The sequence below is a fragment of the Rattus norvegicus genome, chromosome 1, assembly GCF_021556685.1.
Source record: "Rattus norvegicus strain SHRSP/BbbUtx chromosome 1, alternate assembly SHRSP_T2T, whole genome shotgun sequence".
Lineage (NCBI taxonomy): Eukaryota > Metazoa > Chordata > Mammalia > Rodentia > Muridae > Rattus > Rattus norvegicus.
In genome coordinates, this window is record NC_141534.1 from 58,164,249 (window position 1) to 58,236,337 (window position 72,089).

The window sequence follows — 72,089 nt, forward strand, 5'->3', positions numbered from 1 at the left end:
AAGAAGGTATATCCTTTTGTTTTAAGATGGAATGTTCTATAAATATCTGTTAGATCCAGTTGGTTCACAACTTCTGTTTGTTTCTCTATGTCTCTGTTTAATTTCTGTTTCCATGATCTGTTCACTGATGAGAGTGGGGTGTTGAAATCTCCTACTATTATCATGTGAGGTGCAATGTGTGCTTTGAACTTTAGTAAGGTTTTTTTTTATGAATGTAGTTGCCTTTCCATTTGGAGCATAGATATTTAGGATTGAGAGTTCATCTTAGTGGATTTTTCCTTTGATGAATATGATGTGTCCTTCCTTATCTATTTTAATGACTTTTGGATGAATGCCAATTTTCTTTGATATTAGAACAGCAACTCTGTCTTGTTTCTTCAGGCCATTTGCTTTGAAAGTTGTTTTTTAGCCATTTACTCTGAGGTAGTGTCTGTCTTTGTCTCTGAGGTTTGTTTCCTCAATGTAGCAAAATGCTGGGTCCTTTTTAGGTAACCAGTCTGTTACCTAAAAGGGGAATTGAGTCCATTGATGTTGAGAGATATTAAGGAATAGTGATTGTCGCTTCCTGTTCTTTTCATTGTTAGAGGTGGAATTATGTTTGTTTGTCTCTCTTTTGGTTTCATTGGGAGGAAATTATATTCTTACTTTCTGTACAGTGTAGTTTCTCTCCTTGTGTTGGAGTTTTCCATACATTATCCTTTGTAGGGCTGGATTTGTTGAAAGATATTGTGTAAATTTGGTTTGATCATAGAATAGCTTGGTTTCTCCATCTATGCTAGTTGAGAGTTTTGCTGGATACATTAACTTGGGCTGGCATTTGTGTTCTCTTAGGGTCTGTATGACATCTGCCCAGGATCTTCTGGCTTTCATAGTCTCTGGTGAGAAGTCTGGTGTAATTCTTATAGGTCTGCCTTTATATGTCACTTGACATTTTTCCCTTACTGCTTTTAATATTCTTTCTTTGTTTTGTGCATTTGGTGTTTTAACTGTTATGTGATGGGTGGAATTTCTCTTCTGGTCCAATCTACTTGTAGTTCTGTAGGCTTCTTGTGTGTTTATGGGCATCTCTTTCTTTTTTTTTTTTTTATTAACTTGAGTATTTCTTATATACATTTCAAGGGGCATCTCTTTCTTTAGGTTAGGGAAGTTTTCTTCTATAATTTTGTCATATATATTTATTGGCCCTTTAAGGTGGGAGTCTTCACTTTCTTCTATATTTATTATGCTGAAGTTTGATCTTCTCATTGTGTCATAGATTTCTTGCATGTTTTGGGCTAGGAGCTTTTTGTGCTTTACATTATCTTTGAGAGTTGTGTCAATGTTTTCTATGGTATCTTCTGCTCCTGAGATTCTCTCTTCTACCTCTTGTATTCTGTTGGTGATGCTTGAATCTACGGCTCCTTGTCTCTTTATTAGGCTTTCTATATTCAGCGTTGTCTCCCTTTGTGCTTTGTTAATTGTTTCTAGTTCCATTTTCAGTTTGTTCACCTGTTTGGTTGTATTTTCCTGTAATTCTTTCAGGATTTTGTGTTTCATCTCTAAGGGCTTCTACTTGTTTCCTTGTGTTTTACTGCTTTTCTTTCAGGGAGTTCTTTATGTATTTCTTAAAGTCCTCCATCATTATCAAAAAATGTGATTTTAAATCTAAATCTTGCTTTTCTGATGTATTTAGATATCTAGTATTTTCTTTCGTGGGATAACTGGGCTCCGATGATGCTCAGTAGTCTTGGTTTCTTTTCCTTAGGTTCCTGTGCGTGCCTCTAGCCATTGGATTGTCTCTGGTTTTTGCTTGTCTTGCTGTTTCTGAAAGTGACTTGACCGTTCTGTAGGCCTCTATGTCAGCACTCCTGTAGAAATGTTTTCCTGTTTTCTTTCACCCTTTCCTGAGAACAGTTGCTCTGATGTCAGGTGTGTCAGCACTCCTGGAGACTGTCTTCCAGCTCTAGGCAGGGGCAGGAATCAAAGGGTCCTGTTCCTGATTGTCCATAGGTCCTTGCACCCAGCGGGCACAGTTGGCACTATGCGATTCCATCTTGGGTCTGGACTGTGGGTAGATGGTAGTCTCTTCTGACTTCTTAGGAGTATCCACAATTCTGAGGGTCCAGCTTTCTTCCCCTCAGGATTTGGATGCAGTGAGCTGTTTGACCGGTTCAGTTCAGAACCATGGGTAACAGGGCTATCTCTTCCTATATACCTGTGTTCAGAGGCACTGTGCAGTTTGCCCTTGGACCAGGGACATGGGCAGAGGTGTGCAGAGGTGGCAGTCAGTCCTGTGGTCTCAGGATGTCTGCATTCCTGGGTGGTCAGCTCTCTTCCTTGAAGAATATTTTGAGTGTATGCCCAAGATTGATATAGATGGATCCTCAGTAGTATGTCCAATTTTCTGAGGAACCACAAGACTGATTTCCAGAGTGATTGTACCAGTTGGCAATCCAGTGAGCAATGGAGGAGTGCTCCTCTTTCTCCACATCCTCGACAGTATCTGCTGTCACCTGAATTTTTGATCTTAGCCATTTTGACAGATATGATGTGGAATATCAAGGTTATTTTGATTTGCATTTTCCTGATGGTTAAGGATGTTGGACATCTCTTTAGGTACTTCTCATTTATTTAGCATTTCTAAGATGAGAATACTTTGTTTAGCTTTGTGCCATGTTCTTTATTTCCTTTTTTTCTTCTATTTAAATGTTATACCCTTTCACAGTTTCTCCTCCAGAAACCCTCTATCCTATTCCCCCAAACTCTGCTTCTTCTAGGGTACTCCCACCAATCCTCTCCCTCCCACCTTCCCACCCGAACTTTCCCCTACACTGGGGCATAAAGCCTTGACCGGACCAAGGGCCTCTCCTCTGATTGATGCCCAACATGGCTATCCTCTGCTACATATGTGAATGGAGCCATAGGTCCATCCCTATGGTCTCTAGGGATGGTGGTTTAGTCTGTGTGAGCTCTGGTGGGTTTGGATGGTTGATATTGTACTCCATTTTTAATAGGGTTATTTGGTTTCTGTAGTCTAACGTCTTGAATTCTTTACATGTATCGGATAGTAGCCCTCTTTTAGATGTAGGATTGGTAAATATCTTTTTCCATTCTGTTGGTTGCCATTTCATCCTATTGACAGTGTCCTTTGCCTTACAGGACCTTTTCAATTTTATGAAGTCCCATTTATTAATTGTTCATCTTAGAGTGTAAGCCAAGGGTGTACTGTTCAGAAAAATTTTCACTGAGTCCATATGTTCAAGGCTCTCCCCCATGTTCTCTTCTATTAGATTCAATATATCTGGTTTTATGTGGAGATCCTTGATCCACTTGGACTTGAGCTTTGTACATGGAGATCAGAATGGATCAATTTGTATTCCTCACCATGCTGACTGCCAGTAGAACTAGCACCATTTTGCTGAAAATGCTGTCTTTTTTTCCACTGGCTGGTTTTAGCTTTGTCAAACATCAAGTGACCATATGTGCATGCATCAATTCATGGGTCTTCAATTGTATTCTGTTGATGATCTGCTTTCTTGTGTCTCTACCAATATGATGCAGTTTTTATAACCATTACTTGGTAGTAGACTTTGAGGTTAGGGATGGTGATTCCCCTAGAAGTTCTTTTATACTTGAGAATGTTTTTTGTAATCCTTTTAAGGTGGTAGCCAGTCCAGCTTAGAGTAAATTGAAGCAGGACACAGCTTAGGACACAGAAGTACAGATAGATGATCTCTGCTCTTCTAGCTCTCTAACTACACTGAATCCTTACTTATTGCTTCCGTAGACTTAAGAGTCTTTTTGATCATTCTGTGGATTAAAACTGTTGGCTTTGTTTTGTTGATAAATCTGTGAATTATTAATTATTGAAACTTTGTATTACTTTTCTGTGCTTTATAATGGGCTTAAAATTAAAGTGCTTACTACTGTCTTTTCTTCATTATATACTGAAAATTTAACATTTTATTACTGTTCTGTGCTAAAAACAGAACATTCTTTTACTTGTGCTTTAAAAGTACTAATATGTGGAAATCAACCCATACTATTTACTAATCAGAATTCAGTAAATAATTTATTGTTAGTGTTCCTTTTTTGGTCAGCTTGCTCAGCTAACTTATTTTGAACCAGAGAGGAAGGAAAGGAAAAGTATCAAAATGCTTTACATTGGCCAATATTCAGAGACACATACACACTCATACACTCACTTTCTCTCTGGGCCTGACTATCCCTCTCAATCAATTCCATAAGTGTTCCTTCATGCTTACATATATACATATACACACACATATCATAAAGATAAATAGTCATTTCCATTTGCATGGATAGATGGATGGATGGGACAGAGCTCCCCAAGTCAAACCATCCTACCAAAAATTTCACGTCTTTTCTCTGTCCTTTTTATACCCTTCTAAGATAAAAAGTTCTTTAGAAAATTACCCCAAAGATAAAATTTTACATAAAATGGGAGTTACAGACAGATTTTGATATTAAGTTCAAAGTACTGTTTCTTTCTATATGCTCATTGTAAGCTCAAAGTAACAGTCTTTACATGATCTTGCCTTATCATAGAGTAAAACTGTGGCAGCTTTATCCTTGGACCTAAATATTTTTCCTTGAACACAAACTTTTCCCAAGTCTATTTCAACTTTTAGTATAATTATGAAATCTCATTGTATTTCTTATATTTTTGGTTGTAAGCCTAGCCTTTAACGGCTGAGCCATCTCTCCAGTCCTCATTGTATTTCTTATTATGCAAACTTTCCTTACTATTTTGAGGAGTGGGCTTATTCTATTATTGATTTCAAATTTATTAGATCTTTCTAGCAAAGCAGCTAATACTATCACCTAATACTTCCTTTCTAAAATTAATTGAATCATATCAGGAATTATCTAGAATCATTAATTCATCTAAACATTGTTAATTCATAAAAGTTCATCTTTATTTTAATCTTGAGGAAATCTGATCAATGGGAAAGTCATATCTGCAGTAAGAAGCAATACTGAGATAAAGTCCCTTTGAATTCTTGTAAATGAGCTCATCCATCGTAAAAATAGTGGGTCGCCTATAGTAAGTCTACTGGCTAGCTTATCCTAAATGGTTGCTGTTTTAGACTAAGAAAATGAAAAGAAGACTGTAATATCTTAGATTGATAAGGATTTTTGTATGATAGAAAATTTAATGTTATGAAGGTCTAGTTAGAATAATAATAATTAATGTAAGATGATATATGTCTAACTGCTTATATCTTTGCTAAATGCACAAATGAAGGTGCTAAATAACTTATGTAAGTAACAGCATATATTTTTAGGTACCCCAAGGAAAGTTTACCCAAGGCCAGATATTTAGACATATGCCCCTATCACTCAAAGGGTTGAAGAAGATTCTTCTTGCTAAAATGGGAATACACTCAAAGCAAGAGTTTTTATATGGTCTTGCCTTATTATAGTAATAAAATAAAACTTGTGGCTCTATCTTTGGGCCTTAATGTTTTTCATTGAACTTAAATTTCTTCTTTTTGTCTCTGGAAAGAGGAACTTGTACCCCTTCCACTTATAAAGAATTGCTACCTATTAACTTATCAAAGTCAATACTGTCCACTAGCATTTGTTTCCCTGGAAGACAACCTTGGCAGATTGGAATTAACATTGTTTTTTTTAACCCATGGGATGACTATTTTGGTTTCTGTACTGTGCCCAAACTCAGTAATAGAAAACTCAAAAGTCTCTTGATGGACTTTATCCATGATTAAAAGTTTAATTTGAAGCTAAAAGACCTAAAATTTAAAATTCGGATTTTGAAGGATAAACCTAAATTCCTTGACTTTTAAAAGCTAATCTTATAAACTATTAAGGGTAAGTTAAAAAAAAAACAAACCTGTGTTTGTAAATAATTGAATCAAATGATTAACCTAATTAATTAGTCACAATATAAAGGATCAAATCCTTTAATGCATTCAGAACTGTACTTTTAGTCCTGCTCACAAGGGATTTAAATAATAACTGTTTCAAGACTGATTTTCGCTTCTAAATATGTCTTCCAAAATAAGCATAGAATGATTACAAGAAATAATTAAAAGTTGTCTATTTAGATACACTTTGGAGAGACAGGTTGTTCTCTAATACTTCAGAGATCTTCAGAAAGTGGCATTTGTTTTCTGTATATGAGTACATTGTAGTTATCTTCAGACACATCAGAAGAGGACATTGAATTCCATTACCAATCTTTATAAGCCACCATGTGGTTCCTGGGAATTAAAGTCAGGACCTCTAGAAGAGCAGTCAGTGCTCTTACCTCTGATCCATCTCTCCAACCCCAAGATGTTTTAATATTTTAAAGGAATTCTTTTTTAACAGAGAAACAAATCAGGTCCCTGTATCATTCTTTCTTTCCTCCAAAGAAGGTGACAGGCAAAAGGGCCTTGGTCTTAAAAGAAACGTATCAAAACTTGTTATAAACTTCCCATTATATTGACTGCTAAGAGCACAAAATAAAAACTGTCAACAAGTAGGACACTATTAATTGATTGCCCCACTTTACCTAGAGAAGGTAGGACATTAAAGACTTTTTAGAATTTAATGACAATAAAGGTACAAAATACTCAAACTGATTGGACATGATGAAAGCAGTGCTAAGAGGAAAACACGCAACTCTAAGTCCCTCCAAAAAGAAACTGGAGAGAGCATACATTAGCAGCTTGACAGCACAGCTAAAAGCTCTAGAACAAAAAGAAACAAAAAAAAAACGCAGGAGGAGTAGACCACAGGAAATAATAAAACTAAGACTGAAATCAACCAAGTAGAAACAACAACAACAACAACAACAACAACAACAACAGCAGCAGCAGCAGCAGCAGCAGCAGCAGCAGCAGCAGCAGCAGCAGCAGCAGCAGCAGAAGCAATAGCAAAATATACAAATAATAAAAAAACCAGGAACTTGTCCTTTGAGAAAATTAAAACAATAGATAAACCCTTAGCTTGCCAAACAAGAGGTCACAGAGAGTGTATCCAAATTAAGAAAATCAGAAAAGAAAAAGGAGACATAATAATAGAAACCAAGTAAATTAATAAAATCATCAGCCCCTACTACAAAAGCCTGTATTCAACAAACGTGGACAATCTTGATGAAATGAAAGTTAAATCAGAATCAGTTAAACCATCTGAACCATCCCAAAGAAATAGAAACAGTTATTAAAACTCTCCTAATTAAAAAAAAACCAGGACCATAAGGGTTTAGTGGAGAATTCTATCAGACCTTCAAAGAAGACCTAATACCAATACTGTCCAAAGTATTCCACAAAAAAGAAATAGAAGGAATACTACCCAATTCTGTGTATGAAGCAAAAATTGTGCTTATACCTAAACCACACAAAGACAGAACTTCACACCAATTTCCCTTATGAATACCAATGCAAAAATACTCATTAAAATCCTCATAAAAGAATTCAAGGGTACATCAAAACAACATCCATCCTGATCAAGTGGGCTTCATCCCAGGGATACAGGGATGGTTAAATATATAGAAATCCATCAACATAATCCGCTATATAAACAAACTAAAAGAAAAGAAACCACACGATCATCTCATTTGATGCTGAGAAAGCATTTGGCAAGATTAAACACCCATTCATGTTAAAAGTCTTGGAAAGATCAGGAATTCAAGGTCCATGCCTAAACATAGTAAAAGCAATATACAGCAAACCAGTAGCCAACATCAAAAGAAATGGAGAGAAAATTGAAGCAAGTCCATCAAAATCAGGAACTAAACAAGGCTGCCCACTCTCTCCCTTTTTATTCATATAGTACTTGAAATCTTGAGCAACCAGACAACAAAAGGAGGTCAAGGGAAAACAAATTGGAAAGGGAAAATTAAAAATATCACTATTCGCAGATGATAAGATTGCATACTTAACTGACTCCAAAAGTTCCACCAGAGAGCTACTAAGCCTGATGAACAACTTCAGCAGTATGGCAGGATACAAACTTAACTCAAACAAATCAGTAGCCTTCCTCAACTCCAAGGATAAACAGGGTGAAAAAGAAATTAGAGAAATAACACCTTTCACAATAGTCACAAACAACATAAAATACCTCGGTTTGACACAAATGAAAAGAAATTGAAGAAGGTCTCAGAAGATGAAATGATCTCCCATACTCATTGATTGGCAGGATTAATAGAATAAAACATGGCAATTTTGCCAAAAGCAATCTACATATTTAACGCTGTCCCCATCAAAATTCCAACTCAATTCTTCATGGAATTAGAAAGAGCAATTTGCACATTCATTTGGGATAACAGAAAACCCAGGAGAGCAAAAAGTATCCTAAACAATAAAAGAGCTTCTGGGGCAATCAACATCCCTGACCTCAAGCTGAAATAGAGAGCAATAATAGTAAGAATTGTATGGTATTTGTACAGAGACAGGCAGGTAGATCATTGCAATAGAATTGAAGACTCAGAAATGAATGAACATACACATATGGTCACTTGATCTTTGAGCCAAAATTATCCTGTCGAAAAAAGCATTTTCAACAAATCTCTCTGGTTCACCTGGAGGTCAGCATGTAGAAGAATGCAAGTCGATCCATTATTATTACCTGTACAAAGCTCAAGTCCAAGTGGATCAAGGACTTCCATGTCAAACCAGATACACTCAAACTAATAGAAGAAAAAGTGGGGAAAAGCCTCGAACACATGGGTACTGGGGAAAATTTGTTGAACACAAACCAATGGCTTATGTTCTAAGATCAAGGATTGACAAATGGGACTTCATAAAGTTGCAAAGCTTCTGTAAGGCAAAGGACACTGTCATTAGGACAAAACTGCCACCAAGAGATTGGGAAAAGATCTTTACCAATCCTACCAATCAGATAGAGGCCTAATATCTAATCTTTATATATATATATATATATATATATATATATATATATATATATATATATATATATATTTAAAGAACTCAAGAAGATAGACTCCACAGAATCTAATACCCCTATTAAAAATGGGATAGAAACCTAAACAAAGAATTCTCAGCTGAGGAATATTGAATGGCTTAGAAGTACTTAAAGAAATCTGTAACATCTTTCATCCTCAGGGAAATGCAAATCAAAACAACATTGAGATCCCACCTTATACCAGTGAGAATGGCTAAGATCAAAAACTCAGGTGACAACAGATGGTGGCGAGATGACTGATGGGATTGCAAGCTGATACAACCACTCTGGAAATCAATCTGGAGGTGCCTCAGAAATTTGGACATTGCACTACCTGAGGACTCAGTTTTACCACTCCTGGGCATATATCCAAAAATTCTCCAACATATAACAAGGACACATGCTCCACTATGTTTATAACAGCCTTATTTATAAAAGCCAGAAGATGGAAAGAACTCAGATGTCCCTCAGCAGAGGAATGGATACAGAAAATGTCGTACATCTACACAGTGGAGTACTATTAACCTATTATAAACGATTCCTTCATGAAATTTATAGGAAAATGGATGGAACTAGAAAATGTCCTGAGTGAAGTAACTCAATCACAAAAAACACATAGGGTATACACTTACTGCTTAGTGTATATTAGCCCAAAAGCTTTTTTTTTTATTAACTTGAGTATTTCTTTTTTTCAACTTATTTATTTAATAAATTTTTTGCATTTATTTTTTTTATTAACTTGAGTATTTCTTATTTACATTTCGAGTGTTATTCCCTTTCCCGGTTTCCGGGCAATCATCGCCCTAATCCCTCCCCCTCCCCTACTTTATGGGTGTTCCCCTCCCCATCCTCCCCCCAGTGCCGCCCTCCCCCCAACAATCACGTTCACTGGGGGTTCAGTCTTAGCAGGACCAAGAGCTTCCCCTTCCACTGGTGATCTTACTAGAATATTCATTGCTACCTATGAGGTCAGAGTCCAGAGTCCAGGGTCAGTCCATGTATAGTCTTTAGGTAGTGACTTAGTCCCTGGAAGCTCTGGTTGCTTGGCATTGTTGTTCATAAGGGGTCTCGAGTTCCTTCAAGCTCTTCGAGTTCTTTCTCTGATTCCTTCAACGGGGGTCCCGTTCTCAGTTCAGTGGTTTGCTGCTGGCATTCGCCTCTGGATTTGCTGTATTCTGGCTCTGTCTCTCAGGAGAGATCTACAAATCATACGTTAAGATAAGATAGTAAGAGTACATTTTCAAATTTGTGAAATATAAATGAACTGGATATTGTAAATATAACTCCTATTCTCATATTTCTCAAAGTTTTTATAATTGTGTATAGTGCCCTAATGTGAAATATAATTATCATTTTCAGAGTAAAAGTGGAGATGTTGATTTATCCTTTGCTTCCAATTGTGGTGTCAATTGACTACGAATATGTGACCCTGTATTAGAACTTGTAAATTTTTGTGCTGGCATTTTACTTGCTGACAAGATATATGGTGTTGTCATTTCTGTAACACAATTACTTTATATAAATGTTTGTTACTTCCTTGTCTGCCACACACACACACACAGACACACACAGAGAGAGAGAGAGAGAGAGAGCGAGAGAGAGAGAGAGAGAGACAGACAGACAGACAGACAGACCTAATTTTCTGAGATTACCGTGCTAAAATGTTAAAATGAAAACTTCTGTGGAATACTCCAGAAGGCAATATTAGGGGGCATTGCTACTCTCACACTACCTTTTGCTGTTACTGTTCCTGTTTGTTTTGTTTTTACCTTCTTTGTTTTTTTGGTGTGTGTATGTGTAAAAAAAAAGATGTCTTTTAAATGTTACAGAATGCAGAAAGAAGGTAGGAATGCAGAAATACAGTAGGAATGCAGTAATGCAGAATACGGATGATGAATCATGAGAGAAGAGCAACAGAGCAGTGAGGTAAGCCAAATGAGAACCACTTGGTAGAAATACAGTGGCAAGTGAGTCAGGACCAGAATGTTAGCTGAGAAACTGCCCTAACAAAAATATCAACAATATTATACAGTTTTCTCTGAGGCTTTACTGTTAAGCCACAAATAAGACCTCTCAAAAACCTTGGAATATATTAATCTTAAGTTGATATACCTGCAATATTTTCATTTTGGTCATTTTCATTTCCTTTTTCATGTAATTGGGCTATTCTGATATAACATGTGGTGAGCACCCTATATTGTTTTCATGTAAAAATTTTCTTGCTTCATATTTTTAGCCAATTCATCCCAAGAGGAGGTCAACTCTGATCTCCTCTGGATATTTGTATCATTGGCTGAAACCATAGTGCCTTTGGCTAGTAAGTATGAGCAAACTTATATTCTAGATTTTTTTATTTGGATAGAGGGCCTCATGTGTAGAGCCCAAGAAAAATAGTTTAAAAATTCCCAATAGAAAGGAAGGAGGCAACAAAATATTTTATGATTAGTGTGACAGCCTCACTAGAGAACAAAGTTAAAAACAACCCTAGTTGCAAAACATGACCTCAGCATATATGTATTAGGCACTGCAAGATCTGTGTGAAGTGAACCAATTTATCAATAAGATGTTTTACTGGATCTTTATTTCCTGGTTCTTACAGATTCCCAAATTTGTCTCTTCCTTTATGACTGTGAATATCAGTCTGTGCTTTTACAAAACTCCTGAAGATTTTCACTATGAAGGAGACGTTGTGATAGGTGCATTTTTTCCTATCCATACTTACTATTCTCCAAACAAAGTTCCACATAAAACTGTACCATACCAATATATGGACAATTATTTACAGTAAGTACAATTATTCATTTTTAATGTTTAGAATTCTTATTAAGGGGTGTGATATTAAAATGTACTAATATGTTGGTTTACTTTAATGTAACAACTCATAGATATTCTAAAATCTATTTTTTAAATTTATTATCACTTTTACTCTTTTCCTCTCTCATGTGGAAATAAATGTTAACTTGGCATTTATTCATTTTAGTTTCCTCATTTGGTTAATGAAGTAAACCTCTTCTTTGCAATTGCTGCTATACCACAATGTCAGAATAGTTTTCAATATTATGATCTCAAGGAAGGATAAATTAATCGCATCCTGACCTTGCTGCTCATATTCCGGGTGTGTTCTTGTGATTATTTCACTAAATGCAGTAAGTCCTGAGTGTTTGTTATACTGCTTGATTGAAGAGGCTGTGTTTTTGCTACATGCAGCTAATTTCAAAATAGTGTGTCACAATTAGAAGTTGTGAATACCTTTGTGCTGCACAGACATTTCATCTATCTCACGTTTTCTTATAAGTGTTTGCTGATATAAGTTTTTTCTCCAATTCCCAGTGTTTAACGACTTATGCTTTTTTGCAGTATTTTCGTTTTTATGGCTGTATTTACCAAGACATCAGGAATATGAGGGGGTCAACTTTTGGCTGTTTTAGCTTGCATGAAATATTCCAGATAGATGGATAGTGTCAGCAGGTCTTTATGAATTAGACAGAACTATTCCTGTATGTTTCCCAAAAAAGGAGATAAGATGTATTTATCTCAACCAAACCTTCCAATTCCTTGAAGACCATCTTATATATGTATTTATACAGAAAGTAGGGCACTGAAATAGAACATTAATACTTAGAAATCCCCTTAAAAGCATAACAAAACCTTTTGGGAGTTAACAAGTTAAAAATAACCAAAAGAAATACAAGTGTGAAGATAAATTACACTCAGTATGACAATATTATGTAAATATTTGGTAAAATCATAGTGAGATATTAAGAATTTTATCAAACATAGTAGAAGAGAAGGGAAGTTTATTTATGAATGCATACTGAACACTATGTTACTCTGAGGGTTTTATTTTGAAAATTTAAAACAACAAATATGATTATGGAAAATTTGATTTTTAGGTAAAATGATTGATATTCAGTATTTATTTATCTCCATTTATTTTGATGAATCATAAATTGTCTCAGAAACAAAACACAATGTTCTCAAATGCTTAGCAGATAGAGAAATTTCAGATGTTAGGGAGTCTCTTCTATTTCATCATAATTAATGCTTCTTATAACTTCACTATCTCTGTGTCCTTTACACTCAGCAATTTCAGACATGAAAATGCATTGACATGTTCTTCCATTATATTGTGCAGTATCAAGTCATTCACTGCAAAGACTATAGTTTTTGTGCTGTGAGTATTAGTGTCTGGCTTGTTCATTAAAAGTAAAATATTTTCCTTGTCACAAATATTTAACTTGTCAGAAAAAATTATGATAGAAATTTATTGAAGTTTTTATAAATAGTTAACAGTATTATTCATTCTCTAAGCATAACCTTCCTATAGAATTGATCTCAAATTGGCATACATACTGCAAAGATAAAAACATTCTTTTTTTTAAAATTGGATATTTCTTTACTTACATTTCACATGTTATTCCTTTTCCTGGTTTCCTGTCCATAAGCCCTGTATTCCCTCTCCTTCTCCTTCTTCTATGAGGGTGTTCCCCTCCCTGTCCACCCCTTAATGCCCCCTGGCATTCCCTTACACTGGGGGTCAAACCTTGGCAGGCCCAAGGGCATCTCCTTCATCTGGTGCTCAACAAGGCCATGCCCTGCTACATATGGAGTTGGAGTCAGTCCATGTATAGTTGTTAGGTAGTGGTTTAGTCTGTGGAAGCTGAAAACATTCTTTTGTCATTCTTAGTAAATTCTTTACCTATCCGTTTGAAATTTTTCTATGCATTTTAAAGGCATGAATTCCTATCTTTCTCTGCGATTCTTATTCATATTGTGTAGTTTCCTGTTGAACATAGAAGGATTTTAAGAAGAAATTGGCTTTCTTAATTGTCACATTAATAGTACAGTCTTCTCAAATTTACTATAATATGAACATCTTTGTGTGTGGACAAACTTTGATACAGCTCACATTTTCAGGTGAAAGAAAAATTGTGAGGACAAATTTTCTCATCCTACAATGAGTATCTTGAGATCACTCAGGCCCTCTAATCAGGATCCTACACTTGTTAAAACAATATATTAGGCAATATGTTCAGTCACTTTATTGATCTTTGTAATATGATTTCAGATACAACTGAAAATGCCCTCTATATTTTTATGAGAGTAAATTACTTTCTCTCACATCAATTAAAATATGGATATTAACTTTTCTGTCCAAATGGTTTTAATCAACCATGTATTCATTTATTCTATTTGTAGCTTTATAAAGTTGATATATCACAAGAACATATCTCTTAGTAGTAGTTATATACCATCATCATCAATTTTTGATAATAAATACAATTATTATCTGGAAAGTTGTTTTAAAATATTTTACTTTATAGTATATTTTGTTCATATTTGATATTTTATATCCATTGCTCAATTTACAGAAAGTTATATTACAGCTAGAGGTTTTCAATATTTATTCCCTGATAATATACAAACATTTATCATTTTAAATGCAGAAGTATTTAGTTATAAACATTACATAGATAGATAGGTTATAACTAATCCAAATGAAGATTATATTTCTTTGAAAAATGAAAAATCTATGCAACATTGCATTGCCAATTTTATATATATTTTGAATGAATGTGGTGCTAATCTTAGCTAGATTTTGATTCTGAATTGGCTTTAACATTGATATCCTCTTTGAATTTCAGCAGTATATTTTTTTAGTACATGGAGATATAGACTGGATCATGAGTGCTCACAAGTATCCTTCATGGCCTTCCTTTTATTTATGTTAATCAGAAAATCCTTTTCTTGGTGTTTTTCCTGTTGCTTCCAGTTCCCCTCATTCATTCTCAGTTTAGGCTTTCCTTTGGCATTCAGGTCTTGTTCGTTAGCTTTTTATCAGTGTGTTTTGTAAGTAAAAATATAATATGGACAGATATTTTTGAGCAAAACCAGAAATACCAACACAGTGAGCTCATAAAATGTATAGCAAACTCTGTGCCCTAAGGACGTTTAGAAAATCTCACTGAAGTAAGAACAGATGTCTCTTATTTTTCAGCATGGTAAGGATTAGAAATTCATCTCATACAGATAAATGTATGCATCCAATTAAAATATTCATGTTCAGTAATAATTCAGACATGTATAGACTGATTTTCTATAAAATTAATTTCATTCTCAAATAATATAATATTAAAAATGTAATGTTTTAATTTGTTTCACTGCAATTATGTAAGTAAATAGAGAATATTTTCTAAGATGCTCAAAAATGTTTATGTTGTAAAAAATTCATGCAGTCATTTCATAGATGTTTGATGTTTCCAAGTGATTTGTATGGTATTTTGTTGTAACTATCATATTTCTATGAATTTCATTTCTGATTCATCAGAATTGCATTTTTTGAGTGCGTTCAATCTTATATTTTAATATTGAACTAGGTTCCCACTTTCTTAATATTTTCACATGGCTCAAACCCCAGTAATTTGAATAACATCTAAAAACATGTAGGTACTTTATGTATATTAATCATAATTTTGATCCAATATCTGAGAAACAAGATTAAAAATCACTCTGAGGCAAGGAATTTTAACAAAAGAGTCAGAGAACAATATTTTTTTTCATTCTATTGCTTGTTTTCTTGGGTGTGCCCATAATCCTTAGTATTAAGTTCTCTTTCCTTTTCTCTGGTTCTTTCTTTGGATGTTTTGCAGAACCTAAGAGTTCTTTGTGATGCTGAGAGTAGCAGTTATTTAAGTTATTTAAATCTAGCTTTCCTATCATATGGCTGTTCTCCATCATGTATCTTTGCTCCTAGCCTAATTAACAAACATCATTATCACTTTTATTTTTCACTAGGCAGTTATTCAATTTGAAAGCTCAGTATCAGTTGGTATATTTCTGAAAACTCTAAGGAGATTCTTTTCAGTCTTTAAAAACCTATTCAGCCTGTGTAATTTTACTGCTATATGGAATTCATTTGGTGGTGCATAACATTTTGTGTAATCTTTCCCTTGTAAGAATATTGCATCTTCAGAAGACTACTTCAAAGAATATCCTAGTGAGAGTGAGAGAGAAAGAGAGAGAGAGAGAGAGAGAGAGAGAGAGAGAGAGAGAGAGAGAGTGTGTTTGTGTGTGTGTGTGTGTGTGTGTGTGTGTGCATGCATGTGTGTTTGCATGTGTATAAGTTTATGTCATTCTTGGCTATTAATAGGGAATAGTCCATGAATTAAGAAAGAGAAAGAGAGATTCATAAGGTTTTACATAGAGCAAAAGAAAGGGGAAATAATGTAATTAAGTCACAATGTTGAGAAAAATAATAAAAATAATTGTCATTTCAAAATATATTTATTTTATTCCACTTTCTATCAAAATCGGTATTCAATATAGAATGATAAAGTTTGTCTTATTAAAATTTCTTTTCTTTGCTCTGTGATTGATTATATTGTGCTCCTTTGGTGTCTGTAGAATGCAATACATAAAAGTTATACTAATGACTCATGCATAGGGAATTGTCAAAAATCATTTATATCTTCAAATATGTGTGTGTGTGTGTTTATTTGAATACACAGTATTTATCAATGAAAAAATGTTAGTTATTCTATTTCCCAAATTAAATATTCTTACCAATTCTTTTCCATTGAATAATATTATTTTATTTACTCAGTATTTTTCTACTTTTCATTAAAAATTGTTCAAAGTAAAAGGTTGATGACCTGAGGTAATATATATCTTTTTTATTAATTTTTTTATTACCTTAAGTATTTCTTTTTTTTTCCTTTTTTTTCAGAGCTGGGGAACGAACTCAGGGCCTTGCACTTGCTAGGCAACTTAAATATTTCTTATTTACATTTCGAGTATTATTCCATTTCCCGGTTTCTGGGCCAACATCCCACTAACCCCTCTGCCTCCCTTCTTTTTTTTTATTATTAACTTGAGTATTTCTTATATACATTTCGAGTGTTATTCCCTTTCCCGGTTTCTGGGCATACATCCCCCTACCCCTTCCCTTCCTTATGGGTGTTCCCATCCTCACCCTCCCCCCATTGCCGCCCTCCCCCCAACAGTCTAGTTCACTGGGGGTTCAGTCTTAGCAGGACCCAGGGCTTCCCCTTCCACTGGTGCTCTTACTAGGATATTCATTGCTACCTATGAGGTCAGAGTCCAGGGTCAGTCCATGTATAGTCTTTAGGTAGTGGCTTAGTCCCTGGAAGCTCTGGTTGGTTGGCATTGATGTGCATATGGGGTCTCGAGCCCCTTCAAGCTCTTCCAGTTCTTTCTCTGATTCCTTCAACGGGGGTCCTATTCTCAGTTCAGTGGTTTGCTGCTGGCATTCGCCTCTGTATTTGCTGTATTCTGGCTGTGTCTCTCAGGAGCGATCTACATCCGGCTCCTGTCGGTCTGCACTTCTTTGCTTCATCCATCTTGTCTATATGGGTGGCTGTATATGTATGGGCCACCTGTGGGGCAGGCTCTGAATGGGTGTTCCTTCAGTCTCTTTTAATCTTTGCCTCTCTATTCCCTGCAAGGGTATTCTTGTTCCCCTTTTAAAGAAGGAGTGAAGCATTCACATTTTGATCATGCGTCTTGAGTTTCATTTGTTCTAGGCATCTAGGGTAATTCAAGCATTTGGGCTAATAGCCACTTATCAATGAGTGCATACCATGTATGTCTTTCTGTGATTGGGTTAGCTCACTCAGGATGATATTTTCCAGTTCCAACCATTTGCCTATGAATTTCATAAAGTCATTGTTTTTGATAGCTGAGAAATATTCCATTGTGTAGATGTACCATATTTTCTGTATCCATTCCTCTGTTGAAGGGCATCTGGGTTCTTTCCAGCTTCTGGCTATTATAAATAAGGCTGCGATGAACATAGTGGAGCACATGTCTTTTTTATATGTTGGGGCATCTTTTGGGTATATGCCCAAGAGAGGTATAGCTGGATCCTCAGGCAGTTCAAAGTCCAATTTTCTGAGGAACCTCCAGACTGATTTCCGGGATGGTTGTACCAGTCTGCAATCCCACCAACAATGGAGGAGTGTTCCTCTTTCTCCGCATCCTTGCCAACATCTGCTGTCACCTGAGTTTTTGATCTTAGCCATTCTCACTGGTGTGAGGTGAAATCTCAGGGTTGTTTTGATTTGCATTTCCCTTATGACTAAAGATGTTGAACATTTCTTTAGGTGTTTCTCAGCCATTCGGCATTCCTCACCTGTGAATTCTTTGTTTAGCTCTGAACCCCATTTTTTAATAGGGTTATTTGTCTCCCTGCAGTCTAACTTCTTGAGTTCTTTGTATATTTTGGTTATAAGGCCTCTATCTGTTGTAGGATTGGTAAAGATCTTTTCCCAATCTGTTGGTTGCCGATTTGTCCTAACCACAGTGTCCTTTGCCTTACAGAAGCTTTGTAGTTTTATGAGATCCCATTTGTCGATTCTTGATCTTAGAGCATAAGCCATTGGTGTTTTGTTCAGGAAATTTTTTCCAGTGCCCATATGTTCCAGATGCTTCTCTAGTTTTTCTTCTATTAGTTTGAGTGTGTCTGGTTTGATGTGGAGGTCCTTGATCCACTTGGACTTAAGCTTTGTACAGGGTGATAAGCATGGATCGATCTGCATTCTTCTACATATTGACCTCCAGTTGAACCAGCACCATTTGCTGAAAAAGCTATCTTTTTTCCATTGGATGGTTTTGGCTCCTTTGTCAAAAATCACGTCACCACAGTTGTGTGGATTCATTTCTGGGTCTTCAATTCTATTCCATTGGTCTATCTGTCTGTCTCTGTACCAATACCATGCAGTTTTTATCACTATTGCTCTGTAATACTGCTTGAGTTCAGGGATAGTGATTCCCCCTGAAGTCCTTTTATTGTTGAGGATAGTTTTAGCTATCCTGGGTTTTCTGTTATTCCAGATGAATTTGCAAATTGTTCTGTCTAACTCTTTGAAGAATTGGATTGTTATTTTGATGGGGATTGCATTGAATCTGTAGATTGCTTTTGGTAAAATGGCCATTTTTACTATATTAATCCTGCCAATCCATGAGCATGGGAGATCTTTCCATCTTCTGAGGTCTTCTTCAATTTATTTCTTCAGAGTCTTGATCTTTTACTTGCTTGGTTAAAGTCACACCGAGGTATTTTATATTATTTGGGTCTATTATGAAGGGTGTTGTTTCCCTAATTTCTTTCTTGGCTTGTTTCTCTTTTGTGTAGAGGAAGGCTACTGATCTATTTGAATTAATTTTATACACAGCCACTTTGCTGAAGTTGTTTATCAGCTTTAGTATTTCTCTGGTGGAACTTTTGGGATCACTTAAATATACTATCATATCATCTGCAAATAGTGATATTTTGACTTCTTCTTTTCCAATCTGTATCCCTTGACCTCCTTTTGTTGTCTGACTGCTCTGGCTAGAAATTCAAGAACTATATTGAACAAGTAGGGAGAGAGTGGGCAGCCTTGTCTATTCCCTGATTTTAGTGGGATTGCTTCAAGTTTCTCTCCATTTGGTTTAATGTTAGCAACTGGTTTGCTGTATATGACTTTTTACTATGTTTAGGTATGGGCCTTGAATTTCTATTCTTTCCAGGACTTTTATCATGAAGGGGCGTTGAATTTTGTCAAATGCTTTCTCAGCATCTAATGAAATGATCATGTGGTTTTGTTCTTTCAGTTTCTTTATATAATGGATCACGTTGATGGTTTTCCGTATATTAAACCATCCCTGCATGCCTGGGATGAAGCCTACTTGATCATGGTGGATGATTGTTTTGATGTGCTCTTTGATTCGGTTTGCCAGAATTTCATTGAGTATTTTTGCATCGATATTCAAAAGGGAAATTGGTTTGAAGTTCTCTTTCTTTGTTGGGTCTTTGTGTCGTTTAGGTATAAGAGTGATTTTGGCTTCATAGAAGGAATTCGGTAGGGCTCCATCTGTTTCAATTTTGTGGAATAGTTTGGATAATATTGGTATGAGGTCATCTATGAAGGTCTGATAGAATTCTGCACTAAACCCGTCTGGACCTGGGCTCTTTTTGGTTGGGAGACCTTTAATGACTGCTTCTATTTCCTTAGGAGTTATGGTGTTGTTTAACTGAATTATCTGTTCCTGATTTAACTTCCGTACTTGGTATCTGTCTAGGAAATTGTCCATTTCCTGCAGAATTTCAAGTTTTGTTGAATATAGGCTTTTATAGTAAGATCTGATGATTTTTTGAATTTCCTCTGAATCTGTAGTTATGTCTTTCTTTTCCTTTCTGATTTTGTTAATTTGGACACACTCTCTGTGTCCTCTCGTAAGTCTGGCTAAGGGTTTATCTATCTTGCTGATTTTCTCAAAGAACCAACTTTTGTTCTGTTGATTCTTTCTATGGTCCTTTTTGTTTCTAGTTGGTTGATTTCAGCTCTGAGTTTGATTATTTCCTGTCTTCTACTCCTCCTGGGTGTATTTGCTTCTTTTTGTTCTAGAGCTTTTAGGTGTTCTGTCAAGCTCCTGACATATGCTCCCTCCTGTTTTTTTCTACAGGCACCCAGAGCTATGAGTTTTCCTCTTAGCACAGCTTTCATTGTGTCCCATAAGTTTTGGTATGTTGTACCTTCATTTTCATTAAATTCTAAGAAGTCTTTAATTTCTTTCTTTATTTCTTCCTTGATCAGGTTATCGTTGAGTAGAGCATTGTTCAACTTCCAGGTATATGTTCTTCCCTTATTGTTATTGAAGACCAGTTTTAGGCCGTGGTGGTCTGATAGCACGTATGGGATTATTTCTATCCTTCTGTACCTGTGGAGGCCCGTTTTTTGACCAATTATATGGTCAGTTTTGGAGAAAGTCCCATGAGGAGCTGAGATGAATATATATCCTTTTGCGTTAGGATAGAATGTTCTATAAATATCTGTTAAGTCCATTTGGCTCATGATTTCTCTTAGTCTGTCTATGTCTCTGTTTAATTTCCGTTTCCATGATCTGTCCATTGATGAGAGTGGGGTGTTGAAATCCCCTACTATTATTGTGTGAGGTGCAATGTGTGTTTCGAGCTTTAGTAAGGTTTCTTTTATGTATGTAGGTGCCCTTGTATTTGGGGCATAGATATTTAGGATTGAGAGTTCATCTTGGTGCATTTTTCCTTTGATGAATATGAAGTGTCCTTCCTTATCTTTTTTGATGACTTTTAATTGAAAATTGATTTTATTTGATATTAGAATGGCTACTCCAGCTTGCTTCTTCTGACCATTTGCTTGGAAAGTTGTTTTCCAGCCTTTCACTCTGAGGTAGTGTCTGTCTTTGTCTCTGAGGTGTGTTTCCTGTAGGCAGCAGAATGCAGGTTCCTCATTGCATATCCAGTTTGTTAATCTATGTCTTTTTATTGGGGAGTTGAGACCATTGATGTTGAGAGATATTAAGGAATAGTGATTATTGCTTCCCTTTATATTCATATTTGGTTGTGAGGTTATGTTTGTGTGCTTTTCTTCTCTTTGTTTTTTTTGCCAAGACGATTAGTTTCTTGCTTTTTCTAGGGTGTAGCTTGCCTCCTTATGTTGGGCTTTACCATTTATTATCTTTTGTAGTGCTGGATTTGTAAAAAGATATTGTGTAAATTTGGTTTCGTCATGGAATATCTTGGTTTCTCTATCTATGTTAATTTAGAGTTTTGCAGGATACAGTAACCTCGGCTGGCATTTGTGTTCTCTAAGGGTGTGTATGACATCTATCCATGATCTTCTGGCTTTCATAGTCTCTGGTGAAAAGTCTGGTGTGATTCTGATAGGTCTGCCTTTATATGTTACTTGACCTTTTTCCCTTACTGCTTTTAATATTCTTTCTTTATTTTGTTCATTTGGTGTTTTGACTATTATTTGACGGGAGATGTTTCTTTTCTGGTCCAATGTATTTGGAGTTCTGTAGGCTTCTTGTATGCTTATGGGTATCTCTTTCTTTAGGTTAGAGAAGTTTTCTTCTATGACTTTGTTGAAGATATTTACTGGTCCTTTGAGCTGGGAGTCTTCACTCTCTTCTATACCTATTATCCTTAGGTTTGATCTTCTCATTGAGTCCTGGATTTCCTGTATGTTTTGGACCAGTAGCTTTTTCCGTTTTACATTATCTTTGACAGTTGAGTCAATGATTTCTATGGAATCTTCTGCTCCTGATATTCTCTCTTCTATCTCTTGTATTGTTTGTGATGTTTATATGTACGGCTCCTTGTCTCTTCCTTTGGTTTTCTATATCGAGGGTTGTTTCCATGTGTTCTTTCTTGATTGCTTCTATTTCCATTTTTAATTCCTTCAACTGTTTGATTGTGTTTTCCTGGAATTCTTTCAGGGATTTTTGTGATTCCTCTCTGTAGGCTTCTACTTGTTTATTTATGTTTTCCTGCATTTCTCTAAGGGAGTTCTTCATGTCTTTCTTGAAGTCCTCCAGCATCATGATCAAATATGATTTTGCATCTAGATCTTGCTTTTCTGTTGTGTTTGGATATTCCGTGTTTGCTTTGGTGGGAGAATTGGGCTCCGATGATGCCATGTGGTCTTGATTTCTGTTGCTTGGGTTCCTGAGCTTGCCTCTCACCATCAGATTATCTCTAGTGTTACTTTGTTCTGCTATTTCTGACAGTGGCTAGACCGTCCTATAAGCCTGTGTGTCAGGAGTGCTGTAGACCTGTTTTCCTGTTTTCTTTCAGCCAGTTATGGGAACAGAGTGTTCTGCTTTCAGGCATGTAGTTTTTCCTATCTACAGGTCTTCAGCTGTTCCTCTGGTCCTGTACCCTGAGTTCACCAGGCAGGTCGCTTGGAGCAAAAAAGTTGGTCTTACCTGTGGTTCTGAGGCTCAAGTTTGCTCGTGGGCTGTTGCTTGTGAGCTCTCTGCAAGGCCACCAGAAGGACCTGTGCTGCCCTTTCCAGGAGCCCCTTTGCACCAGAGTCCCAGATGGCATTTGGCGTTTTCCTCTGGGGTCAGAGATGTGGGTAAAGTGTAGTCTCTTCTGGTTTCCCAGGCATGTCTGCCTCTCTGAAGGTTTAGCTCTCCCTCCAATGGGATTTTGTGCAGAGAACTGTTTATCTGGTCGGTCCCTTCAGGTTCTGGCGGTGTCTCAGACGCAGCGGACCTGCTGCTCCTGTGCCCTTATCTACGGGAACCCAGAGGCCGTATACAGTTTCCTCTTGGGCCAGGGATGTGGGCAGGGGTGGGCAGTGTTGGTGGTCTCTTCTGCTCTGCACTCAGGAGTGCCCACCTGTCTGGGCGGGTTTTGGGAGCTGTGAGCTGGAGGCAGGGAGCACGAGATTGGGACTGCCGCTCCTGAAGTAATATTTTAAAAAAGAATGTGAGTTAATGCTTATAATCCAGTAATTATATGGAGTAAGTTCTAAGCTCATTTATTATCCACTAGCAATTTCAGAATGCCGTAGTTAGAAAAATAATATCAGAGTTATGGTAACTATTACCTATAAGAAATGTATTTCATTTGTAATATTATTTAATAAACATATTGTTTCTAAAATCTGATTAGTTTAATAATGTATGATGAATTATCATAATTAGACATCTCAGAAGGTCAAGATTAACATATTAGGAGATCTGTAATTTTGTGAGAAAGTGATTCATAATAGGTAGACTGATATTTGTAGTATAATCTAATAGATTATAAATAAAGTATGTTTTGAGGAAATATAGTCATTGTGTAATAATATTTAATGATCTTGCCAAATATTAACATATTTACACAGTCTAGTTCCACGTATACATGGTGAAAAAGTTAAACTGCATAATTTATGGAAACAAAGATGTAGTATAAAATTTACAATATTTGATATGTGTCCCATGTTGCATTCCTTTTGTATTTGGTGTTATTTTGTCATTTATACAGGTATAATTTTAAGAACTACCAGTATATTCTGGCTTTGGTATTGGCCATTGAGGAGATAAATGGGAACCCCAATCTTTTACCTAATATATCTCTTGGATTTGATTTCTACAATATCAGATTCACTGAGAAAGAAACCCTTATGAATGCTTGTATTTGGATCACAGGTCAAGGACAGAAAAAGATTTTACCAAATTACAATTGTAACAAAAGAGTTTTTACTGCTGCACTTACAGGGACATCATGGACAGCATCTGCCCAAATTGGAACATTACTTCAACTCTTTAAATTTCCACAGGTAAGAGAATTTGGAGTGTGGACCTGGGAGTAAGGTCTCTTTGTTCATATTATAGGTGTTTTTAAAAATACAAGAAGAGTTTTAAAATTTTTTCAACATCAAAGGAAGTTCCAAAACACTTTAATGTGAATCAAGATTTCTCTTAAAATCAGGCCCTTGAAACTGAGAGGCTGGGTAGAAATTTCTGTAAATTATGTAAATGTAATTTTTCTTTAAAATTGAGATAAAACTAACTTTTTTCCCTGTTGTCATTTGTTGCTTCAGGAATGTAATTTTGCTCAATGTTAATATTCTTCTTCTTACTTGGTTCAGCTTTCTTTTGGACCTTATGATCCCATTTTGAGTGATCGTGGTCAATATTCTTCTCTGTATCAGATGACCCCTAAGTATACATCTCTTTCACAAGGCATTGTATCTTTGATGGTTCATTTTAGGTGGTCCTGGGTTGGTATCATCCTTCCAGATGACCACAAAGGAAACAAAATTTTATCAGAGTTCAGAGAAAATATGGAGAAAAAAGGAGTCTGCATAGCTTTTGTGAAAATAATCCCATTCACATGGACTAAGTATTTTAACAAATTCTGGGAAAATATGGATGAGACAAATGTCATAATTATTTATAGTGACATTGATTCCATCACAGGTATAATGCGAAATATTGGGCAAAGACTGTTGACGTGGAAAGTCTGGGTCATGAACATTGAACCTCATATTACTGATTATGCTGATTATTTCATGCTTGACTCATTTCATGGTAGCCTTATTTTTACACACCATTTTAAAGAGAGTTTTGAACTTACTAAGTTTATTCAAACAGTTAATCCTTACAAATATCCAGAAGATATTTACCTTCCTAAGTTATGGCATTTGTTCTTCAAGTGCTCATTTTCTGATATTGACTGTCAACTACTGGCTAACTGTCAATCCAACGCGTCTCTGGATGTATTACCTAGTCATATATTGGACATGGCAATCAGTGAAGAAAGCAACACTATCTACAATGCTGTGTATGCTGTGGCTCACAGTCTCCATCAGATGACTCTTCAACAAGTAGAAATACAACCACAGGAAAATGGGGAAGTGATGACCTTCTTCCCCTGGCAGGTAATAGCCACTCTACTATATTGTGTCATCAGCACCTTTATATGTGAGATTTGCAATTACAGAAAGTTGGGTATTATAAAATTATATTCATATTGTCCATAATCTTGGGAATTTTTGTATTTCGAAACTCATTTCAAGGTCAAGACAGTTTCCAGTGTGTGTTTGTGATAAATGGGATAAAAGAGTACAGGAGGATTATGGTATTAGGATTGTCATGTCATCAATATCTAGATATACAATATTCTCATGCTAAAAGTTGCAATTAAAAATCAATAATTTTTCTGTAAATTTTTATAACAGCAATAAATGAGTAGATAGGTAAGTGAATCAATTAGAATGATTGCACACCTAAACAATTCCCTTTTAGAAGTCAGCAACTTCATTTTAGATAGTTGATCTTTGTAGATAATCTGGAAGCAAATGGGTCTGGCTAGTATGGTATCCCACAAATCAGTCATTCATTCATTTAACATTATTAGACGCTTCATTAATTTGACATTTACATCATACTTTAAGATAAATAAGACACATTCAAAGCTATATGTTCATTTCAGTCTCCTAGATACAGTTTAATATAAATTTATGAATCTCTTTTAGCTAAACATTTTCCTAAAGGACATTGATAAGAGAGACAATATGAGTTTAGGTGGGAGAAAGAAATTAAATGCAGAATATGACATTTTTAACCTTTGGAATTTACCAAAGGGTCTTGGTCGTAAAGTGAAAATAGGATCCTTTTCAGGAAATGCTCCTGAGGGCCAACAGTTGTCCTTATCTGAACCTATGATACAATGGGCAGAAAGATTTTCAGAGGTGAGTCATGTATTAAATCAATACTTTAAGCTTGTGTTAATAAAATTTTAATTTCTCAAGATATGATACTTGTTTTCTGACTTAAGGTCCATTACTCTTTGATTACCAATACAAAATACCACAATGGTTGTACTAGAGTATTGTATGTTTTCATTCTTTGTTTCAGATTAGTGGTAATATTTAGTGTTAAATAAGACCCACAGTATTCATTCATATGAATATTATTTAGTCTCTACCTGTCAAATATTAGGAACACATTGGAAGAGGATATTTCCAGCTCTCAAATGTGCCTTGGGTCAATGTGTTTCAGAAATATTTTCATTCCAGATTAATAACATGAAACAATATAAAATTTACTTTTTATTGTAGGATCAAACAACATTTCCAAAGGTGATTCATGGAAAAATGGTTTATTTTTAGTTATGATCCAAAAATATAAAATCCTGTTATAGATAGAAGCATCACACCAAGGGTTAGTCATGAAGACACTCTCAAGAACCAGAATGATAATGTTTCTATACATCCATATTTACAGTAAGAAGAATGAGAAACCTAGAACTGAGGAGAAAATTAAAATGTTTCGATTCCAACCACATTGAAAAAATTTTCTCCAGCAAGTCTGTATCTTCAAAAGTTTAATTTACGTTCCAAATGGTGCCACAAATATGGAAATAAACACTCAAACACTTTAGCCCCTATGGTATTCAAAATACCATATAAGATCCCTGTTAGCATCCCTTAACTGTTCATATATTTTCAATAGGTCCATTGACAATCTTGCTTAAAGAATGTCTATCCCATGAACAATTGGGCTAGCTTTTTTCAACCTCTAGTATAAGGAGACCTATATCGGGTGCATGTGGAGAATCTTCTGGCTTGCATATCTCCTACAAATCTATACATAAACAATTTCAGGGTGTGTGCATTATATTTGGAAATATATAATATCCAAATTATGAAGATGTATATATATATATATATATATATATATATATATATATATATATACTCTGAATTCAGAAATGCATGAATAATGGTGCTTTCTTCTACCTTCTATACATTCATTCTGAGACATCATCAAAATTTAAGTGTCCCTTTTCAACTTATAAATTTATCTATATATTTTTCCTAGAAATACACATATCTGTTTCTATATCGAATCTAGATCCTATCAAATTGACAGAGCAGATCCTCAGTCATGATGGAAGTAAGTGTGATCAATGCATTAGTCAGAAAGTACAAAGATTGTATCACTCAGGATTTGTCTTTTATATTATATTCCCTATCACCTACGTTTCTCAAACTTGCCCATTCCTCATTACGGGTACAAATTCTCCAACACTCCGGTAATAATTATCTGATAAATCTTTAAGCACATTTGTTTCTCCAGGGTATAATCTTTCTAAAAATCCTCTGTATTTACAAGAATACTTGGGAAATGATTGTATAACATTCAAAAATTCTATTTGTGATGACTTTTGATAAAACACTAAGATTTAGATAACATTTCTTTAATTTTTCTTAGATCCCTCAGGCTGTATGTAGTAAGAGTTGTATGCCTGGATTCAGAAAAGTAACCCTGGAGGGCAAGGCCATCTGCTGTTACAATTGCACTCCCTGTGCAGACAATGAGATTTCTAATGAGACAGGTAAATGCAGGATTTACTGAAATCTTTCTCATTTCTTCACAGAACTCCATAATGATCTAGCCAATGAAATTGTCTAAATTCAAATCAAAAATAAATATTTTCACTTTGTTTAGGAATTTAAATGTCATAATTCTTCAGGATCTCTTTGAAATGGCCCACCATAGCCATTAAATATCATACGTGATTTATATTTTTAGTTCATTGCCAAATTGATCCTGGGAGAAAAAAAATAAATATTTTCAGTGTAGTTCACAGTATGTTTTATTTGATGGTACCATTTAGCACGTAATGACAAAGTATTAATATAGGTTTTCCAGTTATATTTAAATAACTTTTAACACTCAGATTCACATCTTTATATTAGTGATTATCTCAAACTCATTTTTCAAAATATATTTTCTCTCAATTTTTAGTTGTTCAATAATTTTGTACAATGTGTTTTGATCATATTCACTCCTTCTTAACTAAAGGGTTTTATCCAGTGAACAGGTACCATGACCACATCTACTATTAAAAGAATGATATTTAATTGTGGCTAGCTTACAGATTAAGAGGTTCAGTCCATTATCAAGGTGAGAGCATGGCAGCATCTAGGCAAGAATGGTGTTGGAGGTCTGAGAATTCTACATCTTGTTCTGAAGGCAAACAGAAGACTGCCTTCCAGACAGCAGGATCTTAAAGCCCATGTCCACTTGACACACCTACACCAACAAGGTCATACCTCTTAATAGTGCCACTCCTTGGGCCAAGCACATACAAATCATCACACTCCACTCCATGGCTCCCTATTCATGTTCAAACTTAAGTCTACTCTACAGGGACATACCCAGCTAAACATAATAATAAAAGTATCTTGTCTGTCTTCCATAGTTCCCATAGTCTATAGCAGTCTCAACAATGTTAAAACTCCAAAGTTCAAAGACCTATCTAAGTTTCATCTAATCTCTGAACTGCAATCCCCAAAGAAAGACAGCAAACTAGCTGAAAACTCCTTTTTCATCTTTCTTGAATATACAAACTTTTATCCTCTGGGCTGGGACCACACACTGTTAGCAACTTTCCTTGGCAAGTATCCCACAGCTCTGACTTCTTTAATACCTTAGAGTCTCCAAGTCAACTTCAACTTCACAGCTTCTTAATCAAATGTCTTGGATCCATACATGATCTTCTGGTCTCCTCCAAAGGACTTATATCACTTCTCTAACTCTGCCCTTTGGATCCTCTAACCTCTAGGATCTGGTTTTCTCCACTCCACCACTGCTCCTGGTATTCTCAGTGATCATGCCATGGTAATGACATCTCAAATATAGCATTTTCTGCTGCAAGTAGGCTTCACCAATAGTCTCTCAGAGGTTCTCTTCATGGTGTCTTGCCTCAGCTTCTTTGCCTGACCTTTTAACCTTGGGTCTTCAACTGCAGCTGAGGTCTCATCTTCACCAATGGTCTTCAATGGCCTCTCATGGTGCCACACCTCAGCTGCTCTCCATGACCCCTACATACCTGAAAAGCCAGGATCACCAGGGCAATTCTTACGCATTACCAAGTGCACCTCTAGCTGTAGGTGCTACCTTGGCTATCGCTAGCATTCTTATTCTCTAAGAAAATACTTCCAAGATTTCACCACAGTGATGTTGGGCCCTTCTTAATAACTGATAATTTCAATGTTCCAGGTAACCAGCATAAATTTTTCCAGTAGTCCCTTGACTCTAAAGTCAGAGATACAAGGCTGCTGAGTTCTGCTGTTTCCTGGGACTTAAACTTTGTCCCCTTTACTCTATCATATCACCACCAGCCTTCTGTTTTTCTACTCCTTCACAGTCTATGCTTGGCTATCCTCAAACTTCCTCCATAGATTTACCTTGAACGCAGAGATCTGCAGTCCTATTTCTAAGTATTAGGTTTAAAGATGTTTCCCCCAAGGCTGCTCTTAAGCTTTTCTCTTCTTGGAAATTGCTCTTGACCAGGCTGGACTTGAACTCAGAGATCTGCTTACCTCTCTCTCCTGACTTTGATAGTTTGAACCACTATGCCTGCCTAAATTTACCTGGGTGAGATCTTCCCCCAAAATCCTACTCTCTTAATTGGCTTATTTCCTGAAACATAGAATTCAGTTCCAATCTACTTCCTGGTGCCCCTTTAATTCTTGAGCCACATATTTTTTATTTTTCCTCTTTCATTTTGCATCTTTTCATTAAAAACCTTTTCATAAAAGTGAACTTTAGTAAGCACACAACAGAATTTATACCATGTTTTTTTGATACTTCCTTTTTCAAAGCAATCTAAATCACTTCACCATAACCTCAGGCTGTCTCCTTGGAATATAGCAAAAATTATACAAATTTTTTCACCAAAATACCACAAAATCATCTCTAAGTCACAACTAAAATTCTTCTCCATTGAAACATCTTGGACTAGGTCTGCAGATTTCAAATCACTCTCAGCAACAAAAACTTTGATATTCCTACTAGGAGATCCCTTAACCCCACTTAAAGGATTCCTCCGCTGTCCAAATCCAAAGCCACAAAATCCAAATTCTTCTAAAAAACATGTTCAGGTCTGTCATAGCAATACACCAGTACCAACCTCTTCTTAGAGTTTTACTGCTATGAATACACACCATGACCACAGCAGCTCTTAAAACGTCAACATTTAATTGTGGCCAGGTTAAAATTTCAAACGTTCAGTCCATTAATATCAAGGCAAGATCCAGGAAGGCATGGCATAGGCAAGCTGAGAGATCTACATCTTGTTCTGAGAGCAAAAATGACAAGACTGCCTTCCAGGCATCTAGGGTGAGTGTCTTAATGCCCATGAGTATAGTACCACACCTAGTCCAATAAAGCCATACCTCTTAATAGTGCCACTCCCTGAGCCAAGCATATATAGACCATTGCAGCCCCCTCAATCCTCTCAGATCTAGTCCTTCTTTTCTAGCTATTCAATATTTTGCAATTAAACTTTCTAAAATTTTCTGTGATACTCATCTACTTTTATTGTTGTAGATCTCAATTGAAAGTAGTCAACCAACCATGAGATACCTGATAAAAATTGACTCTCTTCCAAAGAGCTAACAATTGCCAATATCTTATTTTCCAGGAGTGTGTTTTTATGTTTTATTCCTACCTACACTCTCTATGTGGGAGTTTGGTCTGATTTAAGTCTGCAACTTTCTAATTCATTTTCCCGTGGGCTATCAATTCATAAGTCCAAATGTCTAATACGTCTAGAAAACAATAATTAATTCTAGTTATCTGCATATTACAGGGCTTCGTGCTTTCTCTTGGATAAAATTTAAGAAACATTTTATTTTGTTACTGAGAATTTTGGAGAGGATTAGAGTTTGAGATCTTTTGGGGGGAGCTATGTTATGAGAGGCAAGTTTGAAATTTTAAAAGTGTATATGAAATCTGGATTCTTTTTTTTTCTGATTTCTGATTTTAAATCAGAATAAAAGAATTTAATTCATCCAGTGCTCAAGTGTCATCCCTGCATGGATACTGTCATGCTTATTGATATGGCAGAAATGGACTAACAGTGCAAATCTATAAGGAAACACCCCTGTTAAATAGTTTTATAAGCTATTTTCTGTTCACAGAGGAATAGAACAATAACTAACACAGATAACAACACAACCCTTTAAATATTTTTGAAAATTTTACCTAGAAAATATCTAGCTGAGTTTAATCAAGAGTCAATTGATAGTTATAGCTTTTATATACACATTTTCATTATTATTAGTTAGATATCCTTTTCTGTTTCCTGTTGCTGAATGTAGATGCTACAGATTTTATTTTTAAATATTATAGATTAATTTGTATCACTATTTGAAATGTGAGAGTAACATTTTATTAAGGTCTGGTAGTGTGCTTTTGTTCTCATTAAGAACTTAGTGTGTATGATAGATGAACTATTGCCCAGAACTTTTCATATAATTCTTGTAAATAATGATCCACTTACCATATTACTGAATAAATTGATGAGGAGATTGTCATCATGAAAAATCTCTGCAATTAGGCCAATTCTTTTTATTGTTTAGGAATGAATATCTAGCACATGAATTAAAATTATAGAGGTATATGTACATACATGTACAATATGTGTTTGTATATGTACATAGGTAATATATGTATATATCTTATTTTATTTTATACATATATATATTCATATTTATATAGATAGAGAGAGAAAGAGAGTGAGATAAACAGATATAGCAAGATAGGGAGACAGACAGAGAACATGAGAGACACAGAGAATCACATTTTTATCATCATCAAAGTGAAAACATATTTTCTATCATTTATTTAATACTCCCATTATTGAATCTCAACCACACATATATTTTAAATTAGTGTTATTGTATTGACATGGAATCATAAAATTTATAGTAAGTTTTATTTTTCCTACCATAATTACATTATAAATAGTAGTAAAAATATTTTTAATGAACAGATAAAGTCTTTTAAATGAGAATTAATGAAGATTTATTGTCAATTTTAACATGATAATACATTATGTATTATGAAAATACACGGAATCTGAACTGATAAACTTTATAAAAAGGTTTGGGTGACTAGGGTGACAGCTGTCAGTCCTACTATCTTCTAATTTTCCTTTATAGAAATTTATCATTTCACCATACACAGATTTTTAATAGATTTCAGTTCAATTCAATAAATTTGGTCCCCTCAAGGAGATAACTTTTGAAAGAACCACTGTTACCTTCCTACATGTAATTTTGGCTGCAATTAAGGGAGTAGTATGTGTAGTAAATGAAATTTGCTATTTAATTTAAGGTCAGTCATAAAATAGATGAAAAACTATTACTAGTGCTTTTATGAAAGTCACAAAATCAACTTTTGAAATATAGTCACACTTTTTGTTCGCAGTTTCTTAGATTTTGTGTTATTTAACTGTCATTTCTATGAAACTACTGACATGAGCGTATGCTAGACATAAGCTGGCAGAGTACACAAATAAAGATATAAAGAAGAGAGGAGCTAAGGAAAGCATGATGTCCATGAACGCATTTCAAGGATATTGACTAGCTTTCTTCTTGGATTAAAACGATGACTACCAGATTTTTTATGATAGACTTTGTTTATGGCCTAAAATCATATAATTTTAAAACATATTAAAAAATACTCGGAGCTGCAAGATATACTTTTGGATGTAATTTTATGTATTGCTTTAATGAGACTGCTCAGAAATTCTAGGTACCCAACATACATTTCTTCTGTTTTTTTTTGTTTGTTTTGTTTTGTTTTGTTTTGTTTCTGTTGTATTTTTTAAATCTCTGTAGGTAGACTGTAACAGAGGTAGTGTATATGGTTATATAATCAGCTTCAATGTCATATTTTCTATATTCCCATCCTCAAAACTTCCTGCCTTGTCACAGATTTGTAAAGTTTAGTATATTTTAAATATTATTATTTACTTTTACCCTCCAGATTTTATTATCCTCCTGCTCCACCCTCCAACTGTTCCATATGCCACATCTCCTCCTTGCCCCTGCTTGTGTCTCCACAAATATGTCTCCACCCCATACCATCACAGACCTCTAAACTTCCTTGGACCCCCAGTCCCTTGAGAATTAGGTTCATCTTCTTTGACTGAACCCAGACCCGGGTGTCCTCTGCTGTATATGTTTCAGGGGCCACATCTCAGCTGATATATGCTGCCGGGTTGGTGATTGTCTGAGAGATCTCGGGGGTCCAGATAACTGACACTGCTGGTCCTCCTACAGTATTGTCCTCCTCCTCATCTTCTTCCAGCTTTTCCCTAATTCAACAGAGAGGTCAGCAGCTTCTGTTCTTTGGTGGGGTACACATATTGGCATCTGACTCTTTCAGCTGCTGATTGGGTCTTTTGGAAAGTATCATCCTACCTGAGGTAACTTTAGTAATTTTCAGTTTCACTTGACTGACAGCAAAGATTTAAACCCACAATAAACACAGGGAGATACTTAAGAGTCAGAAATAGCCAAAGATATGAAAGATGCATCACATGTACATGTTCAGTATCTATAACATCTGTGAAGATTTATATGCTAATGTAAAGATCCTAAAATTAAAAAAAGTCATCTAAATTGTCTAAAGTGGATATCTAGTATTTGACTACAACAAATTTTCCTGCCCTAACTTGCTAATATTAAACAATTTGCCTGAATAGTTAATAAGTTCAAGTCCTAGCACTTGAAACTTACATCAAAATCTATCTAATTTTCATACGGCTAGAAATTGGAAATTTGCATTTGATTTCCCCAGCATCTTTACTGTCTATTGTAATTAAATATTTAAATTTCCTAAATCTGTAGGTTACATTACTATTGTCTATCTCCATGTAATAGAACACTATATGCAATTATAAACTCAGATTACAGAATTTATACAATTTACAGTGTATGCCATCTATAATGTAGAGATATAACAAGACTAAGAGGTATTTTAGAATATTCAATCTCTAGTTTTTTTTCATATTTTTTTATTAACTTGAGTATTTCTTATTTGCATTTCGAATGTTATTCCCTTTCCCGGTTTCCGGGCAAAGATGCCACTAATCCCTCCCCCTCCCCTTCTTACTGGGTGTTCCCCTCCCCACCTTCCCCCATTGCCACCCTCCCCACAACAATCACGTTCATTGGGGGTTCAGTCTTAGCAGGACCAAGGGCTTCCCCTTCCACTGGTGATCTTACCAGGATATTCATTGCTACCTATGAGTTTAGAGCCCAGGGTCAGTCCATGTATAGTCTTTGGGTAGTGGCTTAGTCCCTGGAAGCTCTAGTTGCTTGGCATTGTTGTGCATAAGGGGTCTCGAGCCCCTTCAAGCTCTTCCAGTTCTTTCTCTGATTCCTTTAACGGGGGTCCTATTCTCAGTTCAGTGGTTTGCTGCTGGCATTCGCCTCTGTATTTGCTGTATTCTGGCTGTGTCTCTCAGGAGAGATCTACATCCAGCTCCTGTCGGCCTGCACTTCTTTGCTTCATCCATCTTGTCTAATTGGGTGGCTGTATATGTATGGGCCACATGTGGGGCAGGCTCTGAATGGGTGTTCCTTCTGTGTCTGTTTTAATCTTTGCCTCTCTATTCCCTGCCAAGGGTATTCTTGTTCCCCCTTTTAAAGAAGGAGTGAAGCATTCACATTTTGATTATCTGTCTTGAGTTTCATTTCTTCTAGGCATCTAGGGTAATTCAAGCATTTGGGCTAATAGCCACTTATCAATGAGTGCATACCATGCGTGTTTTTCTGTGATTGGGTTACCTCACTCAGGATGATATTTTCCAGTTCGAACCATTTATCTATGAATTTCATAAAGGCATTGTTTTTGATAGCTGAGTAATATTCCATTGTGTAGATGTACCACAGTTTCTGTATCCATTCCTCTGTTGAAGGGCATCTGGGTTCTTTCCAGCTTCTGGCTATTATAAATAAGGCTGCTATGAACATAGTGGAGCACGTCTCTCTTTTATATGTTGGGGCATCTTTTGGGTATATGCCTAAAAGTGGTATAGCTGGATCCTCAGGTAGTTCAATGTCCAATTTTCTGAGGAACCTCCAGACTGATTTCCAGAATGGTTGTACCAGTCTGCAATCCCACCAACAATGGAGGAGTGTTCCTCTTTCTCCGCATCCTCGCCAGCATTTGTTGTCACCTGAGTTTTTGATCTTAGCCATTCTCACTGGTGTGAGGTGAAATCTCAGGGTTGTTTTGATTTGCATTTCCCTTATGACTAAAGATGTTGAACATTTCTTTAGGTGTTTCTCAGCCATTTGGCATTCCTCAGCTGTGAATTCTTTGTTTAGCTCTGAACCCCATTTTTTAATAGGGTTATTTGTCTCCCTGTGGTCTAACTTCTTGGGTTCTTTGTATATTTTGGATATAAGCCTTCTATCTGTTGTAGGATTGGTAAAGATCTTTTCCCAATCTGTTGGTTGCCATTTTGTCCTAACCACAGTGTCCTTTGCCTTACAGAAGCTTTGCAGTTTTATGAGATCCCTTTGTCGATTCTTGATCTTAGAGCATAGGCCATTGGTGTTTTTTTCAGGAAATTTTTTCCAGTGCCCATGTGTTCAAGATGCCGCCCTAGTTTTTCTTCTCTTAGTTTGAGTGTATCTGGTTTGATGTGGAGGTCCTTGATCCACTTGGACTTAAGCTTTGTACAGGGTGATAAGCATGGATCGATCTGCATTCTTCTACATGTTGACCTCCAGTTGAACCAGCACCATTTGCTGAAAATGCTATCTTTTTTCCATTGGATGGTTTTGGCTCCTTTGTCAAAAATCAAGTGCCCATAGGTGTGTGGGTTCATTTCTGGGTCTTCAATTCTGTTCCATTCGTCTATCTGTCTGTCTCTGTACCAATACCATGCAGTTTTTATCACTATTCCTCTGTAATACTGCTTGAGGTCAGGGATAATGATTCCCCCAGAAGTCCTTTTATTGTTGAGGATAGTTTTAGCTATCCTGGGTTTTTTGTTATTCTAGATGAATTTGCAAATTGTTCTGTCTAACTCTTTGAAGAATTGGATTGATATTTTGATGGGGATTGCATTGAATCTGTAGATCGCTTTTGGTAAAATGGCCATTTTTACTATATTAATCCTGCCAATCCATGAGCATGGGAGATCTTTCCATCTTCTGAGGTGTTCTGCAATTTCTTTCTTCAGAGTCTTGAAGTTCTTATTGTACAGATCTTTTACTTGCTTGGTTACAGTCACACCGAGGTACTTTATATTATTTGGGTCTATTATGAAGGGTGTTGTTTAGCTAATTTCTTTCTTGGCTTGTTTCTCTTTTGTGTAGAGGAAGGCTACTGATTTATTTGAGTTAATTTTATACCCAGCCTCTTTGCTGAAGTTGTTTATCAGCTTTAGTAGTTCTCTGGTGAAACTTTTGGGATCACTTAAATATACTATCATATCATCTGCAAATAGTGATATTTTGACTTCTTCTTTTCCAATCTGTATCACCTTGATCTCCTTTTGTTTTCTTATTGCTCTGGCTAGGAATCGAGAACTATATTGAATAAGTAGGGAGAGAGTGGGCAGCCTTATCTAGTCCCTGATTTTAGTGGGATTGCTTCAAGTTTCTCTCCATTTAGTTTAATGTTAGCCACTGGTTTGCTGTACATGGCTTTTACTATGTTTAGGTATGGGCCTTGAATTCCTCTTCTTTCCAGGACTTTTATCATGAATGGGTGTTGAATTTTGTCAAATGCTTTCTCAGCATCTAATGAAATGATCATGTGGTTTTGTTCTTTCACTTTGTTTATATAATGTATCATGTTGATGGTTTTCCATATATTAAACCATCCCTGCATGCCTGAGATGAAGCCTACTTGATCATGGTGGATGATTGTTTTGATGTGCTCTTGGATTCGGTTTGCCAGAATTTTGTTGAGTATTTTTGTGTCGATATTCATAAGGGAAATTGGTCTGAAGTTCTCTTTCTTTGTTGGGTCTTTGTGTGGTTTAGGTATAAGAGTAATTGTGGCTTCATAGAAGGAATTCGGTAGTGCTCCATCTGTTTTAATTTTGTGGAATTGTTTGGATAGTATTGGTATGACGTCTTCTATGAAGATCTGATAGAATTCTGCACTAAACCAGTCTGGACCTGGGCTCTTTTTGGTTGATAGACCTTTAATGACTGCTTCTATTTCCTTAGGAGTTATGGGGTTGTTTAACTGGTTTATCTGTTTCTGATTTAACTTCAGTACCTGGTATCTGTCTAGGAAATTGGCCATTTCTGGCAAATTTTCAAGTTTTGTTGAATATAGGCTTTTATAGTAAGATCTGATGGTTTTTTTAATTTCCTCTGAATCTGTAGTCATGTCTCCCTTTTCATTTCTGATTTTGTTAATTTGGACACACTCTCTGTGTCCTCTCATTAGCCTGGCTAGGGGTTTATCTATCTTGTTGATATTCTCAAAGAACCAAGTTTTGGTTCTGTTGATTCTTTCTATGGTCCCATTTGTTTCTACTTGGTTGATTTCAGCTCTGAGTTTGATTATTTCCTGTCTTCTACTCCTCCTGGGTGTATTTGCTTCTTTTTGTTCTAGAGCTTTTAGGTGTGCCATCCAGCTGCTGACATATGCTCTCTCCTGTTTCTTTCTACAGAGCTAAGAGTTTTCCTCTAAGCACAGCTTTCATTGTGTCCCATAAGTTTGGGTATATTGTACCTTCATTTTCATTAAATTCTAGGAAGTCCTTAATTTCTTTCTTTATTTCTTCATTGACCAGGTTATCGTTGAGTAGAGCATTGTTCAACTTCCACGTATATGTGGGCGTTCTACCCCTATTGTTATTGAAGACCAGCTTTAGGCCGTGGTGGTCTGATAGCACGCATGGGATTATTTCTATCTTTCTGTACCTGTTGTGGCCCGTTTTTTGACCAATTATATGGTCAATTTTGGAGAAAGTACCATGAGGAGCTGAGAAGAATGTATATCCTTTTGCTTTATGATAGAATGTTCTATAAATATCTGTTAAGTCCATTTGGTTCATGAGTTCTCTTAGTCTGTCTACATCTCTGTTTAATTTCTGTTTTCATGACCTGTCCATTGATGAGAGTGGGGAGTTGAAATCTCCTACTATTATTGTGTGAGGTGCAATGTGTGTTTTGAGCTTTAATAAGGTTTCTTTTATGTATGTAGTTGCCCTTGTATTTGGGGCAATCTCTAGTTTTAAGAATAGGTAATATGTACAATTATGGTATATTAAATAAAGGAAAAATAATTCTCAGTATTTTTCTATTTCTTAATATTGATTGAAGAGTTGGATTAATTTAATTTTTCTTTTTTTATTAGATGTTTTTATTTACATTTCAAATGATATCCCCTTTCCCTCTTTCTAATCCTTAAACTCCCTATCCTACCCCTCTTCCCCATTTTTCTATGAGTGTGCTCCTCCCCAATCATCCACTCCTTCCTTCCTCCCTGACCTGACATTCACTTATATTGGGTGATTCAGCCTTGGCTTGACCAAAGGCTTCTCCTCCCGATTGGTGCTTAACAAGGCCATCCTCTGCCACACATGCAACTGGAGCCATGTGTCTGTCTATGTGTACATAGTAAATGGTGATTAGTCCCAGGGAGCTCTGGTTGGTTGTTATGATTGTTCTTATGGGGTTATAAACCCCTTCAGGTCGTACAATCCTTTCTCCATCTCTTTCATTTTGGACCCTCTTCTCCATCCAATGGTTGGTAGTGAGCAACTGCCTCTGTATTTGTCCATCTCTGGCAAAGCCTCTCAGGGGACAGCTATATCAGGCTCCTGTCAACATGTACTCCTTGGCAACCCCAATAGTGCTGGGTTTAATGTCTGTATATGGGATGGATCCCCATGTATGGCAGTCTCTTGATGGCCTTTCCTTTAGTCTCTGCTTCATGTTTTGTTTCTTTATGTCCTTCTGTAAATATTTTATTGTTCCCCCTTCTAAAATGTCTGAAGCATCCACAGATTGATTTTCCTTTTTCTTGAGCTTCATGTGGTCTGGGAATTGTGTCTTATATACCCAAGCTTTGGGACTAATATCTACTTATCAGTGGAAATGTAGATAACTTATGTAAGAGAAAGAATATGATGGTAGGAAAGAATGATTGAATGAAAACACACTATATGTGAATATGCATACTAGAAGAAATACATGAGAAAGAAGGAAAAGTATATAAATATTTAACTATTCATAACAGCGTGCTTATTACTTTTTTCCTGAGAAAAAAGGTAAGGTGGAATTTTTAACAGTCCTTGAATTTGTAACAGTCCTTGTACATAAAAATCACTCAGAAAAAATAAGGTATCAATTCAGTCTGGACTCATGATCTCATGATAACCTACATTTCTGACCAGATGTGGATCAGTGTATGAAGTGTCCAGAGAGTCATTATGCAAATCCAGAGAAGAACCATTGCTTCCAGAAAACTGTGAGCTTTCTGGCCTATGAAGACCCCTTGGGGATGATTCTGGCTAGTATATCTCTCTGCTTATCTGCACTCACAGCCTTTGTAATTGGGGTCTTTGTGAGGTACAGAGAGACTCCCATTGTGAAAGCCAATAATCGAGGTCTCAGTTACACTTTGCTCATCACAATCACCTTTTGTTTACTCTGTTCCTTGAACTTTATTGGTCAACCAAATGCAGCCACCTGTATTTTCCAGCAGACCATATTTGGAATTGCATTCACTGTGGCTCTGGCTACTGTATTGGCCAAAGCTATTACTGTGGTCATTGCTTTCAAAGCCACCATTCCAGGGAGAATGGTGAGGTGGTTAATGATATCAAGGGCCCCAAACTATATAATTCCTATTTGTACTCTGATCCAACTTCTTCTTTGTGCAATATGGATGGCAACCTCTCCTCCATTCATTGACCAAGATTTTCATGCTGAACATGGACACATCCTACTTTTGTGTAACAAGGGATCATCTCTTGCCTTCCACTGTGTTCTGGGATACCTCTGCTCCCTGGCAATTGGTGGTTACACCATGGCATTCTTATCTAGAAATCTGCCTGATACGTTCAATGAATCCAAATTTCTGTCATTCAGCATGCTGGTGTTCTTCTGTGTCTGGGTCACATTTCTTCCTGTCTACCATAGCACTAAGGGGAAGGTCATGGTGGCTATGGAAGTATTCTCTATCTTAGCTTCCAGTGCAGCCCTCCTTGGTTTTATATTTGCTCCTAAGTGTTACATTATCTTGTTGAGACCAGAAAAGAACTCATTTCATCATATGAGAGACAAAACACATTCTAGAAAGAATAAGTCTATTAAAATATAGTTGAAAAATAAATTTAGTTTCTATGTTAGCAAATGTTAAGAGGTTTGAATTTATTCCATATTCTATTCTAAAAACATAAGATATACAACTATAAAATGGATTCAACTCCATCAAACATTATTTCTTTAAACAATTATATTCTGGTGTTACAGCATGAGAGAAACTTCTCTATTTCATTTGTGAAAACCACATCTGCTCATTTGCTCAGTTTCTCTGAGTCAATAAATTGGTGGCATCATACCTGGATAATGTTGAAATTTTAATCTTTCTTTGATATAAAAATTCCTATGTTCTTTTCTTCTTTTAATGTGTTTATCAATCATAATTTGCATATAATTTCCTCTGCCTGAATTAGTACCATATTTAATATGACATGCTCATCCAAATATTATTTCTTAATGTCCATTAATAATTCATACTTATTCCATTGCTACATAGGTAATTTATAAATTTTCATATGTTCAATTTTTTTTCATTTTCATTAAATTGTGTATTTCTTGTTTACCTTTCAAATGTTATTGCCTTTCCCAGTTTCCTGTCCATCAGTCCCCTAGCCCCTTCACCTCCCCTTCTGAATGGGTGCTCCCTTCCCAATCTATTCTCCATTACTGCCTACCCCCCCCCCAATAATCCCCTACACTGAAGGTCTAACCTTGCCAGGAACAAGGGCTGCACCTTCCACTAGTGCCCCAATAAGGCTATTCACTGCTATCTATGAAGTTGGAGCTTAGGGTCAGTCCATGTATAGACTTTGGGTAGTGGTTTAGTTCCTGGAAGCTCTGGTTGGTTGGCATTGTTCTTCTTATGGGGTCGCAAGCCCCTTCAGCTATTTCAGTCCTTTCTCAAATTCCTTCAACAGTGGGTCCTGTTCTCAGTTCAGTGGTTTTCTACCACCATTCGCCTCTGTATTTTACATGTTCTGGCTGTGTCTCTCAGGGGAGATCTATATCCAGTTCCTGTCAGCATGTACATCTTAGCTTCATCCATCTTATCTAGTTTTGGCGACTGTATATATATGGGCCACATGTGGGGCAGGATCTGAATGGCTGTTCTTTCAGTTTCTGCTCTAAACTTTGACTCTCTATCCCCTCCTATGAATATTTTTGTTCCCCTTTTAAAGGAGTGAAGCATCTGAATTTTGATAACCCCACTTGGGCTAATATCCACTTATCAATGAATATATAACATGTATGTTTTTCTGTGATTGGGTTATTTCACTCAGGATGATGTTTTCTATTTCCATCCATTTGCCTATGAATTTCATAAAGTCATTGTTTTTGATAGCTGTGTAATATTCTGTTGTGTATATGTACTATATTTTCTGTATTCATTCCTCTGTTGAAGGGAATCTGGGTTCTGTCCAGATTCTGGCTACTATAATTAAGGCAGTCATGAACATAGTGGAGCATGTATCTTTGTTGTAGGTTGGAGCATCTTTTGGGTATATGTTCACGATAGGTATAACTGGGTCCTCAGGTAGTGGAATGTCCAATATTCTGAGGAAACTCCAGACTGATTGTCAGAGAGGTTGTACCAGTTTGCAATTCCACCAAAACTGGATGAGTGTTCCTCTTTATCAACATCCTCACCAGCATCTGCTGTTGCCTGAGTTTTTGATTTTAGACATTCTGACTGGTGTGAGGTGGAATCTCAGGATTGTTTTGATTTGCATTTCTTTGATGATAAAGGATGTTGAACATTTCCATAGGTGCTTCCCAGCCATTTGATATTTCTCAGCTGTGAATTCTTTCTTTAGCTCTGTACCCCATTTTTAATAGGGTTATTTGATTCTCTGAAATTTAACTTCAGGAGTTCTATGTATACTTTGGATATTAGCTCTCTATCAGATCGAGGATTGGTAAAGATCTCCCAATCTGTTGATTGCCATTTTGTCCTAGTGACAGTGTATTTTGCATTACAGAAGCTTTGCAGTTTTATGAGATCCCATTTGTCGATTCTTGATCTTAGAGCATAAGCCATTGGTGTTTTGTTCAGGAAATTTTCTCCAGTGCCCATGTGTTCGAGTAGCTTCCACACTTTTTCTTCTATTAGTTTGAATGTATCTAGTTTGATGTGGAGGTCCTTGATCCACTTGGACTTAAGCTTTGTACAGGGTGATAAGAATGGATTGATCTGCATTCTTCTACAAGTTTACCTTCAGTTGAACCAGCACCATTTGCTGAAAATGCTATCTTTTTTCCATTGGATGGTTTTGGCTCTTTTGTCAAAAATCAAGTGCCCATAGGTTTGTGGGTTCATTTCTGGATCTTCACTTCTATACCACTGGTCTATCTACCTGTCTCTGTACCAATACCATACAGCTTTTATTGCTATTGTTTTGTAATACTGCTTGAGTTTAGGGATAGTGATTCCCCCAGAAGTCCTTTTATTGTTGAGGATAGTTTTAGCTATCCTGGGTTTTTTTGTTATTCCAAATGAATCTGCAAACTGTTCAGTCTAACTCTCTGAAGAATTGGGTTGGTTTTTTGATGGGGATTGCATTGAATCTATAGATCGCTTTTGGTAAAATGGCCATTTTTACTATACTAATCTTGCCAATCCATGAGCATGGGAGATCTTTCCATCTTCTGAGGTATTCTTCAATTTCTTTCTTCAGAGCTTGAAGTTCTTTTTTTTAAGTGGCAAGTATTTTATTATACACACTATCAACTTGGATTTAGGGGAGGCATATTGTTGGTAGAGGTAACATTTTAATTGGATCTTCATTAACAATCAGGATCTTCTTACAAAGAAACAGAGAAAAGGATCCCAAAGTAGTTATATTAGCTCACATCTACTGAAATTGTATTTGTTACTTTTCTCACCATGACAAGAGAAATACCTGTGATGATACCTGAAGGAAGAAAGGCTTATTTTGGTTCACCGCTTTAGACACTCCATTATTAATTTGACCCATGTATTTGGGTGAGCTTGAAGTTCTTATCATACATATCTTTCACTTGTTTGGTTAATGTCACACCAAGGTATTTTATTATATTTGGGACTATTATGAAGGGTGTTGTATCTAAAAGTTATCATAAAAGATAAGAAAGAACATTGCATACTTATCTGAGGAAAAATCTATCAATATGAACTCTCAATTCTGAACATTTTTACTCCAAAACCTTATTAAAGCTAAAAGATTACACAAAACACCACAAAAAATAATAGTTGGATATTTCAACACCACACTCTCATCAATGGACAGATCATGGGAACAGAAAATAGAGACACAGAGAAACTAACAGAAGTTTTGAAAAAAACGGGTTTAACCGATATCTATAGAACATTTCACCCTCCAATAAAGGAATACACTGTCTCTCAGCACCTCATGGTACCTTCTTCAAAACTGACCATGTAATTGGTCACAAAACAGGCCCCAACATATACAAGAATATTAAAATAACCTTATGCATCCTATCAGATTACCACGGACTAAGGCTGATGTTCAATAACAACAAAAATGACAGAAAGTCCACATGGACATGGAATATGAACAGTGCTCTACTCAGTGATAACTAGGTCAAAGGAGAAATAAAGAAAGATATACAAATTTTTAAAATTTAATGATATAAAGGCACAGCATATACAAATTTTGGGACACAATGAAAGCAATGCTAGGAGGAAAATTCATAACTCTGAGTGCCTCTAAAGAGAAACTGAAGAGATCATACACTAGCAACTTGACAGCATACCTGAAAGCCCTAGAACAACCAAAAAGCAAATATACTCATAGATTTGTGAATTTTTTCTTAGGTGTTCCAAGCTTTTGGGATAACAGCCACTGATTAGTGAGTGTGTTCTTTTGTGACTGGGCTACCTCACTCAGGATGATATTTTCTTGTTCCATCCATTTTCCTTTGAATTTCATGTAGTCATTGTTTTTTTCTTTTTTTAAAATATTTATTTATTATAGATAAGTATACTGTAGCTGTCTTCAGACACACCAGAAGAGGGCATCAGATCTCCTTACAGATGGTTGTGAGCCACCATGTGGTTGCTGGGATTTGAACTCAGGACCTCGGGAAGAGCAGCCAGTGCTCTTGACCACTGAGCCATCCCTCCAGCCGTCATTGTTTTTTTCATTGCATAATTTTAAATTACATTTCAAAGGTTATTTCCTTTCCCGGTTTCCTGGACATAAGACCCCATCCCACCCCTCACCTTCTTCTATAAGGGTGTTTCTCCATGCCATCTATATCCCCTTTCTGTCCCCTAGCATTCCCCTACACTGGCGGCCCAACCTTGGCAGGACCAAAGGCTTCTCTTTCCACTGGTGCCCAGCAAGGCCATTCTCTGCTATTTATGCAGCTGGAGCCATGGATCAGTCCATGTATATTGTTTGGGTACTCATTTAAACCCTGGGAACTCTGGTTGCTTGACATTGTTGTTCTTCTGGGGTTGCAAGCCCCTTCAGCTCTTTCAATCCTTTCTCCAACTCCTCCAACAGGGGTCTCCTCAGTTCAGTGGTTTCCTGCTAGGATTTGCCCCTGTATTTGACATGCTTGGTCTGTGTCTCTCAGAAGACATCTAAATCCAGTTCCTATCAGCATGTACTTCATAGTTTCATCAATGTTATCTAGTTTTGGTGACTCTATACATATATGGACCACATGTGAGGAAGGCTCTTAATGTTCATTCCTTCAGTCTCTGCTGCAGACTTTGCCTCCATAGCCACTCTTATGAATATTTTCATTCCTCCTTTTAAGAAGGAGAGAAGCATGTGCACTTTAGTTATTCTTCTTCTTGAGCTTCATGTGGTCAGTGGATTGCATCTTGGGTAATTTGAGCTTTTGGGCTAACATCCACTTATCAGTGAGTGTATACCATGTGTGGTTTTTTCTTTTATTTCTTTTTTTGTGACTGAGTTACTTCACTCAGGATATTTTCTTGTTCAATACATTTGCCTATGAATTTCATGAAGTGATTGTTTTTGATAGCTGACTAGTACTCCATTGTGTAGATGTACCACATTTTCTATATCTATTCCTCTGTTGAAGGACATCTGGGTTCTGAAAAGATCTAATATTTTTTAGAATTTCCTCAGTTTCTCTTGCTAAGTCTCCCTTTTCATTTCTGATATTATTAATTTGGATACTCTCTGTGTGTTCTCTGGTTAGTATGGCTAAGGATTTATTTATCTTGTTGATTTTCTCAAAATTTATTTATTATAAGAACCATGTTCTGGTTTTGTTGACTCTTTGTATAGATATTTTTGTTTCTACTTGGTTGATTTCAGCTCTGAGTTTTATTATTTCTTGCTGTCTATTCCTCTTGAGTGAATTTACTTCCCTTTATTCTGGAGCTTTCAGGTGTGTGCTATCAAGATATTTAGTGTATGATCTTTCCAATTTCTTTTTGGAGGCACTCAGCGCTATAAATTTTCCACTAAGTATTGCTTTCATTGTATCATATAAGTTTCGGTATGTTATGCCTTCATTTTCATTAAATCCTAAGAAGCCTTTAATTTCTTTCCTCCTTCCTTCCTTCTTCCTTCTTCCTTCCTTCTTTCCTTCCTTTCTTTCTTTGTTCACTTCTTTTTTTCTTCCTTGACCAAGTTTTCATGGAGTGGAACATTGTTCAGCTTCCATGTGTATGAAGAATTTTTGTTGTTTTTGTTGCTATTGAAGAACAGCATTAGTCCATGTTGATCAGATAGGATGCATGGGATTAATTCAATCTCCTGGTATCTATAATTGTCAGTTTTTGAGAAGGTACCATGAGGTGCTGAGAAGAAGGCATACACTTTTGTTTAGGATCAAATGTCTTCTAGATGTGTCTTTAATTCATTTGTTTTATAACTTCTTTTAGTTTCAATGTGTCTCTTTTTTAGATTCTGTTTCCATGATCTGTCCATGGATGAGAGTGTGCTGTTGAAATCTCCTGCTATATAGTGTGTGGAGCAATACATGCTTTGATACTTAATAAAATTTCTCTTATGAATGCGGGTACCCTTGCATTTGGAGTGGAGATGATCAGAATTGATAGTTCATCTTGTTAGACTTTTCCTTTGATGAGTATGAAGTGTCCTTCCTTCTCTTTTTTGATAACTTTTGGATGAAAGTCAATTTTATTTGATATTAGAATGGCTGCTCCAGCTTGTTTTTTGGGACTATTTGCTAGGAACGTATCTTCCCAGCCTTTTACTCTTAGGTAGTGTTTTTTTTGTCACTGAGGTTTGTTTCCTGTATGTAGCAAAATGCTGGGTCCTGCTTACATATCCAGTCTGTTTGTCTATGTTTATTTATTGGGAAATTGATTTCATTGATATTAAGAGATATTAAAGGTTAGTTAATGGTTACTGTTACTTTTGTTTTTAGAGGTAAAATTATGTTTGTATGCCTAACTTCTTTTGGGTTTGTTGCAAGAAGATTAATTTCTTGCTTTTCTAAAGGTGTCGTTTCCTTCCTTGTGTTGAACTTTTCTATCTATTTTCCTTGTAGGACAGGATCTGTTGAAAGATATTGTGTATATTTGGTTTTGTCACAGAATATCTTGGATTCTCCATCTATGGCAATTGAGTGTTTGACTGGGTATAGTAGTCTGGGCTGGCATTTGTGTTCTCATTGGATCTGTATGACATCTGTCCAGGATCTTCTAGCTTTCATAGTCTCAGTTGAGAAGTCTGATGTAATTCTGATTCTATATGTTACTTGAGCTTTTTCCTTTACTGCTTTAGTAGTCTTTCTATGTTTTGTGCATTTGGTGTTTTGGCTTTTATGTGACAAGAGGAATTCCTTTTTTGGTACAATCTGGACTTCTGTTGGCTTCTTGTTTGTTCTTGAGCATCACTTTCTTTAGGTTTGGAAGTCTTCTTCTATAATTTATTGTAGATAATTACTGGATCTTTAATTTTGGAATCTTCATTATCTTCTACACCTATTATTCTTAGGTTTGGTTTTCTCATTGTGTCCTGGATTTTCTGGATTTTTGGGTTAGGAGCTTTTTGCTTTTTGCATTTTCTTTGACTACTTTGTCAATGTTTTCTATGGTATCCTCTGACCCTGACATTCTCTTTTTAATCTCTTGTATTCTGGTGATGATGCTTGCATCTATGATCCCTGATCTCTTTTCTATGTTCTCTATTTCCACAATTGTCTTCCTTTGCGATATATATACATTTTTTAATTTCCAATTTTAGATCCTGGTTGGTTTTATACAATTCCTTCATCAGTTTGGTTGTGTTTTCCTATAATTCTTTAAGGGACTTTTGCTTTAACTTTTAAAGTGCTTCTACTTGTTTACCTGTTTTCTCCTGTCTTTCTTTAAGGGAGTCATCTATGTTCTCTTAAAGTCCTCTATCATCATCATGTGATGTGATTTTAAATCTAAGTCTTGCTTTTATATGTGTGTTGATATTCAGTATTTGCTGTGGTGGTGAAACCGAGTTCTGATGATGCCAAATAGTCTTGGTTTCTGGTGTTTAGGTTCTTTTACTTGCCTTTTGCCATCTGGTTATCTCTTTTAGTTGGTGTTGCTGATTCTGACTGGAGCTTGTCCCTCCTGTGGGCTTCTCAACCCATTAGTCTGTCATTGTACAGCAATGGAGAGCAAGTTGTGTCTTATCTTTGGGATGTGGGCTTAGATGGGAGTGCACTTCTGGGAAACTAGCTCTCTATGGGCAGGTTTTGTGTTACAGGGCTGTGGGACAGTCCCATGTCTGGTAAGACATGGAGACCGGAAGGGTTCTTTTCTATACTGCACTGTGTCACCTGTTCCTCATGTGCTCCCAATGGGCCTCTTCTTTGACTTTCAATGGAGAGAAGTTTGTGTTTTCATGTGGGCTTTGGATTTTTGAGGGCATGCAGTGCTGTCAGAACAGCTTGCTGCAGGCAGGATTTGTTTCTGAGGGCTGTGGGACAGCTCCAGCTCTTGGTGCAAATGGAGACCAGAAGGGTCCTGTCCTAGGCCTCCTTTTCAACACCTTGTTCCATAAGAGTATTTAAACACTTTAACACCATGTGTCTGTTCTCACCAAAGTGTCCTCCCATGTTTCTATAAGACAGTTTACAGAAAGTATATTGTGACAAAACTGAGTCTCCAAAGAAACCAGACATTTCCAATTCATGTCCTCATTTATGTTTAAAAATTGTCTTTTTCTCTAATATCAACAGTCTACACATAATAGAAACAGTTCTATACGCCATCAAAATTGAACATTTTATCACACTTTAAACAAACAGTTCATGTACAAGGTAGTATACGATAGTCAAAGAACTTAATATTTTTGTCAATATACAATAATTAATCAAAAGAATGTTAAATATCTTTTAATATATAAGAAGTGAGTGAAAACACTTTAAATGTTTGTTAATAATTAAGCAGAATGAACATAAATTTCCAACATTATACAATAATTAAATAAGACCTACCACCATAAATTCTAACAATCTTAACTTGTGAAAAAAAGCAAAAGCACTCACTGCAACTGAAGAGATGATAGTCTTCCTTAATTGCTTCCTTTTGATGTTTTGCAAACAATTCCTTGTCTGGGCCCTAGTGGGATTTTATGGTAAACAGGTTAATTAAAATTCACATGACAGCAGATGCTGACATGGATGTGGATAAAGAGGAACACTCCTGCATGGTTGGTGGGATTGCAAGCTGGTTACAACCACTCTGGAAATCAGTCTGGTGGTTCCTCAGAAAATTGGAGATAGTACTACTGGTGGACCCAGCTATACCACTCCTGGGCATATACCCAAAAGATGCTCCAACATATAGCAAGGACACATGCTCCACTATGTTTATAGCAGTCTTATTTATAATAGCCAGAAGCTGGAAAGAACCCCAATGTCTTTCAACAGAGGAATGGATACAGAAAATATGGTACACATGGAATTACACAATGGAATACTACTACAATGGTATTAAAAATGACTTTGTGAAATTCTTAGGCAAATGGATGTAACTAGAAAATATTATGTAAGGTAACCTAGTCACAAAACAGCATACATTGTATGCACTCACTGATAAGTGAATATTAGTCCAAAATCTTGGAAAACCCAAGATACCATTCAGACACCACATGAAGCTCAAAAGGATGGCCAAATTGTGGATGCTTCAGTCCTTCTTTGAATGGTGAACAAAAATACTCACAGGAGGAAATATAGAGAAAAAATGTGGAGCTGAGATTAAAGGCAAGGCTATCAAGAGACTGCACCACTTGGGGATCTATCCCATATAGATCCAACTAACCATGATAATATTGTTTATACCAAAATGTGCATGCTGACAGGATCCTGATATAGCTGTTTCCTGAGAGGATGTGCCAGAGCCTGACATATACAGAGGGGGATGCTCATAACCTGCAATTGAACTGAAAATGGGGTCCCCAATGGAGGAGTTAGAGAAAGAACTAAAGGATCTGAAAGGGTTTGCAAACCCATAAGAAGAACAAAAATATGAACCAACCAGACCGTCAGAGCTCCCAGGCATTAGATCATCATCCCAAGAGGACACAGGAAAGGACCTGTGGTGCCACTGCATATGTAGCAGAGAATGGCCTTCTTGGGCATCAATGAGATGAGAGGCTCTTGGTCCTGCCAAGGTTTGTGCCCCCACTGTATATGGGAATGTCAGAGCAGGGAGTTAGGATGGATTGTGTGGATTGATGGGGAGAGCATCTTCACAGAAGCAGGGGGAGATAGTGAGTTTCTGAAGGGGAAACCGTGAAAAGGGCTAACATTTGAAATGTAAATTAAAAATCCAACAAAAGGGAAAGTTAGCTCTCTCGTGTGTTGTCAAGTCTGTATATCCAGTGTTAGTGTTGCCTGTCAAGTCTTTGTGTTGTTGTTCATTTTGGGGTAGCCTTTTTAAAAAGTTGATTGGCATGCTTTTTTTTTTCTTTGTAATCTATAATGGAGATAGTCTGTAAAACTGAGAAAGTGAATCACCTGGGCTATTTGCTTTGTGAACACATTCATGCCTCAGCTGAAAAGAAGGTTTTTTTTTCTCTTCTGGTAAGATGTAATCTTTATAAGCTCTATTGCTAACCATATTTTATTAGTCCTTGTAGATACATAAGCAAGATGAAACCCACAACTTAAAACTATTGCAGATTTCTAGTCTAATATCAACTCATAGTATATTTTTGTCTTAGATCCTCAGTTTTTTCAAAGACTCAGAGTCTCTCAATTGCTTTTGTTAATTTTTCCCTAGCATTAAAATAATTTCAAGTTATTTATCACATACCTTTAGAGTGTTACTCTTACTTTTTGTTTAATAAGCATTTTTGTAAGGTACGATTGGCTCTTTCTATAACTGCTTGTCTTGTCAGATTGGGTGCTATATCAATAACCTGCTTTATTCCGGAACATGCAAAGAACTTCTTCATCTTATTGAATATATATTCAGGGGCATTATCGGCTTTAATTTGTGTAGGTATCCACATCATTGTCAGTATTTCTAATAAGTATAAAATGACAAAATCATCCATTTCAGATATTAATGGAGTTGCCCAATGAAACCCTGTGTACATGTCAATGGCGTGCTTTATATACCATCATTTCTCAAATTCTGCAAAATGGAAAACATCCATCTAACAGATGTAATTTCTTTTAGTTCCCCTACGGTTACTCTCTACAGTTAACAGAGGTTGGTTGTTGTAGCTTGATATACATATGCAGGTAAGGGCTGGCACATGTTAGGTCAAGGGTCTTGATGGGACAGGAAAAACTAAGGCAGGGACAAAGTTTTGGTAGGGTGAGGGAGAAGAGAAAAGGAGAAAGAATCAAGGTGGAGACAGAGAAGGACAACTCAGATCTGGGTGGTCTTAAATGCTCATAGTTATGAATATTTCTTAAGGGTTGGATTTTTATAGGTCAAGTTATCTAGGTAGGCAGCTTTTATCTTTATCAATTGTATATCTTTATCAAATGGCTGTGAGTTTATTGTGTGGCTGTATTATAGATTGAGAATTTGACATATAAATCTGAGTGTTAAATTACAGATTATTGAGTCTTGATTTTAAGGGATTGTTGGGAGTTTAAACTTTAACTACCTGGAGCCAGGTGCTGGGAGTGTGGACAGAGTCTGCAACAGGGTGCTGTGATAGGCCAGCCACTGCTGGATATCTAGTGTCTTGATTCTTCCTGTCAACTGGGACCAGAAAGTTTCCAGCTAGGAGAGAGCCACTATCAACGGGGGTTAGCTGGTTCTAGCGGATAACTAGAGGTAACATGTCATGGTGCAACTCTAGGACTGGCCGCCACTGAGATGAAGGTGCCCCACAGATGCCATGATGCCCTACAGTGCTGGCACTAGCACAGAATAAAGTTTACATTTATTTTTAATAATTACCACAACATGTGGCATACCAACATGTTAGGCTAGAATCTACTAAAAATTTAAGTTAATCAGCCTAAAAATTAAGAGTTGAGTTTTATTTTCTAACTCATAAAGGGCTGGCACCATCATGAGTCAAGTGATGGCCCAAGTGCAGGAACTTTAAACAAAGCAACAGAGGAGGAGTCTGCTCACAGATGCTAGGTCCCCTGACATGAAAAGTACAGGCTGCTCCTAGCCACAGAAAGCTGATAATTGAAGCTTCCTGCTTCCTTAACAGATGTTGATTCAAATATGATATATTTAAAAGGCTGATTTATATGCTTTTAAAATAGACTCATATACAGTTAATCTGAGTCTCATGTGGAGTTTTGCCCATGGTTCTCAACTAAAGTAAGTAAAAAAAATGCGTAAGTAAAGGTCTATAACACCAGGCAGAGCACATACAGACATATTTTATAGAAGTTATTAATAAAAGAAAGTCTGATGCTCCAGGTAGAGAGCTTAAGAGATAGATGTAGATTTTGGTCTACAGGAGGCTTATATTCTCTATTGTGGTCTCCATAGGAATTTTGGGCTAAAATCCTGGTTTGACAAGTTCCTTATTATTGGTATTGGTATTAATAGAAGCATGAACAAATTGTTTTTATAAATGCTGCCTAGTTTGTGCGTGTTTTTTTAATATTTACCATAGCAGGAGTCTCGTATTCTCTCTCTCTCTCTCTCTCTCTCTCTCTCTCTCTCTCTCTCTCTCTCTCTCAACTGGACATTTCTTTATTTATATTTCAAATGTTGTTCCCTTTCCCAGAATCCTGTCCATAAGCCATCTCCCCCACCCCCTTTCCTTCTTCTATAAGGGTGTTTCCCTCCCCAACCACCCCATTACTAACACCACCCCAGCATTCCCTTACACTGGGGGTTCAACCTAGGCAAGACCAAGGACTTCTCCATCCATCTGTGCCTACCAAGGCCATCTTCATGCACTTCTTAGCTTCATCATTCTTATTTAGTTTTGGTGGTTGTTTATATGTGGGCCACATGTAGGGCAGGCTCTGAATGGACATTCCTTCAGTCTCTGCTCCAAACTTTGCCTCCATATACCCTGTTATGAATATTTTTGTTCCCCCCTTTTTTGTCTTTAATATCTCTCAGTATTTTTTTTTATTAACTTGAATATTTCTTATCTACATTTTGAGTGTTATTCCCTTTCCCGGTTTACGGACCAACATGCCCCTAACCCCTCCCCCTCCCCTTCTTTATGGGTGTTCCCCTCCCCATTCTCGCCCCATTGTCGCCCTCCCCCCAACAATCACGTTCACTTGTGGTTCAGTCTTCGCAGGACCCAGGGCTTCCCCTTCCACTGGTGATCTTACTAGGATATTCAATGCTACCTATGAGGTCAGAGTCCCTGGTCAGTCCATGTATAGTCTTTGGGTAGTGGCTTAGTCCCTGGAAGCTCTGGTTGCTTGGCATTGTTGTTCATATGGGGTCTCGAGCTCCTTCAAGCTTTCCAGTTCTTTCTCTGATTCCCTCAACGGGGGTCCTGTTCTCAGTTCAGTGGTTTGCTGCTGGCATTCGCCTCTGTATTTGCTGTATTCTGGCTGTGTCTCTCAGGAGAGATCTACATCCAGCTCCTGTCGGCCTGCACTTCTTTGCTTCATCCATCTTGTCTAATTGGGTGGCTGTATATGTATGGGCCACATGTGGGGCAGGCTCTGAATGGGTGTTCCTTCTGTGTCTGTTTTAATCTTTGCCTCTCTCTTCCCTGCCAAGGGTATTCTTGTTCCCCTTTTAAAGAAGGAGTGAAGCATTCACATTTTGATTATCTGTCTTGAGTTTCATTTGTTCTAGGCATCTAGGGTAATTCAGGCATTTGGGCTAATAGACACTTATCAATGAGTGCATACCATGTGTGTTTTTCTGTGATTGGGTTACCTTACTCAGGATGATATTTTCCAGTTCCAACCATTTGCCTACGAATTTCATAAAGTCATTGTTTTTGATAGCTGAGTAATATTCCATTGTGTAGATATACCACATTTTCTGTATCCATTCCTCTGTTGAAGGACATCTGGGTCGTTTCCAGCTTCTCGCTATTATAAATAAGGCTGCTATGAACATAGTGGAGCACGTGTCTTTTTTATATGTTGGGGCATTTTTTGGGTATATGCCCAAGAGAGTTATAGCTGGATCCTCAGGCAGTTCAATGTCCAATTTCCTGAGGAACCTCCAGACTGATTTCCAGAATGGTTGTACCAGTCTGCAATCCCACCAACAATGGAGGAGTGTTCCTCTTTCTTCACATCCACGCCAGAATTTGTTGTCACGTGAGTTTTTGATCTTAGCCATTCTCACTGGTGTGAGGTGAAATCTCAGGGTTGTTTTGATTTGCATTTCCCTTATGACTAAAGATGTTGAACATTTCTTTAGGTGTTTCTCAGCCATTCGGCATTCCTCATCTGTGAATTCTTTGTTTAGCTCTGAACCCCATTTTATAATAGGGTTATCTGTCTCCCTGCAGTCTAACTTCTTGAGTTCTTTGTATATTTTGGATATAAGGCCTCTATCTGTTGTAGGATTGGTAAAGATCTTTTCCCAATCTGTTGGTTGATGTTTTGTCCTAACCACAGTGTCCTTTGCCTTACAGAAGCTTTGCAGTTTTATGAGATCCCATTTGTTGAATCTTGATCTCAGAGCATAAGCCATTTGTCTTTTGTTCAGGAAATTTTTTCCAGTGCCCATGTGTTCGAGATGCTGCCCTAGTTTTTCTTCCATTAGTTTGAGTGTATCTGGTTTGATGTGGAGGTCCTTGATCCACTTGGACTTAAGCTATGTACAGGGTGATAAGCATGGATCGATTTGCATTTTTCTACATGTTGACCTTCAGTTGAACCAGCACCATTTGCTGAAAATGCTATCTTTTTTTCCATTTGATGGTTTTGGCTCCTTTGTCAAAAATCAAGTGCCCATAGGTGTGTGGGTTCATTTCTGGGTCTTCAATTCTGTTCCATTTGTCTATCTGTCTGTCTCTGTACCAATACCATGCAGTTTTTATCACTATTGCTCTGTAATACTGCTTGAGGTCAGGGATAGTGATTACCCCTGAAGTCCTATTATTGTTGAGGATTGTTTTAGCTATCCTGGGTTTTTTGCTATTCCAGATGAATTTGCAAATTGTTCTGTCTAACTCTTTGAAGAAATGGATTGGTATTTTGATGGGGATTGCATTGAATCTGTAGATAGCTTTTGGTAAAATGGCCATTTTTACTATATTAATCCTGCCAATCCATGAGCATGGGAGATCTTTCCATTTTCTGAGGTCTTCTTCAATTTCTTTCTTCAGAGTCTTGAAGTTCTTATTGCACAGATCTTTTACTTGCTTGGTTAAAGTGACACAGAGGTACTTTATATTATTTGGGTCTATTATGAAGGGTGCCATTTCCCTAATTTCTTTCTCGGCTTCATTCTCTTTTGTGTAGAGGAAGGCTACTGATTTATTTGAGTTAATTTTATACCCAGCCACTTTGCTGAAGTTGTTTATCAGCTTTAGTAGTTCTCTGGTGGAGCTTTTGGGATCACTTAAATATACTATCATATCATCTGCAAATAGTGATATTTTGACTTCTTCTTTTCTGATCTGTATCCCCTTGACCTCCTTTTGTTGTCTGATTGCTCTGGCTAGAACTTCAAGAACTGTATTGAATAAGTAGGGAGAGAGTGGGCAGCCTTGTCTAGTCCCTGACTTTAGTGGGATTGCTTTAAGTTTCTCCCTATTTAGTTTAATGTTAGCAACTGGTTTGCTCTATATAGCTTTTACTATGTTTAGGTATGGGCCATGAATTCCTATTCTTTCCAGGACTTTTATCATGAAGGGGTGTTGAATTTTGTCAAATGCTTTCTCAGCGTCTAATGAAATGATCATGTGATTTTCTTCTTTCAGTTTGTTTATATAATGGATCATGTTGATGGTTTTCCGTATAATAAACCATCCCTGCATGCCTGGGATGAAGCCTACTTGATCATGGTGGATGATTGTTTTGATGTGCTCTTGGATTCGGTTTGCCAGAATTTTATTGAGTATTTTTGCGTTGATATTCATAAGGGAAATTGGTCTGAAGTTCTCTTTCTTTGTTGGGTCTTTGTGTGGTTTAGGTATAAGAGTAATTGTGGCTTCCTAGAAGGAATTTGGGAGTGCTCCATCTGTTTCAATTTTGTGGAATAGTTTGGATAATATTGGTATGAGGTCTTCTATGAAGGTCTGATAGAATTCTGCACTAAAGCTATCTTGACCTTGGTTCTTTTTGGTTGGGTGACTTTTAATGACTGCTTCTATTTCCTTAGGAGTTATGGGGTTGTTTAACTGGTTTATCTGTTCCTGATTTAACTTCGGTACCTGGTAACTGTCTAGGAAATTGTTCATCTCCTGCAGATTTTCAAGTTTTGTTGAATATAGGCTTTGATTGTAAGATATGATGATTTTTTGAATTTCCTTGAATCTGTAGTTATGTCTCCCTTTTCATTTCTGATTTTGTTAATTTGGACACACTCTCTGTGTCCTCTCATTAGTCTGGCTAAGGGTTTATCTATCTTGCTTATTTTCTCAAAGAACCAACTTTTGGTTCTGTTGATTCTTTCTATGGTCCTTTTTGTTTCTACTTGGTTGATTTCAGCTCTGAGTTTGATTATTTCCTGACTTCTACTCCTCCTGGGTGTATTTGCTTCTTTTTGTTCTAGAGCTTTTAGGTATGCTGTCAAGCTGGTGACATATGCTCTTTCCTGTTTCTTTCTGCAGGCACTCAGAGCTATGAGTTTTCTTCTTAGCACAGCTTTCATAGTGTCCCATAAGATTGGGTATGTTGTACCTTCATTTTCATTAAATTCTAAAAAAGTCTTTAATTTCTTTCTTTATTTCTTCCTTGACCAGGTTATCGTTGAGTAGACCATTGTTCAACTTCTACATATATGTGTTGTTCTTCCCTTATTGTTATTGAAGACCAGCTTTAGGCCATGGTGGTCTGATAGCACGCATGGGATTATTTCTATCTTTCTGTACCTGTTGAGGCCAGTTTTTTTTTTTTTTTACCAATTTTTGGGTCAATTTTGGAGAAAGTCCCATGAGGAGCTGAGAAGAAGGTATATCCTTTTGCTTTAGGATAGAATGTTCTATAAATATCTGTTAAGTCCATTTGGTTCATGACTTCTCTTAGTCTGTCTACATCTCTGTTTAATTTCTGTTTTCATGACCTGTCCATTGACGAGAGTGGGGTGTTGAAATCTCCTACTATTATTGTGTGAGGTGCAATGTGTTTTTTGAGCTTTAATAAGGTTTCTTTTACGTATGTAAGTGCCCTTGCATTTGGGGCATAGATATTTAGGATTGAGAGTTCACCTTGGTGGATTTTTCCTTTGATGAATATGAAGTGTCCTTCCTTATCTTTTTTGATGACTTTTAGTTCAAAATTAAATTTATTGATATCAGAATGACTACTCCAGCTTGCTTCTTCCGACCACTTGCTTGGAAAGTTGTTTTCCAGCCTTTCACTCTGAGGTAGTGTCTGTCTTTGTCTCTGAGGTCTGTTTCCTGTAGGCAGCAGAATGCAGGGTCCTCGTTGCGTATCTAGTTTGTTAATCTATGTCTTTTTATTGGGGAGTTGAGGCCATTGATGCTGAGAGATATTAAGGAATAGTGATTATTGCTTCCTGTTATATTCATATTTGGATATGAGGTTATGTTTGTGTGCTTTTCTTCTCTTTGTTTTGTTGCCAAGATGATTAGCTTTTTGCTTCTTCTAGGGTATAGCTTGCCTCCTTATGTTGTGCTTTACCATTTATTATCCTTTGTAGGGCTGGATTTGTAGAACGATATTGTGTAAATTTGGTTTTGTCATGGAATATCTTGGTTTCTCCATCTATGTTAATTGAGATTTTTGCAGGATACAGTAACCTGAGCTGGCATTTGTGTTCTCTTAGGGTCTGTATGACATCTGTCTAGGATCTTCTGGCTTTCATAGTCTCTGGTAAAAAGTCTCGTGTGATTCTGATAGGTCTGCCTTTATATGTTACTTGACCTTTTTCCCTTACTGCTTTTAATATTCTTTCTTTATTTTGTGCATTTGCTGTTTTGACTATTATGTGACGGGAGGTGTTTCTTTTCTGGTCCAATCTATTTGGAGTTCTGTAGGCTTCTTGTATGCTTATGGGCATCTCTTTCTTTAGGTTAGGGATGTTTTCTTGTATGATTTTGTTGAAGATATTTACTGGTCCTTTGAGCTGGGAGTCTTCACTCTCTTCTATACCTATTATCCTTAGGTTTGATCTTCTCATTGAGTCCTGCATTTCCTGTATGTTTTGGACCAGTAGCTTTTTCTGCTTTACATTATCTTTGATAGTTGAGTCGATGATTTCTATGGAATCTTCTGCTCCTGAGATTCTCTCTTCTATCTCTTGTATTCTGTTGGTGAAGCTCATATCTACGGCTCCTTGTCTCTTCTTTTGGTTTTCTATATCCAGGGTTGTTTCCATGTGTTCTTTCTTGATTGCTTCTATTTTCATTTTTAATTTCTTCAACTGTTTGATTGTTTTTTCCTGGCATTCTTTTAGGGATTTTTGTGATTCCTCTCTGTAGGCTTCTACTTGTTTATTTTTGTTTTCCTGTGTTTCTCTAAGGGAGTTCTTCATGTCTTTCTTGAAGTCCTCCAGCATCATGATCAAATATGATTTGGAAATTAGATCTTCCTTTTCTGTTGTGTTTGGATATTCCGTGTTTGTTTTGGTGGGAGAATTTGGCTCCTCTGATGCCATGTAGTCTTGATTTCTGTTGCTTGGGTTCCTGAGCTTGCCTCTCACCATCAGATTATCTCTAGTGTGACTTTGTTCTGCTATTTCTGACAGTGGCTAGACCGTCCTATAAGCCTGTGTGTCAGGAGTGCTGTAGACCTGTTTTCCTGTTTTCTTTTAGCCAGTTATGGGAACAGAGTGTTCTGCTTTCGGTTGTGTAGTTTTTCCTATGTACAGCTTTTCAGCTGTTCCTGTGGGCCTGTGTCCTGAGTTCACTAGGCAGGTCGCTTGGTTTGTCTTACCTGTGGTCCCGAGGCTCAAGTTTGCTCGTGGGGTGCTCCCTATGAGCTCTTTGCCCAGGCAGAAACCAGGAAGATCTGCCCCGCCCTTTCCAGGAGCTTCCGTGCAGCATGGTTCCAGATGCCGTTTGGTGTTTTCCTCTGGAATCTGTAATGTGTGCAGAATGCCTTCTCTTCTGGTTTCCCAGGTGTGTCTGCCTCTCTGAAGGTTTAGCTCTCCCTCCCACGGGATTTGGGTGCAGAGAACTGTTTATCTGGTCGGTCCCTTCAGGTTCTGGCAGTGTCTCAGATGCAGGGGACCTGCTGCTGCTGTGCCCTTATCCAAGGGAACCCTGAGGCTGTATACAGTTTCCTCTTGGGCCAGGGATGTGGGCAGGGGTAAGCAGTGTTGGTGGTCTCTTCAGCTCTGCAGTCTCAGGAGTGCCCACCTGTCCAGGAGGTGAGGTCTCTCTCCCACGGGGTTTGGGAGCAGCGAGCTGCTGCAGGCAGGGATCCGCGGGTTTGAGCTTGTTCCCCCCTTTTAAGAAGGAGTGAAGCATCCACTTTTTGGTCATCCTTCTTCTTGAGCTTCATGTGGTCTGTGGATTGTATCTTGGGTAATTTGAGCTTTTGGACTAATATCTACTTTTCAGTGAGTGCATACCATATGTGTTTCCTTGTGATTGCGTTACCCCACTCAGGATGTTATTTTCTAATTCCATCCATTTGGCTATGAATTTCAGGAAATCATTGTTTTTGAAAGCTGAATAGTATACCTTTGTGGAGATCTACCACATTTTCTGTATCCATTCCTCTGTTGAAGTGCATCTGGGTTTTTTCCAGCTTCTGACTCTTATAAATAAGGCTGCTGTGAACATAGTGGAGCATGTGTGGTTGTTGTATTTTGGAGCATCTCTTAATGTGGGCTCCACGGGAATTTTGAGTTCGTTTCCTGACACAACAGGTCAGAAAAACCAAAATTGGCTCATACAATTTTTTAAGTTTACTTCATTTTTTAATTGTTTTAATTTTCATAATGGGTGTGATTTTGAGTCTTGTGAGTGTATTATTTCTCTGGAAGAGAGTGCAAGATACAAGCTTTTGTGGTTGTCGACTAAAGATCATGATATTTTGGGAGAAAGGTTTTGTCTCTCTGTTTTTAAAAAAAGTGATTAGGCTTTGCACACTTTCCAAAGGTATCTCAATGCACATGTACAACTTGAAGAAGTTATTGCATAGTCATTGTCCCAATTCCCTAAACTTTGGGAGCCTGGATGTAGTTATTCTAAGGTTATCTTTCTGGAGAATTTAGAAATGGTCATAATTTAATGGGGGAGAAATTAACTAAAATTGATTGGATAGGCATAATGTCATTTGGTCAAATCCTTATATTTGTTACTAAGATGAGTTATCTTTTACATTGATACAGAATATGATACAAATTTAAGATTTTCATTGGTATGAATTATTGGTTTAAAATTGAAATTAATATTGCTACTCTCACATATAAGCATTTGTGCATATACAACACATTTAATTACACAAGGCTTATATGCATTCCTTTACTGCTGTAAAAAATAATTTGAGATGATTAAACATGTGAATTACTGGTCAGATAGCAAATTAATGGCACTATGTTTACTGTTAGGGTGTTTTCAAGATAATTTATTAAGATAGTCAATGGATAACAGCCCAGAATACTTACATAGTTAGATGGTTTTCAAAAATGTCAGAAGTCCACTTCACTTGTTAAGACATAACTGCTCCTAAAAATTCCATTTGTGGACAGGAAGAAGCAGCTGACCATCTCTAACTCCAGGTGAGGTGCATAGTGGCTAGATGGTCACTGGTCAAAAATTGCCTATTTCTCCTACAGATCTGTACTGTCCCTGAGAGGACACAGTTTACGGGTTAGGGCAGCTTAGTTTGCCGAGACAGAATAAGCTAATCCTTAATTTCTGTTTCACTAGTCTGTCAGGTTCCTGGGCAAGAAGGATCGATGCATTTTTTTTGTTGCTAATAGTGTACAAATTCAGCCACCTCTACATTTAAAGCATCTCCTTCTGCATATAAAAGGTTCAGTCATTATATTAAGAGATTCTGGATAACCTTCTAATAGCATAAGGATTGCATGCAATTCTGACTTTTGGACTGATATATGTGCACTTTTGATCACGTTGCTTATTATATCTTACTTATTACCTGCTATTATCATCTTGTTGCATCTGTATAAAATGTTAGTGTCTCTGGAATTGCTGTTCTATTTACAATACATAGAAGAATCCAATTTGTTCTTTTTATAAATTCTACACATATGTTTTTTGGGTATTTGTTATTAATTTCACCCAAATAGTTACTGCAAGTTCTTTGCCAGTTTTCATTAACCATCCATAATGATCTCGGCATTTGTAAGGGGTACTACAATCTCCTGATGATTGAAGCACTTTTATTCTCCATTTTATTATTAATTCAGAAATGTTTTCTATATTTGTCTTGAATATTTTTTAGTTTGGTTATCAGTTAAAATATCCATTCCATAATAATATATTACCTTTGAAAAATGAATGCAGTAAGTGAATGAATTGAAGGCAAGATGAACAAAATACAATCAAGTTTTGGATCAACTTGATTCACATATGACTCTTGTAGATTTTTGTTGTTGTTGTTTGTTTGTTCATTTGTTTTTTAATGCAAGAGTTAACACTTTTTCTGATTTAGCTATTAAACACCTTGGACTGCTTAAAATTAAATATTCTTGCAATGTTTGGTATTTGACTCTAATATACTTAATGCAATTGTAGATCTCATCCAGTTAATGGCTCCCATTAATTTTTGAAAATTGTTAAGAATGATCTCTGTGGATCTGTATCTTTGTTGTCAAATATTTGTTGAATGATTTTATAAAGTATATAAGAAAATGATTCTCCTTTTTGCATTTTTTCTGGAGCAACCTGTAACACTACCATGGCAATGTTCTTTATGTTCTTTATGTTAAGATAAGGATGCCAACTGTCCTCATATCTAATCAATATAGTACGTCAAGAGCTAGCCAGAATGATAAGACAATAAAAAAGACCAAAGGGATACAAATTGGCAATGAAGAAATAAAGGTATCACTATTTTCAGATGATATCATAGTATACATAAATAAGCCAAAAATTCTACCAGAGAAATTCTACAGCTGATGAACAACTTTAGCAAATTGGGAGGCTATAAAATTAACTCAAACGAATCAGGAGCATTTCTTTATAAAAAACAATAAACAGGCTGACAAAGAAATTAGGGAAACAACTCCCTTCACAATAGCCACAGATAATATAAAATATCTTGGGGTAACTCTAACCAAACAAATGAAAGATCTCTATGATAAGAACTTCAAGTCTCTCAAGAAAGAAATCAAAGATGATCTTAGAAAATGGAGAGATCTCCCATTCTCATGGATTGTCAGAATCAATATCATAAAAGTGGCCATCCTAAGGAAGGAAATCTACAGATTCAACTCGATCCCAATCAAAATCCCAACACAATTCTTCAAGAAGAAGAGATATTTTCAAATTCATCTGGATAAGCAAAAAATGCAGAAAAACAAAAACAATTTATTCCAATAAAAGAACTTCTGCAGTACTCCCCACCCCTGACCTCAAGCTCTACTACAGAGCAATAGTGATAGAAAGTGTATGGTATTGGCCCAGAGACAGACACCATCAATGGAATAGAATTTCACACTCAGAAATAAAACCACATAATTGTAGGCAATTTGTCTTTGACAAAGAAGCCAAAAATATAAAATGGGAAAAAAGAGCATCTTCAATAAATGGTGCTAGTCTATCTGGTAGTATGTGTGTATAAAAATGAAAATTGACCCATATTTTTTAGCGTGCACAAAGCTCAAGTCTAAGTGGATACAAGTAGATTAAAGACCTCGACATAAAATCAGATGAACTTAATCTAATAGTAGAGAAAGTGGGAAAGAGGCTTAAACTCATGGCACAGGGGGAAATTTTGTAAACAGAATTCAAATGGCTCATGCTCTAGGGTCAAAAATTGATAAATAGGACCTCATGAAACTGAAACACCCCTGTAAGGCAAAGGACATAGTGAATAAGACAAAGCAGCAAAGTACAGATTGGGAAAACATCTTCACTAACCCCACATCTAATAGAAAGCTAATATCCAAAATATATAATGAACTCAAGAAGCTAACTACAAAAAATCCAAACAACCCAATAAAAAGAATGGGGTATAGAACTAAACAGAGAATTCACAATAGGAGAATCTCGTGAAATGGCTAAGAAACACTGAAGGAAGTGTTTGAAGTCCTTAGTTTCTGGGAAATGAAAATCATAATGACACTCAGATTCCACCTTACAATCAGAATTGCTAAGATTAAAACTTCTCATGATAGCAGATGTTGGCAAGGATGTGGAGAAAGAGGAACACTCCTCCCATGCTGATGGGATTACAATTAGATAAAATTAGTCAGGAAATAAATCTGGAGATTCCGCAGATTGAAATATATGTAGATAGACCTACTTGAAGGTCCAGATACACCACTCTTGGGCATATAACCAAAAGACGTCCCACCATGCCACAGGGGTATATGTTCCACTACGTTCATTGTGTTCTTGTTTGTCATAGCCAGAAACTCGAAACAATCCCAATATCTCATAACAGAAGAATAGATACAAAAAACTTGGTTCATTTACATGGAATATTAATCAGTTAGAAAACGAACATCCTGAATTTTGCAGGTAAATGGATGGAACTATAAAATATCATCCTAAGTGAGGTGACTCAGACTCAAAAAGACATGCATGATGTTACTCACTAATGATTACATATTAGACAAAAACAATATAGAATACCCAGGATACAGTCCACAGAACAAGCTGAACGGCCCATGGGAGGATGCCCCAGTACCACTTGGGAGGGAGATAGAAGCAGTCACAGGAGAAGGAAGCAGGGAAAGACCCTGGATGGGAAAGGGGTCAGGGAGGGGAAGAGTGTAAAGCAATCAGGTATTGAGTGGTGGAAAAATACTGAAGCCCTGAAGGCAAGCAGAAAGAATGGAAACAGGCTACCTTGGACTCGAGGTAGGAGGTGAGGGGACTCCAAAATGTACCAGAGACCTGGAAGTTGAGAGACTCTCAAGACTCAAAGAAAGGGACCTTAGATGAAATGCTCTACAGTGGGGATAAGGAACTTGTAGAGACCACATCCAGCAGAAAGACAGGGGCATCAAGTGAGGGATGGATTTGCCATCCCACAGTCAAAACTCTAACCCATAATTGTTCCTGTATGAAAAGAACTACAGGGACAAAAGTAGAGAACAGTCTGAGGAAAAGGAAATCCATCAACCGGCACAAACTGGGATTCAGCTCAAGGGGAGGCCCCAAGTCATAACACTATTACTGAGGCTATGTAGTGCTCTCACAAATGGACTTTTCATGGCTGTCTTCTGAAAGAGCCAACAAGCAGCTGAAAGAGTCAGATGCAGATATTTATGCCCAACCAATAGACAGAAGCTATTGACCACTAACAAAGTAGCATACACTAGCTGATACGAGGCCTCCAATCCATATACAGCAGAGGACTGCTGGTTCTGGGTTCAATCAGAGAAGATACATATAGCTCTTAGGAGATTGGAGGCCCCAGTGAGTGGGGAGATCTGGCAGGAAAGGGGTGTGGAGTATGGGGTGTGAGGACATTCTTGTGGAGATGGGGATTGGTAGGGAGGAAGTATGGGATATGGAAAAGCCAGAGGGTGGACCAGGAGGGGAATAAAATAAGGAATGTAAAAAAACAAAAATGTTAACTAAAATTAAAAAAGAAAATATTAATACTGAATGTAAGAAATCTGACCTTTCAATGCATGGGGAGGCCTGATAGTAAACAGCATAAGGGGCACAATTTGTTTTGGATCTCAGTTATTTAGCATTTCCTTAACAAATGGCTGTAGAAATACTGTTTAACTAATAAACCCTGGTGCAGATCACTTTCCACCCCGAGATCCAACACCTGCTTCAAATTAAAAGTCTTGTAGAGATCAGGGATACAATGTGCATATCTAAACATAATAAAGCAATATACTACAGATGACCTGCCAATATCAACATAAATAGGTGTTTAAAGCAATCCCACTAAAATCAGGGAAAAGAAAAGACTATCTACACTTTCTCTACCTCATCAATATAGTACTTGCAGTTCTAGCTTTAGCAATAAGAAATCTAAAGGAAATCAAAGCTATACAAGTAGGAAAGAAAGAGTTCATTAGCCGCAATACACAACAAAGGGGAGATAGAACCTAGAGAGACCATATCTAGTGGATAGGCATGACCCCCAGTTGAGAGTGGAGCCACCTACCCACCTCAAAGTTATTAATCTAGAATTCCTCTTGTCAAAAGGAAATGTAGGGGCAAAGAGTGGAGCAGAAATTGAAGGAAAGGCCACACAGAGAATGCACAACCTAGGAATCCATCCCATCTACAGACACCACACCCAGTCACTATTGCTGATGTCAGGAAGTGCTTACTGAAAGGAGTTGTCCCTTGAGAGGCTCTGCCAGAGCCAGACCAATTCAGATGCAGATGTACAAAGCCAAACATTAGCCTCAGCATGGGTATCCAGTGGAGAATTTAGGGCAAGGACAGTAGGAGCTTAAGGGCTATGGCTCCAGCTGTATATGTAGCAGGTGATTGCCTTATCTGGCATCACTTGGAGGGAAGACCCTCCATCCTCTGGATGCTTGATGACCCAGGATAGGGGAATGCTAGGGTGCTGAGGCAGGAGTGTGTGGGCCAGTGGGGTAGCAACCTCATAGAGGCAGGGAGGAAGGATTAGGGGACAGGGAGATTTTGGAGGCATCACTGGGAATGGGGATAATATTTGAAATGCAAATAAATAAAATAAGCAATAAAATAATGAAAAAAGAAAGAAGTCAAAGTACTGTTATTCACAGATGACAGAATAATATACATAAAGAACCTATAAAATTCTACCAGAGAATTCTGACATCTAATAATCACATTCAGCAAAGTAGCTAAATACAAAATCAACAACATTTTGTAAAGAACGGCAATAGCTCAGACACTAAAATAAAAACAACAATAATAATTTGGACCTCAAGAAACTGAAAAGTTTTTGCAAAGCAAAAAACTCCTGCAAGCAGATAGAACAGAAGCCTACAGAATGGAGAAAGATCTTCCTCAACCCTAAATTGTATAAAGGACTAATATCCGAAGTATATAATGAATTAAAAAATTGGATACCAACAAGTCAAAATCCAAATTGAAAAATGAGATACTAAGTAAAATGGAGAATTCTCAACAGAAGAATCTTTAATGGATGATGGAAAGTTGAAAAAAATATTCAGTATTATCTTTAGTCTTAAGGGAAACTCAAGTCAGAATGATGCACAGATTCTCTCTTTGTGTGCCAGAATGTCTAAGATCAAACATTCAAGTTACATCACATGCTGTAGAGGATTTGAAGCAAGTGAAACACTCTTCCATTGCTTATTGAATTGGAAACATGTACAACTACTTTGGAAATTGTTTTGTTGATTTTTTCATAAAATTGGGAATAATTCTAGCACAGGCCCCAGCTAACTCCTGGGTACATACTGAAAAGATATTCCATTATACTACAGGAACACTTAATCATTCACATTCATAATAGTTTTATTTGTAATAACTTGAAACAACCTAGATGTCAGTTAGCTGAGGACTGAATAAAGAAAAATGTACATCTAAACAATACAATACTACTCAGTTATTAAAAACAAAGACATGACTCTGCACACGTCTCTGACGCCAGAGGAAAACACGAAACGCCATCTGGAACCCTGGTGCACGGAAGCTCCCGGAAAGGGCGGCACAGATATTCCTGGTTGCTGCCGCCGTGGAGAGATCGTAGGCAGCACCTGACGAGCAAACTTGAGCCTCTGGACCACAGGTAAGACCAACTTTTCTGCTGCAAGAGACCTGCCTGGTGAACTCCAGACACAGGCCCACAGGAACAGGTGAAGACCTGTAGATAGGGAAAACTACACGCCCAAAAGCAGAACACTCTGTCCCCATAACGGGCTGAGAGAAAACAGGAAAACAGGTCTACAGCACGCCTGACACACAGGCTTATAGGACAGTCTAGCCACTGTCAGAAAGAGCAGAACAAAGTAACACTAGAGATAATCTGACGGCGAGAGGCAAACGCAGGAACCCAAGCAACAGAAACCAAGACTACATGGCATCATCGGAGCCTAATTCTCCCATCAAAGCAAACACAGAATATGCAAACAACCAGAAAAGCAAGATCTAGTTTCCAAATCATATTTGATCATGATGCTGGAGGACTTCAAGAAAGACGTGAAGAACTCCCTTAGAGAAACACAGGAAAACATTAATAAACAAGTAGAAGCCTACAGAGAGGAATCGCAAAAATCCTGAAAGAATTCCAGGAAAACATAAATAAACAAGCAGAAGCCCATAGAGAGGAGTCACAAAAATCCCTGAAAGAATTCCAGGAAAAAACAATCAAACAGTTGAAGGAATTAAAAATGGAAATAGAAGCAATCAAGAAAGAACACATGGAAACAACCCTGGATATAGAAAACCAAAAGAAGAGACAAGGAGCTGTAGATACGAGCTTCACCAACAGAATACAAGAGATGGAAGAGAGAATCTCAGTAGCAGAAGATTCCATAGAAATCATTGACTCAACTGTCAAAGATAATGTAAAGCGGAAAAAGCTACTGGTCCAAAACATACAGGAAATCCAGGACTCAATGAGAAGATCAAACCTAAGGATAATAGGTATAGAAGAGAGTGAAGACTCCGAGCTCAAAGGACCAGTAAATATCTTCAACAAAATCATACAAGAAAACTTCCCTAACATGAAAAAAGAGATACCCATAGGCATACAAGAAGCCTACAGAACTCCAAATAGATTGGACCAGAAAAGAAACACCTCCTGTCACATAATAGTCAAAACACCAAATGCACAAAATAAAGAAAGAATATTAAAAGCAGTAAGGGAAAAAGGTCAAGTAACATATAAAGGCAGACCTATCAGAATCACAGCAGACTTTCACCAGAAACTATGAAAGCCAGAAGATCCTGGACAGATGTCATACAGACCCTAATAGAACACAAATGCCAGCCCAGGTTACTGTATCCTGCAAAACTCTCAATTAACATAGATGGAGAAACCAAGATATTCCATGACAAAACGAAATTTACACAATATCTTTCTAGAAATCCAGCCCTACAAAGGATAATAAATGGTAAAGCCCAACATAAGGAGACAAGCTATACCCTAGAAGAAGCAAGAAACTAATCGTCTTGGCAAAAAAACAAAGAGAAGAAAAGCACACAAACATAACCTCATATCCAAATATGAATATAACGGGAAGCAATAATCACTATTCCTTAATATCTCTCAACATTAATGGCCTCAACTCCCCAATAAAAAGACATAGATTAACAAACTGGATACGCAACGAGGACCCTGCATTCTGCTGCCTACAGGAAACAGACCTCAGAGACAAAGACAGACACTACCTCAGAGTGAAAGGCTGGAAAACAACTTTCCAAGCAAATGGTCAGAAGAAGCAAGCTGGAGTAGCCATTCTAATATCAAATGAAATCAATTTTCAACTAAAATTCATCAAAAAAGATAAGGAAGGACACTTCATATTCATCAAAGGAAAAATCCACCAAGATGAACTCTCAATCCTAAATATCTATGCCCTAAATACAAGGGCACCTACATACGTAAAAGAAACCTTACTAAAGCTCAACACACACATTGCACCTCACACAATAATAGTAGGAGATTTCAACACCCCACTCTCATCAATGGACAGATTATGGAAACAGAAATTAAACAGAGACGTAGACAGACTAAGAGAAGTCATGAGCCAAATGGACTTAACAGATATTTATAGAACATTCTATCCTAAAGCAAAAGGATATACCTTCTTCTCAGCTCCTCATGGTACTTTATCCAAAACTGACCACATAATTGGTCAAAAAACGGGCCTCAACAGGTACAGAAAGATAGAAATAATCCCATGCGTGCTATCGGACCACCACGGCTTAAAACTGGTCTTCAATAACAATAAGGGAAGAATGCCCACATATACGTGGAAATTGAACAATGCTCTACTCAATGATAACCTGGTCAAGGAAGAAATAAAGAAAGAAATTAAAAACTTTTTAGAATTTAATGAAAATGAAGATACAACATACCCAAACTTATGGGACACAATGAAAGCAGTGCTAAGAGGAAAACTCATAGCGCTGAGTGCCTGCAGAAAGAAACAGGAGAGAGCATATGTCAGCAGCTTGACAGCACACCTAAAAGCTCTAGAACAAAAAGAAGCAAATACACCCAGGAGGAGTAGAAGTCAGGAAATAATCAAACTCAGAGCTGAAATCAACCAAGTATAAACAAAAAGGAGCATAGAAAGAATCAATAGAACCAAAAGTTGGTTCTTTGAGAAAATCAACAAGATAGATAAACCCTTAGCCAGACTCATGAGAGGACACAGAGAGTGTGTCCAAATTAACAAAATCAGAAATGAAAAGGGAGACATAACTACTGATTCAGAAGAAATTCAAAAAATCATCAGATCTTACTACAAAAGCCTATATTCAACAAAACTTAAAAATCTACAGGAAATGGACAATTACCTAGACAAATACCAGGTACCGAAGTTAAATCAGGAACAGATAAACCAGTTAAACAACCCCATAACTCCTAAGGAAATAGAAGCAGTCATTAAAGGTCTCCCAAACAAAAAGGGCCCAGGTCCAGATGGGTTTAGTGCAGAATTCTATCAGACCTTCATAGAAGACCTCACACCAATATTATCCAAACTATTCCACAAAATTGAAACAGATGGATCACTACCGAATTCCTTCTATGAAGCCACAATTACTCTTATACCTAAACCACACAAAGACCCAACAAAGAAAGAGAACTTCAGACCAATTTCCCTTATGAATATCGACGCAAAAATACTCAATAAAATTCTGGCAAACCGAATCCAAGAGCACATCAAAACTATCATCCACCATGATCAAGTAGGCTTCATCCCAGGCATGCAGGGATGGTTTAATATAAGAAAACCATCAACGTGATCCATTATATAAACAAAGTGAAAGAACAAAACCACATGATCAGTTCATTAGATGCTGAGAAAGCATTTGACAAAATTCAACACCCCTTCATGATAAAACTCCTGGAAAGAATAGGAATTCAAGGCCCATACTAAACATAATAAAAGTCATATACAGCAAACCAGTTGCTAACATTAAACTAAACGGAGAGAAACTTGAAGCAATCTCACTAAAATCAGGGACTAGACAAGGCTGCCTACTCTCTCCCTACTTATTCAATATAGTTCTTGAAGTTCTAGGCAGAGCAATCAGACAACAAAGGAGGTCAAGGGGATACAGATCGGAAAAGAAGAAGTCAAAATATCACTATTTGCAGATGACATGATAGTATATATAAGTGATGCCAAAAGTTCCACCAGAGAACTACTAAAGCTGAAAAACAACTTCAGCAAAGTGGCTGTGTATAAAATTAACTCAAATAAATCAGTAGCCTTCCTCTACACAAAAGAGAAACAAGCCGAGAAAGAAATTAGGGAAACAACACCCTTCATAATAGACCCAAATAATATAAAGTACCTCGGTGTCACTTTAACCAAGCAAGTAAAAGATTTGTACAATAAGAACTTCAAGCCTCTGAAGAAAGAAATTGAAGAAGACCTCAGAAGATGGAAAGATCTCCCATGCTCATGGATTGGCAGGATTAATATAGTAAAAATGGCCATTTTACCAAAAGCGATCTACAGATTCAATGCAATCCCCATCAAAATACCAATCCAATTCTTCAAAGAGTTAGACAGAACAGTTTGCAAATTCATCTGGAATAACAAAAACCCAGGATAGCTAAAACTATCTTCAACAATAAAAGACTTCAGGGGGAATCACTATCCCTGAACTCAAGCAGTATTACAGAGCAATAGTGATAAAAACTGCATAGTATTGGTAAAGAGACAGACAGATAGACCAATGGAACAGAATTGAAGACCCAGAAATGAACCCACACACCTATGGGCACTTGATTTTTGACAAAGGAGCCTAAACCATCAAATGGAGAAAAGATAGCACTTTCAGCAATTGGTGCTGGTTCAACTGGAGGTCAACATGTAGAAGAATTCAGATCGATCCATGTTTATCACCCTGTACATAGCTTAAGTCCAAGTGGATCAAGGACCTCCACATCAAACCAGATACACTCAAACTAATAGAAGAAAAACTAGGGAAGCATCTGGAACACATGGGTACTGGAAAAATTTTCCTGAACAAAACACCAATGGCTTATACTCTAAGATCAAGAATCGACAAATGGGATCTCATAAAACTGCAAAGCTTCTGTAAGGCAAAGGACACTGTGGTTAGGACAAAACGGCAACCAACATATTAGGAAAAGATCTTTACAAATCCTACAACTGATAGAGGCCTTATATCCAAAATATACAAAGAACTCAAGAAGTTAGACCGCAGGGAGACAAATAACCTTATTAAAAAATGGGGTTCAGAGCTAAACAAAGAATTCACAGATGAGGAATGCCGAATGGCTGAGAAACACCTAAAGAAATGTTCAACATCTTTAGTCATAAGGGAAATGCAAATCAAAACAACCCTGAGATTTCACCTCACACCAGTGAGAATGGCTAAGATCAAAAAGTCAGGTGACAGCAGATGCTGGCGAGGATGCAGAGAAAGAGGAACACTCCTCCATTGTTGGTGGGATTGCAGACTGGTACAACCATTCTGGAAATCAGTCTGGAGGTTCCTCAGAAAATTGGACATTGAACTGCCTGAGGATCCAGCTATACCTCTCTTGGGCATATACCCAAAAGATGCCCCAACATATAAAAAAGACACGTGCTCCACTATGTTCATCGCAGCCTTATTTATAATAGCCAGAAGCTGGAAAGAACCCATATGCCCTTCAACAGAGGAATGGATACAGAAAATGTGGTACATCTGCACAATGGAATATTACTCACCTATCAAAAACAATGACTTTATGAAATTCGTAGGCAAATGGTTGGAACTGGAAAATATCATCCTGAGTGAGGTAACCCAATCACGGAAAAACACAGATGGTATGCACTCACTGATGCTTGAATTACCCTAGATGCCTAGAACACATGAAACTCAAGACGGATGATCAAAATGTGAATGCTTTACTCCTTCTTTAAAAGGGGAACAAGAATACCCTTGGCAGGGAATAGAGAGGCAAAGATTAAAACAGACACAGAAGGAACACCCATTCAGAGCCTGCCCCACATGTGGCCCATACATATACAGCCATCCAATTAGACAA

At 37.0% G+C, this 72,089-nt stretch overlaps 1 protein-coding gene across 1 annotated transcript; it reads left to right on the top strand.

The window, feature by feature from the left end:
* Positions 1–11,473: 11,473 nt before the first annotated feature.
* Positions 11,474–40,341, top strand: Vom2r7 (vomeronasal 2 receptor, 7). Its single transcript, NM_001099463.1, is given in 6 exon segments — positions 11,474–11,694; positions 23,711–24,005; positions 24,318–25,109; positions 25,707–25,922; positions 27,448–27,571; positions 39,413–40,341. Coding segments are annotated over 6 exon segments (2,577 nt in total).
* Positions 40,342–72,089: the final 31,748 nt, after the last annotated feature.